The 59,068-nt window shown below is 58.6% G+C and overlaps 3 protein-coding genes across 6 annotated transcripts; 1 reads left to right on the forward strand and 2 right to left on the reverse strand.

The window, feature by feature from the left end:
- Positions 1-7,438: 7,438 nt before the first annotated feature.
- SLC4A1 (solute carrier family 4 member 1 (Diego blood group)) lies at positions 7,439-24,276 on the reverse strand. Its single transcript, XM_054396523.1, has 20 exons — positions 24,256-24,276; positions 21,064-21,136; positions 20,844-20,940; positions 17,638-17,711; positions 17,249-17,426; positions 17,007-17,142; positions 16,602-16,743; positions 15,776-15,842; positions 14,980-15,164; positions 14,116-14,326; positions 13,829-14,032; positions 13,485-13,633; positions 12,766-12,960; positions 11,605-11,772; positions 11,282-11,371; positions 10,997-11,163; positions 10,618-10,871; positions 10,361-10,530; positions 9,947-10,120; positions 7,439-9,365 (listed from the first exon to the last, which is right to left on the reverse strand). Exons 2-20 carry the CDS (start codon positions 21,079-21,081, stop codon positions 9,285-9,287), a joined length of 2,760 nt encoding a protein of 919 aa, XP_054252498.1. The 5' UTR covers positions 21,082-21,136; positions 24,256-24,276; the 3' UTR covers positions 7,439-9,284.
- A 2,763-nt stretch (positions 24,277-27,039) lies between these two features.
- RUNDC3A (RUN domain containing 3A) lies at positions 27,040-32,332 on the forward strand. 2 transcript variants are annotated; one of them, XM_054396524.1, is made up of 11 exons: positions 27,040-27,146; positions 28,904-29,019; positions 29,161-29,324; positions 29,904-29,989; positions 30,099-30,188; positions 30,307-30,387; positions 30,531-30,696; positions 30,905-31,062; positions 31,513-31,650; positions 31,822-31,928; positions 32,190-32,332. In XM_054396524.1, the coding sequence occupies exons 1-11, from the start codon at positions 27,040-27,042 to the stop codon at positions 32,330-32,332; spliced, it is 1,356 nt and encodes a 451-aa protein (XP_054252499.1). The 2 variants fall into 2 exon arrangements, with proteins under 2 accessions (XP_054252499.1, XP_054252500.1); XM_054396525.1 differs by having other exon boundaries at positions 29,191-29,324.
- Positions 32,333-33,315: 983 nt separating this feature from the next.
- SLC25A39 (solute carrier family 25 member 39) lies at positions 33,316-39,791 on the reverse strand. Of its 3 annotated transcripts, XM_054396404.1 has the most exons (12): positions 39,768-39,791; positions 37,182-37,290; positions 37,041-37,100; positions 36,377-36,421; positions 35,637-35,746; positions 35,435-35,502; positions 35,193-35,317; positions 34,849-35,055; positions 34,675-34,784; positions 34,363-34,444; positions 34,190-34,270; positions 33,316-34,112 (listed from the first exon to the last, which is right to left on the reverse strand). In XM_054396404.1, the coding sequence occupies exons 2-12, from the start codon at positions 37,276-37,278 to the stop codon at positions 33,997-33,999; spliced, it is 1,101 nt and encodes a 366-aa protein (XP_054252379.1). In that variant the 5' UTR covers positions 37,279-37,290; positions 39,768-39,791; the 3' UTR covers positions 33,316-33,996. The 3 variants fall into 3 exon arrangements, with proteins under 3 accessions (XP_054252379.1, XP_054252380.1, XP_054252381.1); XM_054396405.1 differs by lacking the exon at positions 39,768-39,791 and having other exon boundaries at positions 34,882-35,055; positions 37,182-37,313; XM_054396406.1 differs by lacking the exons at positions 36,377-36,421; positions 39,768-39,791 and having other exon boundaries at positions 34,882-35,055; positions 37,182-37,313.
- Positions 39,792-59,068: the final 19,277 nt, after the last annotated feature.

Consider the following 59,068-nt stretch of genomic DNA (forward strand, 5'->3'; position numbering starts at 1 on the left):
ATCATGGATCCCTCCAGAGCTGGATCAGCCCAACCCCCGGGGGTGGGCGACCGGGGATCGCCCCGGGGGCGCGGAGCCGGGGGGGAAGCAGCTGAGGAAGGCGGGATCGTGGCAGGGGGAGGGATCCATCGGATCATCGCGGGGCGTGGCGGGGGCGATCGCGCTGCGCGCGCAGAGGGATCCCCCGGGGGGGGGGAGGTGGTGGGGGGAGGTTGCGGGATCCCCCCCGGGGGAGGGGGGGGACCGGATCCTGCGCCTTAAGGGGTGGGGGGGGTGGGGTGGAAGGAGGAGGAGGCGGGGGAGGAAGGGGCCGGGCCGTGGGGCGGAGGCGGGGAGCCCGCACATGCCCTGCGCCGCCGGCCAGCTCCAGTCTCCTCCTCCGCCAGGCAGCAGGAACCGGGTGGGACCGAGCGCGGGCGGCCCCGGCGGCGCCTCCCCGGTCCCCTCCCGCCCCCGGTTCCCACCCGGGCGCCAGAGAGCCGCGTTCCGCCGCTTTCCTCCCCCACCCTCTCCACAACCCCTGGGCAGACAATGGAGAAGGCGAGGCCAGGGGCCTTGGGGAGCGGAGAGCCCCCGGCCCCTCTCCGCTCCCCCAGCCCCCCGGCGCGATGCGATGCACCGCGGCTTACACCACCACCCCCTCCCCTTCATCCTCCTCCTCCTCCCAGCATCCCCATCCGCCATCCCGCCATCGTTACCGGCCGCTCTCCGCCGCGGCACACAATGGCCGGGCTGCGCCCGCCTCCGCCCGCCGTTCCTTCCCCTCCACCCGTGCAGCCGGCGCGGTTATAAAGCCGAGACAAACCCACCTCTCCGGGCTGCTAAACGGGGGGGAGGAGGAGGAGAGGAGAGAAGGGAGGAGGAGGTGGTGGTGGTGGTGGTGGTGGAAGGAGGAGGGAGGGAGGGAAAGGAGAGAGAGAGAGGGGGGAGCTCCAGCCGAGCCGCCGCAGCCCCAGCCCCGGCGCCGGAGCCGCTGGGGGAAGGAGAAGAAGGAGAAGGAGGAGGAGGAGGAGGAGGGGGAAGGGGGGGCGGGGATGCCCGGCTGGGGGCGGCCGGGCAGCTGCAGCGAGCCGGGCGAGGGCAGCGCGACCTCCCCGCACCGACCCCCGGGGAGCGGCTCCTACCCAATCCTTTCCCCCTCCTCCTCCCTCCGCTTTTCCCCACCACCACCACCACCGCCGCCGCCCCCTCCTCCCTTCTTCTGCTTCTCCACACACACACACACACCCCCTCCGCGACCCCTCCTCGAGCCCAGAAACACCCACCCACCCAGCGGGGGGCTGGAGCCCCGGTCCGGAGGGAAGAAAGGAAGAAAGAAGGGGGGGGAGAAAGGGAGGAAAAAAAAAAAAGGAAGGAAAAAATATATAAAAGCAAAATAAGAGGGGGGAAAAATAAGACGAGGGGTAAAATATAAGGAGGAGGAGATGGGGGAGAAAAACGGAGGGTGGGGGGGGTGGGTAGCGGACGAGCCCGGGCACGCAGCCGGCGGAGCGCGGCGCGGAGCTTCCCCGCCGCGGCGCGGGACTCACCGGGGCTGGGGAAAAACAACCGCCCAGCGCTGGAAGCCTGCCCCCGAAATCCAGCTGCGGCACCGGGGAGGGAGGGAGGGCGAGCGGGAAGGAGGGAGGGAGCGAGGAGGAGGAGAGGGAAGGGAAGGGAAAAGGAGGGAGAAAAAGGGGAGGAGGGGGGGTGGGGTGGGGGGGCACACACCGAGGCCGCCGAGCTCTGCGCTCCCCCCCGCCCCGAGCCCCAGCGCGGTGCCCCCCGCCGCGGCGGAGCGGGGCCCGGGCAGGCGAGCGAGCGGCGGCGGCTTCCTGCCCGCGGGGCCTGCGCGTAAAACCAGCCCTTTATGTAAAAAAAAAATCGTCATCTTTCTCCTGAAAAACCCCTAAACCCCACGCTTTCGGGGGCATAATGGGGTACGAAGCCCCGTTTCCCGGCGGAGTGGCGGCGGCGCCTTACCGAGCCTGGTGCGCGGCGGCGGCGGGAGTAGCAGCAGCAGCAGCGGCGGCGGGAGCCCGGGGAGGAACAAAGCGCCTCCTCCAGCCCCACCGGCGGAGCGAGCGGGCGGGCGGCGAATGGCGAACCCGGGGCGGCGGGGACACGGGGACTCAAAGCACGGCGGCGGCGGCGGCGGTTCTCGGCCACGGGGACACGTACCTGCGGGGGGCCCGCGGGCTCGGAAGAGCTCGGCGGGGCCGGGGTTCGGTGGGGCCGGGGCGGGGAAGCAGAGCGGCGGTTGAACGGCGGCCAGCTCTGCAGCGCTGGCCCCGGGCGTGGACGCGCTCCAGTCCCCGCAGAGACGATCGCGCTTTCCCCCGCCTCCATCGCGCTGCGTTTTGCTCCTTCCAATCAGCCGGGCTCTGAGCACCGGGGTCCGCCGCCGGCCTCCGCCGCTCCCCGAGCGGTAAACCGAGCCGGGTCGGGCCGCCCCGCCGCCCGCTTGCTTTTCCCCCGCCGTGTTTTTTTATTGCTCTTTGCTTTTGCAACACTGTGGCGAGAAAGGAGGGAGAAAAAAAAAAAAAGAGAGAGGGAAAAAAAAAAAAAAAAGAGGAGGAGGAGGAGGAAGGAGAGAGGAGGGAAGGGGGGGGAAAGGGAGAGAGAAAAAAAATCTCCTTACATGTGCAACAATCCTCACCCGGCGTTTGCATAAAAAAAAAAGGGGGGGAAGGGGAAAAAATATTAAAAAATAGGGGAGAGGAAGGGGGGAAAAGAAAGGAAGGAAAAAACTAAGTGGGGGGGAAAGGGAAAAATAAGGGGGGAAAGAGTAAAAACCAGGAGGGTGAAGAGAAGGGGTTGGGGGGGGAAGCGAGAGGTTGGAAAACGGGGGGTGGGGGGAAGCAGAGAGTTGGGGGACGCAAAGCGGGGGGCGAAGAAAAGAGGGGGAGAGGAGGGTTGGGGGGAAGGAGGCGGGGGGGGGGGGGGAAGCGGAGGGGGAAGAAACGGAGGAGGAGGGATTGGGGGGGGGAGGGGGGGGGGGAAGCGGACGGAAGCCGAGCCGCCTCCCGCCCCGTTCGGTGGGTCCCCTCCGGGCTGGGGCTGCGCGCCCCACACGCCCCGGGACACGGCCCCCGGTGGGGGTTTTCCTGATTGGGGGCGGGGGGGGGCGGAATTTCCTCCTTTCCTTGGCTCCCCTCTCCCTTTTCTCTTCTCTCTCTCTCTTAATTTTTTTAATGCAATTTCTCCAACTCCACCTTTGTTGTGCTGGGCGTCATTCCCCGCAGCCAATCCCGGCCGGGCAGCTGCCTGCAAATTACCGGCCATCCCGAGCTGCCTGCAAATTACCGGCCATCCCCAGCCTGCCTGCACCCAACCGGCAACCCCCAAGGCTAACCGGGACTGCTTGCACCCTATGCTGCTAGGCCAACGCACGCCGCGGCTGCCCCAGGCCACCGGCACCTTCCCGGCTGCCCGTGCGCTACTGGCGAGCCCTGGCCGTCCGCCTGCTCCTGGGCTGCCTGTCTGAGCCCCAGCCGCCCGCCTGCTCCCGGCGGTTTGCGCACTACCGGCAAACCCTGGCTGGCTGCGTGCTACCGGCAGCTCACGCTTCGGCCGTCGGCGTGCCAGTGGCTGCCCGTTCGCTACCGGCGGGCTTCGGCCATCTGCACGGCTAGGCCGGGTCGGGCAGCTCCGGCAGGCACCTGCCGCAAGGATAATGGGGACCCCTCCTCAAATGAGGTGCAGGATGAGGCCTGGGAGGGCAGGATCAGGTCCTGGCGCTGATTGTGGGCAGGTTCCCAGCCGGCTGCCACAAAATGGCCCAAATCCAGGGAATTTTCCCTTGCGTTTATATGCAAGAGGTAAAAATAATCCCCAAATCTGTGTGCAGTTGAACCACCCCCAACCCAGGCTGATGTGTGGGAAGGGAGTGTGGTGCTGGGGCAAATCCCAGTTGTGCAAAGTGTTTTATTTGGGCATGATTCCCAAAGGAAGGATCAGCCAAGCCCGGACAGCCAGCTGGACAGACAGCCAGCCGGCCACGTCCCACGGTCCTGCCTCCAGCAGGCACAGCCTCCGAGGTGCTCCAAGCCGCGCCAGCCGGCGTCGGCGCCGAGCGCTTAATCCCTCCAGTGAAAGCTTAAAAACACAACAACAAATTTAAATAAATAACTTTTTTTTGTTGTTAAACTATTATTATTTTATTCTGGGTGGAAAAATCCCTGGGCTGAGCTGTTCCTGGGCTGAATTAGGTGAAATGTCACCGACGTTTTGCAAGAGGGGGGGGAAATTACAAAAGGGGGAAAAAACAAAACAAAACCCCAACATCCCCAAAACACAAAATATTTGGAGCCCGTCAGGCCAGACACGTGAAAAATCAACACTTTTAAGGTTTAGCTTTGTCTTTTTTTTTTTTTTAACCCCAAGCCCCACAAATATGCCTCGGTGGCACCCTCCGGGAGTGTGGCTTTTGCCACCCAGTGGGGACAGCAGAGCCCTGGAGTTGGAATTGGGTCACAACCTCTGTGGTGGGTGGGGCAGAAATGGGGGCTTCCCGAATATGCTTATTCCCCCCCACCCCTTTCCAAATATTCCCTTTCTCACCCTCTGGCCTCTCCATGGCTTGATTCTTACAGGGGAGTTTTTAAATCCCTGTTATTTGTGCAGTTGTGTGTTTTCTGGCAAACAAAGGTGCAGTAAGGAGGTGCAAATGCAGTTGGTGCTTTTTGGGTTTGTTTTTTTGGTGTTTTTTGTTGTGGGTTTGTTTGTTGGGTTTTTTTGGTTTTTTTTTTTTTTTTTTTTGGGGGGGTGGTGGTGTTTGCATTTTTCCTTTTTGAGGGCACAGACGGTGACAGAAAATGCTTCACTGTGCACCCCGAGGAGAGCAAGGGCTGTTACAGGCACACTGTGGCTCTGCCTGTGTGGGCAGAGGAGCAGGCAGCATGGGCAGGGGGGGCAGCCTGTGATGGCACAGAGCACCCCATGATGCTGTGGGCATCCTGTAACCCCACTGACCCCCTGTACCCCACCAGCACCTCAGTTCTTCCCTTGCAGTGGTGATGCCACAGTGTGACCCAAGTCCTTGAACCCCACCAGCACCCAGGCTCTCCCCTTCCAGGGGGTGATACTATGCCATGAGCCAGCTCCCTGCACCCCACCATCACCCTGCACCCCACCACCAGCACTGAGGCTTTCCCCTTACAAGGGTGATGCTATGATCTAACCCTACACCTTACAGGCACCCTGCACCCCACTGGCACCAGAGCTCTCCCTTTCCAGGGGTCATGGCATGGCATGACCCACCCTTTCCAGGGGTCATGGCATGGCATGACCCAGTTCCCTGCACCCTACCAGCTCCCTGTACCCTGAACCCTACAGGTTCCCTGCACCCCACTAGCAGCAGCAGGGCTCTTCTCTAACACAGGTGATACTATAACTCCCTGCACCCCACCAGCATCTGAGCTCTTCTCTTCCAAGGGTGATGCTATGACCCTGCACTCCACACCCCACCAGCACCCAGGTTTCCCCAGGGGTGATGCCACCACATGACTCATCTCTCCAGCTCTCTGTTCCCCCCTCCCCATTAGCAAAGTCTTTTTCACCACCATTAGCTATTGTATTTCTCTTCCCCTTGCCTTTCACACCCTGCCTCCACCCACCACTGCAGGGCCCCACCACAAACCACCTCCCAGCCACATTTCACTGGGCTAAGTCAAGCTCAAAGGAGAGCTTAACCCAATACCTCCCCCCCCCCCCCCCCCCCCAAACAGGGCTGGATCCCGTGGCAGTGACCTTGCTGACGTCTCCCAGGGAATCAAAAGCTCTTCCCTGGGTGGGAAGCGAGGAGGACAGGCTACAGGCAGATGCCTTCCTCCACTGCTGGTTTTCAGAGGCAGGATGGCAGCAGCAGGTCCGGCTGGTGGCAGCTGCGTGCGGAGCTCTCCTGATGGCACCCAGCGTGGCGTGCCCACGTGAGGCGGGCAGAAGGACGGGCAGCTGCCAGGTCTCCAGGCTTTGGGCTGGAAAACACCAACCACCTACCTCCATCTCCAGAAAACGAGGGCTAGCAGCTCTGCAGGGCTCAGAAGAAGGTGGAGGTGGTGTCAGGATTTATTCCAGCTCCATGGAGAGCTTGTGGAGCCACAGCCAGGAGATGCTGAGCCCTGCGTCTGCCCCATGGGAAGGCTGGGGGCAAATGGGCACAGCCCTTCCCACAAGTGTGGGAGCCATGGGTGGGTGGTTTCCACGGGGGGCAGCAGCCCTGTGGGTTGCTCTCGTTAATGAGGTTAGAGGTAATCAGGGTCAAATTAGTGCCAGCCTGGGCTTGGTGGGGAGCTGAGGCCTGATCTGCAGCCTGTTACAACAGCATCCCTGGGCAGGGATGTGGCCAGAAGCAACAGGGCAGCACCCTAGGGTGCAGGGAGGGTGAGTAGAGGCTGAGCATCCTGGGATGGCTGCAGGGAGTGTCCTGGGATACCCGGATGCAGGAAAAAAATCCAGAATGGCTGCAGGGAGCATCCTAGTATGGCTATGGGGAGCATCCCAGGAGGACCATTGGGAGCATCCCAGGACGGCCACAGGGAGCATCTGAGAATGACCATGGGGAGCACCTCAGGACAGGTGTGAGGAGCATCCACAGATGACTGTGGGAGGAATCCTGGGATGGCAGCAGTGAGCACTGTAGGATGCTGGGATTCAGCGAGTATCCCGGGATGACATGGCAAACATCTTCTCTGAGCATCCCAGGAGTGACTATGGGCAGCATCCCAGGATGACCACAGTGAGCATCCCAGGAATGACTATGCGGAGCATCCCAGGATGACCATGGGAATCATCCTGGAATGACCATGGGGAGCATCCCAGTATGACCACACTGAGCATCCCAGGATGACCCTGGGGAGCATCTCAGGATGCTGGGATGCACTGAGCATCTTGAGGCACCATGACAAACACCTTGGTACAGCTGCACTGAGCATCCCAGGAATGGCTGTGGGAAGCATCCCAGGAGGACAATTGGGATTATCCTACAATGGCCATAGTGGGGAGCCTAGGATGGCTGGAGCATCCCAGAGTGACCCTGGGGAGCATCCCAGGATGGTTGCAGCGAGCACCCAAGGATGCTGGAATGCAGGGAGCATCCCAGGGTGGTTGGGACAGACACCTCCAAAGGATGCTGCTGGTCTTGGTTGTTTTGTTTTTTTTCTTGAGGGGAAGGAAGGTGAGGTCTCAGAAAATGCCCAAAGAGAAAAAAAAAAAAACTCCCCCAGCTTCCTTCTGATTTTATTAATTTCTTTATTAAAGCCTGATACAGAGGTGGCTGGGGAAGGGAATAAAAACTCCCAAAGCTCACAGCATTGTTTCTTGTGGACACATAATTAATTAAACTAAACTAAACTAAGCTAAACTAAACTAAACTAAACTAAACTAAAACCAAACTAACTCCCACCCTCCCCACCCCACTCTGCTCATTTTGGGGTCCAATTTGGACAAAAAAAAAAAAAAAAAAAAAAAAAGGAGCAAATTTGCAACTTGATTGGGTGGCTGGAACTGACCCTGGGGTCTGAGCAGGGTAGGATCATCCCTGGCAGGAGCAGGAGAGATGCTCCCCCATGGAAATGGGGCAGGAAGTGGGCTGCAAAGTGAGGGGGAGGAAAAAAAAAATCAAGGATGAACTACAAGGATTTAACTGAAAGGGCTACCAAAAAAAAGAAAAAGAAAAAGAAAAAGAAAAGAATAATAAAAGAATTAAAGAATAATGAGACTAAAACTAATTCAGCAGTTAAATGATGCTGCCAGACTGGTCCATAGAGTTTAGGCCCTGACCCGGACCCTTTAAAATCAACTTCTCTAGAAAATAATCCTTTTTTTTTGTATAAGATAAGTTTCTCTCTCATATATACACACACACACACACACAACACCCCCCCCCCCCCCCCGAGCTGGGGGCACAGTCAGCCTCAAAAAATAAATTACAAACTACAAATATACAAATCACTCCTTGCAGATGCTATTTTTTTGGCTTTTTTTCCCTCATTTTGATCTTCTTCTTTTTTTTTTTTTCCTCATTCTGGTCTTTTGTTCCTCATAATTTTATTTTTTTCTCAAATATTCCTCTTTTTTTCCTCAATTTTCCTCTTTTTTCCTCCTTTTTTCCTATTTTTCCTCCATTTTTCCTCTTTTTTCTTCCATTTTTTCTCCTTTTTCCTCAGTTTTTTCTATTTTTCCTCATTTTTTTCTTTTTACCTCCATTTTTTCTTTTTTCCTCCATTTTTTTCTTTTTTCTCCATTTTTTCTTTTTTTCCCCTCAGTTTTTTCTTTTTTAAATAATTTTTCCTTATTTATTTCTTTTTTCCTCTTTTTTCTATTTTCCCTCAAATTTCTCTAATTTTTCACTTTTTTTCCTATTTTCCCTCAAATTTCCCTATTTTTCTGTTTTTCCTCAAATGTTTTCTATTTTCCTTCCATGTCTTTTATTTTCTCTCAAATGTTTTTTTCCCTCCATTTTTCTCTTTCCTCTCATTTTTTTTCTTTTTTTCCCTCCACCTTTTCTATTTCTCCTAATTATTTTTTTCCTTTTCCCCTCTTTTTCCTTTTATCCTCATTTTTTTTTTCTTTTCCAAGATGCTTTTTCAGCCTTTTGGTGGGGGGGGAGAATTTTTGTTTGGTTCTGAGCAAATCCTACCTGCAGAAGCATCAAGATAAATTTTTTTTTTGGGGGGGGTGGTTTAGCTTTTTCTTTGTAGCAAATCTATAAACCCCTCCCTCCTTGGACTATTTATACCCTGACCCCAGGAGGTGCTGGAGAAAATGATGGGGAAAAGGATTTGTCCCAGTGCTCATTGCCTGGTCTGGGGAAGAGTGGCTGGGCAGGGGGAGGGCTCCCTGGGGGAGGCAGCAGGGCTGGGGAGAACTGGGGGACCCTTTATCCTGTTGCATCTTTGTCCCTTCCATGTCACCCCCTCCCTGCCTTCCTCCTCTCTTGGGTCTTGGGGCAGCTCAGTGCCTGGTCACAGCCTGGCATGGCTTTAGGGACAGGATGGTGACAGAGGGCACAGGCATCCAGACCCCCCCCCACAGCCCAGGCAGCCCCAGCAGGTAGCAAAGGGCAGGTGAGCCCACAGCATACAAAATATTTAACAAAAAAAAGGGGGGGAAAGGAGAAAAACAAATAAAAAGCTCTGTTTGTGGGGTGTGCAGGTGGGGACAGGGCTCTTGGCTATGTATCCAAGTTGTCCCCTGTCACCCAGTGGCCCCAGGATGGTGGCAATGGTGTGATAAGCTGGTGGGGAAGTGGGGGGCCAGGGGGTGTGGGGGCATCCAGGGGTCAGGCAGGTGGCAGTGAGCCCTTAGCTGGGCATCTGCACCTCGTTGTACACATCTGTGCCCTCTGCCTCCTCAAAGGTCACCACAGCGTCGTCTGCATCCAGCTGGAGGGACAAGAGAGGGCATGAGGTGGGATGGGGACAGGGGTGGGGACAAGGATAGGGACGGGGATGGTGGAGACAAAGATGGGAATGGAGACAGAGACAGTGATGGGGCTGGAAATGGGGCCAGGGATGAGGCCAGGGATGGAGATGAGGATGAGGACAGGCAGTGAGTGGGGAGGGACCAGCAATGGAGACAGGATTGAGGACAGGGTCAGGGACAGAAACAGAGGTGGGGGCAGGGATGGGTATGGCAATAGGGGCAGGAATGAGGCAGGAACAAGGATGAGGATGGGGACAGGCAGAGACAGGGATGGGAATGGGGACAGGCACATAGATGGCGATGAGAACAAAGATGGGGACAGCAATGGGGACACAGATAGGGATGAGGGTGGGGATAGGGACAGAGATGAGGATGAGGACAGTGATGGGAATAGGGACAGGGGTGAGGACAATGACTGGGGATGGGAACAAGGACAGGGATACAGATGGGGCTGATGCTGGGGTTGTGGATAGGGCTGCAGATGTGCACAGGGCTGGGGACAGCACCGTGGTGGATCCCAGCCCGTGCCAGGGCTACTTACACATCTGAGCTCGATGTCCTGGAAGATCTTGGGCAGCAGGAAGCGCCGCAGGGGCACGGTGAGGATGAGGACGAAGGGCAGCGCTAGCGAGGCTGGGGTGGACTTCACCACCCACAGCAGCACGAGGACTATGATCTGGATCAAGGTGAAGAGGTGCATCCGCCAAGTCTTCACCTGCAGGACAAGGAGCCCAGTGGGGTCAGGGTGATGACTCCAGCACCTGGCACCCTTCTCAGGACACTGGGTGCTAGAAAGGGGCAGGACAAGAGGCCCAAGGAGCCCAGTGAAAGTCAGCACTGAAGGAGGAGGCTCTTTGGGAAGCTCCAAGCAAGTGCAGGAGGCACCATTGAGTGCTGCAGCCTAGGACACCACCAAGATTGTGGCCAGCAGGCCGGGGACACAGGGCTCACTCACCCTGGTGACGTAGGGCTCGCTGGGGTGGTACTTGGGTGGCATCAGCAAGAGCAGGATGCGGTCGAAGAGCTGGATGCCAAAGAGGGAGGTGACGCCCATGTAGAGGAAGATGCCAAAGAGCACGGCCAGGGGGATGTACTTCAGGATGGGCTCCATCAGGATGGAGACACCTGCCAGGGGGAAAGAGAGGTCAGGGAGGTGTGCTGGGGGCACAGAGCTCTCGCTGAGCAGGGCTGGGGTGCACCTCTCCAGCTCACCGATGAGCACTGCCACCAGCAAGCCACTGATGCGCTGCTCCTTGACCTCCAAGATCTGAGGCTTGTCGCCGGGAGCAGAGGTCTTGCTCATGACAGTGAGGGCATTGGCGTGGGTGATGGTGCGGACGGTGGTGGCGCTGAGCCAGGGCATGCCAAAGAGAGCAGCCAGCCCCCCCATGGCCACGATCAGCAGCAGGTCCAGGTGGAAGCCAGTGCCCTTCACCAGCTTCCTCTCTGGCTTGCTGACAATGAGGCTGTTGGGGATGGAGAAGGGAGAGTCAGCGGTGGGAGGTCTCTTTCCATCCCTGTCCCATCAGGCACCCTGCAGCCTTCTTGTCCCTCCCTGTATTCTCCTCCCCCCCCTGCCCCAAGTCCTCACGTGGTGATCTGTGTCTCAAGGAAGATGAGGATGAAGACCAGGAGGGCAGGCACCACAGAGGCAAACATCATCCAGATGGGGAAGACCTGGTTCAGCCCCATGGGGTTGATAAACCAGCCCCGGGCAGACGAGTTGGTGACCTCCAGCCCTTTGGGGACGCTCAGTTTCTGGATGGGAGGAGAGATGGAGGAGTGAGGGCACAGGGGCAAGCAGCCAACCCTGCACACCCTTGTTGGGTCCAGCCACGTCCCCCAGCCCTGCCCTGCCCTCCCACTGCTCCCAGACCTGCGTGTAGGTGTCTCGGATGAAGAAGTCCACCAGAGCCATGATGAGGATGGAGATGGGCACTCCAAAGTCCCCAATCAGTCGCCGGACCTGTGGGGACACCATGACCATGTTAAACCCTCCTGTGTCCCCACCCAGCCAAGGAGTCCTCCCCACTGTGTCCCCACCCATCAGTGAGCTGCTGAAAGACCTCTTGCGTGCACTGAGTTTGCATGTTCCCAGCCAGCCCCTCTCAGGAAACCACATCCACCAAGCTCCAGTTTTGTCCCCAGTGGGTCCAGTGGGGTTGAGGGGGACACCAGTGTGACCTCCCCCATCCTCACCTTGCCAGGCAGGAAGGCACTGTTCTTGAACTTGCGGAGGAAGAAGGCCAGGAAGAAGGTTCCAGCCATGAGGACAAGGGACAGCAGAGCTGTGTTGGGCTCTGGCACCTTGGGCTCGTACGTGGCTCTCACATCATAAATTCGCTGCAGTGGGTGGTCCTTGAAGATCTGGGGAGGGAAGGGGAGGAGGTCAGGAAGGATGGGATCCCCCTGCACCCTTCCTGCCACACTGGGAGCCCCATGGCACCATCGTGATGGGTGCAGGATGAGTGCCAGGGTGAGCAGTGAGGCCAGGAGCTTGGCACACAGTTAGCTTTAAGTTTGCTTTTCTCCATGCATCTTCAGAAATGGGGCTGGAGCAGGGGCTGGGTGGCATGATGGGGACAGCCAAGTGTGGCCCCACTGCTGACCCTGTGTCACCCAAGGTGTTTGGGGCTGTGCTGAGCTCCTAGAGGGGTGTGTGAGGGCACCTTGGTGTGAAGTGGGTCCAAGGTATGATGGGGCATGTGTCCTGCCTCTAATTTCTCCTGCCCCAGAGCTGTCCCTGTGGGCACCCAGGGCCTGGGCTGATGCCATCCCATTGCTGCTGGTCAGCTGGGAAGGAGCTGAGACAGGACATAGGGGAAGAAATCAGGGGCCTCCAGACAGGTGACAGGACAAGGGGTGACGGTTTAAACTAAAAGAGGAAGATTCAAGCTGGAGAGAAGGAAGAAATGTTTGACACTGAGGGTGGTGAGAGCCTACCCCAGGTTGTCCAGAGAGATGGGAGGGTCCCCATCCCTGGAACCATTCCAGGTCAGATTGTTTGGGGCTGTGAGCAACCTGTTCCAGTTGGGGATGTCCCTGCTGACTGCAGGGACCTTTAAAGAGTCCTTTCCAACTCAAGCTGGTCTGGGATTCTGTGATTCAGTTCCTGGGCAAGGACTGTGTTTGCTGTAGCCCAGGAGAGACATTTTGCCTGAACTTCACCTGCCTGCCCCCAAAACTCCTGCAGAGAGAAGCAGAAGCTGGGAAACACCTGGGAAGGGGAAGAAAACCCTGGGAGAGTCCATCCCTTCCCTGCATCCCTCACCCAGCTCCCACCACTCCTATGGAAACCTGGATGATGACCACAACCTGCAGCCTCCCCCTTGCCCACCGTGGGCCTCCTGCGGCCCTCACCGTGACGAGCTTGGAGAAGGTCTCGAAGATGAAGATGAGGGAGATGAGGAAGGAGAAGATCTCCTGGGTGTAGCGGGACAGGTAGCGCACCAGGAAGCTGCCCTCACAGGCCACCACCACCAGCACCAGCAGGATCAACCAGAAGCCAATCCAGACCCGGCCCACAATGTACTCCATGCCATTGGCACTGCAGAACTGGGGAGCCAGAGGACACAGCCCCATCAGCCTCCCCAGCATGGGCACCCAGGTGGGATGAACCCTGGGGTCCCATGGTGGCCCTGCACCTCCTGCCTGGGGGCTGAAGGGTGCCAGGATGAGGAAGGGGTATGCTGGGGTGGCAGGACCCTGTGGGATCACTCAACTGGCAGCACCCTAATGGCATCACCTGCCTGGCATTGCCAGTGTGGTGTCACCCATGTGGTGTCCTGAACCTCACATCACCCCTGTGCCATCATCCAGATGGCTCTACCTACATGATATTACCCACATGCCATCCCCCACATGGCATCACCCATGTGCCACCCCAACAGTGCCATCCCTCATGTGCTGTCTCACCTGTGCCGTCACTCTGACAGCTCCACCTGCACGATGTCACCCATGCAGCATCACCCACATGGCATCCCTCATGGGCTGTCACCCAAAACCCTGTTCCTCTGCCAGGGCTGATGGGGACACCAGGAACCCACCCTGGGGACCCAGGAGCACAGGGTGGCACCTACCGAGTAGAAGGCTTCCTCAAAGACAAGGAGGGGCCCTGAGAAGCCAACCACGAGCAGGGGCTGGGCGCTGAGGAGGCTGAAGAGGACGCACTGCACGCAGGTGGAGACGAGCAGCTCCGACACCCCCATCATGCCCTTGGTCTTCTCACCTGGAGGGGAGCGGAGCCGGTGGGTGCTGGGGTCAGGCACAGCGCCCTGTGTCCATCCCACACTCCTCAGCACCAGGATTAGGGGGGGTGCAATGACCTCCTAGGAGCACCCTCAGGGGGTGGTGCTGCAGGTGGTGGCACCTTGATCCCCCAGCCCTGCACTATAGAGCGCCCCCAGGTTGTCCCCTCCCTTACTCAGCAAGCCTCCAAAGGTGACAGCAGGGGACAGCGCCGCGAAGTAGATGAAGATGACGGCGGCCAGGCACTGGGGGCTGAGGGCATCCTTGATGTCGCTGAGGTATTTGGGGTACCGGCGGCGGATGTCCCTCACCAGCCCCCCGAAAGGCCTCCCCGTCCTGCGCAGGGGGTCGTCGTCCTCTACCGCCGGCTCCTCGAGCCCTGGGGATACAATCAGGGGACCACGGTGGGACCTTGCATGCAAGAGGAGAATCCCTCCAGCCACCAGGGGGTCCCCACCGTACCCAGGTCTTTCAGGAAGGCTTCGCCCACAGCTTTCTCCTGGGGCTGGTAGCGGCGGCGGAGCAGCTCCTGCTGCAGCGGCACCAGCCCGCGGAGGAGCTGCTCGTTGGGGGTCTCGGTGGGTGGCAGGACGATGCTGGCTTCCAGGAAGTCTTCGACCCCCCGCAGCAAGTCCCGGCGGCTGTCGGCCAGGTAGGCGTCCCGGCGGAAGACCTGCAGGGGGGGCCCGGGGGCAGGAGCTCAGCCGTTGCCCTTGAATGGGCACCAGCCTAGCCTCCGAGCATCACCGTGGGGATGGGGCATGGCGGGGGCAGGAGGGCTTGGGGCGTAAGGGTGGGCATGGGACCACAGGAGCTTTGGGACAGCGAGACTACAGGAGTGTGGGGACATGGAGCCACAGGTGCATGGGGACATGGGGATCAGGATGGGTATGAGGATATAGGACACAGGAGCATGGGGACATGGCTGCTTGGCTACATAGGGACAAGAGGACATTTGACCTCAGGGGCATGGGCATGTGGGGACATGGGAGCATGAGGCCACAAGGACACAGAAGTGTGGGGTCAAGGGGTGCATAGGGACATAGGGACAGGGGTGCATATGGACGTGGGGACAGTGGTTCACAGGGACTTGGAGACCCAGAGGGATGAGGACACTGGTGCATGGGGACAAGGGGACATGAGGATGAGGGCACAAAGAGGAATGTGGCACAGGTGGACGAGCCCTATCAGAGGGTGCAGCCCGAGGGCTGGAGTATTCGGAGTGCCCAGGGGGGCTGGCACCCCAGATAGCAGTGCTGGTGGCAGAACTGGTGACAGTGGCAGTGCCGGTGGTGGTGGCAGTGCCAGTGACAATGGCAGCCATACCCTCTCAGACATCATGGTGGCCACGGCACGGCCGATCTCGTGGTAGCTGATGTGGGGACTGTCAGGGCCCAGCACCACGAAGAGGAAGCGCACAGGCAGGGGCACGTCCAGGACCCCGTCCAGTGTCACAGCATCCTTCAGGCGCACAAAGGCCAACGTTGGCTGCTCCAGGAAGGCTGCACAGCCTGGGGGGGGAGGATGGGATGGGATGGGATGGGATGGGATGGGAGTCATGGGGGGGTCATGCACAGGGACATGGGGACACAGGAGCACATGGGGACATAGAAACATGGGGACATCAGGATATGGGGACAAGGTGACACAAAGGCATGAAGACATGGGGGGACAAAGGGAATAGGGCACAAAGGACACAGAGAAATGAGGGCACAGGCACGGGGACATGTGGACATGGAGGGTACAGGGACATGAGCACACAGGGACAGGCAGGTATGGGAGCACAACGACGTCAGGGCGTGGGGATATGGGGGGAGAGGGCACATAGAAACATGAGGGCATGGGGACACAAGGGAGTGGAAGAACAGGGCATGAGGACAAGGGACATGGGGACAGGGCAGCACTGAGCAGCACTGAGCAGCAGCAGGCGGCAGCGAGAGCTGGGGACAGGGGCAATCAAAAAAAGGTGCAAGAAATGCAGCAAGTGAGCGAACAGGCAGCAGCTGGTGGCACCAAAGCTCCCCCTGCACAGCCCAGCCCTGCACCCACCACTCTGACCCCCCACCCTGACCCCCCACCCACCGCCCTGACACTGCACCCACCCCCGCTGCTGACCACTCACCCACGAGGACCAGCGTGGCCTCAGCATCCTCGGGGATCTTCTCAGGCAGCTGGGGTTTGCTGGTCCCCTGTTGCAGGCAGACGAATGGCAGGAATCAGCCAGCTAGCCTTGGTGGCTGTCCCCTGCACGCCCCCCTCTGTCCCCTGTGTGTCCTCCTCCATCCCCAGCATCTCCCCGTCTGTCCCTTGCATGTCTCTGTCAACTCCTGCATGTCTCTGTCTGTCATGTGTCACTCACTCTGTCACCTGCATATCTCCTTCTATCCCCTGTATGTCCCCCTCTGTCCCCTGCATGTCCCTTGTGTCTCCTCCTTCATCCTCTGCATGTTCCACTCCATCCCCTCCACGTATTCCTCTGTACCCTGCGTGTTCCCATCATTCCCAGCATGCCCTACTCCATCCCCTACATGTCCCTGTCTGTCCCATGTCACCCACTCCGTCCCCTACACCCACTCCTGCCATCCCCTTCATGTACCACTCTCTCCCCTGCATATCCCCCTTCATTCCCTGTGTCTCCCTTTATCTCCTGTATGTCTCTCTTTATCTTCTGTATGTCTCCCTCTGTCCCCTGCCATCACCTGTATGTCCCCTTTTGTCCCTTGCGAGCCTGACTCCCTTTCTACCACCTCTGCACGCACAACGAGGGGGTCCCTGTGGGGGTCCCTTCACCCCGTTTGGTGTGCAGCCATCTGGTGTGCATGCCAAGGTGTGCATTCCCACAGCAGTGTGCATGCTCACACCAGCGTTCGTGTGCACCTCCTGTGCATCTCCCTCAGCTGCCCTCCAGCGCTCCCCGGTGCCCCCCGCTGGCCCCCATCGCCGCTCACCTGCTCGGTCCCCGCCAGCCTGCGCATCTCCAGGGGCTGCTGCTCCCGCAGCAGAGGCTGCTCCGTCTCTGCCCGGCCGGTACCGGAACGCTGCAGCTGTGCTGGTGGCAGGGTCCTCACTGACTCAGCCTCATTGGGGTGTCTAGAACAGTGCGGGAGGGCGGGAGGGGAAGGGGGAACGACGACGACACCATGTCAGACAGGTCAGCCCTTCTGACCCCCCCCAAAACTCCGTAAGACGGCCCATGAGGTGAGTGGAGACCCACAAACTGGGCTGGGAGGCAAAGCCAAACCAAGGAGGGGCTTTGCTGCCCTGTGCCAGGCTCCAGCGGGACCCATTGGGATCAGATCCAGCCCAGACGCTGGGATTCCCACCCCCAGGGGGATCACCAGCCCTGGTCATACTTGTGCTGCAGCAGCAGCGTCCTCAGGATGTCGTCCCGGTCCTGCGGTTTGATCTGCCCCTCATAGATCATCTGGTCAATGAGGACGTGAGCGACGGCCGCCAGCGAGGTGGCTGCCACATCGAGGAGCACAGCACCTGAGGGGACAGCTCTATCACCCTCTGGCCCCTGTGTGGCCTCCATCACCATCCTAGCTCCAGACGATGTCCCCACCACCATCCTAGCTCCAGACATTGTCCCCACCTTTGGCCAAAGCCCGATGGATCTCCAGGAGGCTGCGGTAGGTCAGGAAGGAGAGATGGGGCTGGCTCCAGTGTCCTGCTTCCTTGAAGTCCTCTTCCAGCTTGAGCCAGTGGCTAGCCTCCATCCAGCACAGCTCCTTCGTGGTGTCCATGACCAGCTCATGCAGCTCCACGTAGCCCTGCAGCCAGAGTGGGGGTTTGGGGGGGAGATCAGGGTGCCCCCAGCCATGCCAGGGACCCCCGGGAGCCCCAGAGCTGTGGCCACCCATGCCCAGCACCCTCTATACCCTAGTGTCCCTAGGGCTTGGTGTGAGGTTGGTCCATGGGTGGCCACAGTGCACCTGCCCCTGGCAATGGGGAGAGAATGGGGGTCCCTGGGGCAGCACCCACCTCATGGGTCTCCCGTCGGGACAGGGGCCTCCTGCTCCCTGCCGCCTCCAGGTCCACATCAGTCACCGACGAAGCTGTGAGCAGAGCCACCAACATGTGAGCTGGTCCCTGCCCCAACCCAGACCCCACTAAGCTTTGTTGGAGGAATCTACCCCCCCTCATCCTCACCCAAGACCCAACTTGTGTTGCCTGGATATGTTCCCTGCTCCATTACCCCCACCCCAGACCCAGATGGGATTTGTTGGATGTGTCCCCCACCCACTGCTCCATCCCAGATCCAGACGGAGTTGCCCGGATGTGTCCTTTGCTCCATCAGCTCCACCCCAGACAAGGCTGGGTTTTGTCTTGATGTCTCCCCTGTTTCACCACCCTCACCCCACACCCAGATGGAGTTGCCCGGATGTGCCCTTTGCTCCATCACCTCCATCCCAGTAGGGATGTGTTCCCCACCCACTGCCCCATCCCAGACCCAGCTGGGGTTTGCTGGATGTGTCCCCACCTCTATTCCCCCCATCCTTAATCCCACTTGGGGTTTGCTGGAAGTGTCCCCACCTCTATTCCTCCCATGCTTAATCCCATTTGGGATATGCTGGATTCACCCCTCCAGCAACCCCTGCCCTGCCGGTGCCCACCTCCAGCCCCTCACATCCCCACAGCCTGGCTCCTGGGTGACAGCCTGGAGACACCACCGGGACCAGGGTGAAGGCAGGGCTCATGGCCAAGCTCTGCCCCACCACCATGCCACCAGCACAGCCTTGACCCCTGTGCCCAGCCCTGCCCCTTGGACTGGAATGGGGACAGCACATCCCCAGCCAGCCAGCCCTCAGGAGCTCAAGGCGTCGCTGTCCTTGTCCCCTGCCTACCTGCGGCCCCCCCCTGCGCCCCCCACGGGCTCCGTGCCTATAAAGCAGCGCCGAGCCCCACGCCCCGCAGCCGCCCTGTGTGCACCGTAAATCCCGAGGCACTTTGCCTTTGCTGACAGTAAACACCAGCACGACTCTGCCCGCGGCCACCCCAGGGCTGGGGACACCCTCACCCTTTCCCCCTTGTCCCCTACTGGGGACTACCACAGTCCCCTTGCTGCCACCAGCCAGGCCACCCACTGGGGTGATGCCGCAAGAGGAACCGCACCCCGCTCTGTCAGCCGGAGGATGCTGTGCCCACACAAGCAGGGACAAGGCACGTCCCCAGCCCTGGTGTCCCCAAGAGGGTTGGCAGTGGCACACAGACACGTGCCTGTCCTCCTCCTGTCCCGCTGCTGCCACCACCGAGCCGCCCAGCGCCAGCCGGCGTTCGGCCCCAAGTGGTTCTTGTCTTCACCCCAAACAAAGCCTTTATTTATCCTCAATCAGTAGGCGATTACGGGCAAGCGGCAGCGGTCACCTCGGGGCGTGCCCTGACGCCTGGGTGATGGACACCTCATGGCGTGGCCTGGCACCTGGGTGACGGTCAGACCACAGTGTGCCCTGGCGCCTGGGTGATGGACACCTCACGGTGTGGCCTGGCACCTGGGTGACGGTCAGACCACAGTGTGCCCTGGCACCTGGGTGATGGGCACCTCATGGCATGCTGTGGCACCTGAGTGATGGGCACCTCGGGGTGTATCCTTGCACCTGGGTGATGGTCAGACCACAGCGTGACTTGACACTTGGGTGATGGGCACCTCGCAAAGGACAGGGACAGGGATGGCAAAGCCCCAGCAACGGAGGGCTGGGGTTAGGGGTGATGCTAGGGCTGGGGTCTGTCCCCCGGTGCCCCCATGGTCACTCACGTTGCCCTCCACCACGGTGGCTCACCCGTCCCGGGGGGGGCCCTGCCGTACGCTTCCTCCCATCCAGGTCATAGCATCCCCGGCGGCTGGGCAGATACTGCCTGCAAAACACACACCGCCGGGACGGGGTTCAGTGCTGGGCACCCCATGGGTGCCAACAGCCTCCCTTTGCTGATGCCAGCTGGGCAGGTGGGGCAGCATCCGGCCCCCTCCCCATTTTGGGGGACTCACCGCAGGGGCGTCAGCTGCTCGGCTCTGGCCCTCCATGCGTGTAAGGGGGACCCGGTGCCAGTGCCAGCCCCTGCGCAGAACAGGTGGCAGCGTTACCCCCGACCTGTGTCAACCCAAACAGGGACCCGAGGGGCTGGGTGCCAGGAGTTGGCATGGCCCAAGCACCCCCTTGAGGTGGCAGCAAGGAATCAACACAGCTTTGGGCAAAGGGATGCTCTGGGGCACACAGGCTCCCCCAAACTCCCCTCACCTCCCTCCCCAGGGGCTCTTGGTTGTGGTCTTAGGGACCTTGCACGTCGCCAAGCTAGGCCCCATCTCGGGCACCCACAGCCCTGGCACTTGACGTGGCACCTCACTGGCTCTGGGGCTTGGACAAAGGGTGTCACTGCCTGTGAGGAATGGGATCCCAGGGGTTCTGTGTCCCTGTCTGACCTGCTGGGCTCTGAGTAAGCCCCCCTGCCTGCACAGTGCTGGCACCCATGCAACATGCCTGTGCCATGCTGGCACCTATGTGATGCCAGCACCCATGCAATGCTGGTGCCCATGCAATTCTTGCACCCGTGAACACATCTGTGCAATGCTGGCACCCACGCAGTACTGGTGCCCATAAAACCCTGCCAGTCATGCAACATGTCTGTGCAGTGCTGGTGCCCATGCAACACATCTGTGCCGTGCTAACACCCATGCAACTTCATGCCAAAGCAACACGGACACCCATGCAATGCTGGTACCAATGCAACACTGATGCTTCTGCAATGCTTGCACCTATAGAACACTGGTACTCATGCCATGCTGGTGCCCATGCAATGCTGGTGCCCATGCGGCATGCCTGTGCCATGCTTGTACCCATACACAGCTGGGCACCCACAAAACGCTGGTGTCCATGCAACATGCAACCTTGAATCACTGGTTCCTCTGCAATGCTGTATTGTGCCATCACCTATGGAGTGCCACCACCCATGTGGTTCCATTGCCCATGCAGTACCATCACCCATGCCATGCTGTCACCCATGCAATGCTGTCACCTGTATGACACTAATGCCCATGCAATGCCATCATCTGTATGACACTGGTGCCCATGCAATGCCATCACCCAGGTGACTCTAATGACCATGCAGTGCCATTTCCTAGATGACACTGATGTCCATGCAGTGCCATTCCCCATGCAGCACCCATGCCCCCAGCAGCCACGGGTGTCACTCACTGCTCATCTCCCCCAAAGACAGGTGGGATCCTTTTATGCCGTGGTCTTCGTATCCCTCAGGGTCGAGGCTCCTTCTCATCCCCTCCTCGTAGGCCTCCTGCGGACAGAGAGCAGGTGCTGAGCAGGGCCCAGCACCCCCAGCGCCTGGCCGGGGCTGCACTGAGGCGGGAGCCGGCCGGGGCTCAGCGGAGAGCCGGGGCTGGGGGCCGGGGCTCCCTACCTGGCCGTGCCCCTCCATGGCCCTGGCCTTGCTGTGTCCCCGCACTCAGCCCGGCGACACCATCACCCGGGCTCTGCGGCGTCGGGGCGGGCGGGGGGGGCGGGGGGAAAGGGAGAGAAAATAGATTAGGAGAGGCGGGGGCAGTGCTCGGTGCCCCTCCGGGACTTGGGCTTGTCCCCCGGGATGGGCTGGGGCCGGACACACCGGGCAGTTCCCGCAGTCCCAACCCTTGTAACCCGCTTCCCGTGGGTCGGGGGGGTCCCCTGGGGAATGGTGCCCTGCCCTGCCCTGCTGCCAACCGGGTGGGGACCGACGTCAAGAGAAGGCAGAGCCCCGGCAGCTTCCCACCAGGGACGTGGCATCCCACCCCTGCCAGAGTTCAAGTGCACATGGACCCATGTCCAGGGGTCAGGTCTGTACGGACCCACACCCAGGGGTCAGGTCTGCATGGACACACCCGAGGGTCAGGTCTTACAGGCTAGGGGCTGGGATTCCACACGACCCCTCACATGTGGATGGGGTCCCATACACACCCATAGATGATGACCCACACATGAGGGCTGGGGTCCCACACTACATCACCCACACCTTCCCTTCCCAAGCCCCCTTGACCCCTGGCAGAGCACCGGGGTGAGGAAGGGGACATTGGGGAACTGCTAAGCTCATGGGAACACCCCAAAACAGGGCGACACAAGCATCCTGCAACACGGCAGCTGAGGGGGTCCCCTACTTCCCCCCACTTCAACACAACACCTGAATCCTCGCCACCTCCCCCAGGCGGCAGGTGGTTGTGTGGAGGTGGGAAGGTGCAGCTTGTACCTACAGCTGCCGCTCCTCCCTCCCCCCTCCCCTTGCACCCCTCTGTGCCCCCCCATCCCCGGGCTGTACTGCCCAGCAGCTGCCCCGGGGCTGTGCCGGGGGAAAACCGCCAGGGGGCGCCCTGCTCTCGCACTCCTCCCCCCCCGGGGGGGGGGGGCCGAGACATCGTGACCCCCCCCCCCACATCACCCCCATCACCCCCTGTGACACCCTATGGCCCCCCGTTGTCCCTCAGGCCGGAGCCTCAGGCAGAAGGTTGACCTTCCCTGGGACCTCCCAAACCCCAACTCGCTTCCGCGCCCCCCCCGCCATGGGAACCCCCCAGATTAGGGTGACGGGGACCCCAGGTGCCCCCCAACACCCCATGACAGGGACCCCACACGGGGGAGGGGGTCATGAAATGGGGGACTGAAATGTCGGGGCATGGGGGGGGTGGTTTTAGGGGGGACCAGCCCCCCCAGATCTCACCGGGGTGATGCAGGACCTCGCTCCCGGCCGGGGACAGAGGGAGCCAGGGCGAGGGGTTCCCGGCTGCGATCCCCGTCGGGGCGCGGGAGCCGCGGCGGGGCCAAGGGAATCGGGGCCACGGGAACCGGGGCCGGCTCCGGACCGGCCTCCTCCTTCCTGCCCCGCCTGCCCCCCCCTAAGACGGCCCGACCTGGGCCCCCCCTCCAGCCCCGCCAGCGGCTCTTGCATCAGCCCGGTGCGTCGGGCTGCGCCCCACTGATAACGGGCAGAGCTGCGGGCCCTCACACCGCTCCCCGCCGCTGCCCCCTGCCCTGCCCCGGGAAGCGGCAGAGCCCCTAGGCCACGGTAAGGGGCTGCGGAACCCGCGGAACACCGGGCACCCTGCGCCCCGGTCACCCGAGTTCATCCCTGTGCCACCCTGCACAGTAGAAACCCCACAGGTTCTGCAGGGTGTGTGCGGTGCGGAGCCCATAGCTCCTGTGCCATGCACCCCTTGGGCACAGTATAGAGCTCATAGCTCCTGTGCCATGCACCCCTTGGGCACAGTATAGAGCCCATAGCTCCTGTGCCATGCACCCCTTGGGCACAGCATAGAGCTCATAGCTCCTGTGCCATGCACCCCTTGGGCACAGTATAGAACTCATAGCTACTGTGCCATGCACCACTTGGTCACAGTATAGAGCCCATAGCTCCTGTGCCATGCACCCCTTGGGCACAGTATAGAGCCCATAGCTCCTGTGCCATGCACCACTTGGGCACAGTATAGAACTCATAGCTACTGTGCCATGCACCACTTGGTCACAGTATAGAGCCCATAGCTCCTGTGCCATGCACCCCTTGGGCACAGTATAGAGCCCATAGCTCCTGTGCCATGCACCACTTGGTCACAGTATAGAGCCCATAGCTCCTGTGCCATGCACCCCTTGGGCACAGCATAGAGTCCATAGCTCTCACATCATGGGTATGGTGTAGAGCCCATATCTCCTGCATTGTATACTCTATGAATGCAGTATCGAGTCCGTATCTTTTACAACATACAGCCAATGTGCTCAGCATGGAGCCCACACCTTCCACTCTGTGTGGCTAGCACGACTCAGGACTGGACCCACACCTCCTGTGTGATGCATCCAGCCTGGCTCAGTGCAGAGCCTGTAGGTCCCAAAGCACATATCACACACTTTCAGCATGGGGTCCATACATTCCATGCCATCCACACAGAGTGGCTTGGTGCAGGACTTCCCTGCCACAGCAGGAACTCAGTATGGAGCCCAGACATCCCTTGACATCCATGATGCATGGATGAGATCTCTCACCCAGCAGGTGCTCAACGTGGCTCAGTATGGAGCCCATACATCCAAAGCCATCCATGAAGTATGTCTGGGATCTCTCCCACAGCATGTGCCCAGCATGGCTCAGTATGGAACCCACACCTCCCACACCATCCGTGAAGCATGGCTGGAATCCTTCTTACAGCAGGTACCCAACAGGGCTCAGTATGGAGCCCACCGATCCCATGCCATCCACACGGCACAGCTGGGCTCTCTCTTACAGTGGCTACCAGCCTGGCACAGCATGGAGTCCATAGCTCCCATAACATCCACGCAGCACGGCCGGGATCACCATGCAGCAGGTGCCCATCATGCCACAGCAGGGAGCCCATACAGCCCACAAAAGCCATGCACCACGGCTCAGCTTCAAGCAGCAGGTGCCACCATGGCTCAGTACAGACCCCACACCCCCTGGTCCCAGGCACCCCCCCACTGCAGCACACGCCACAGCCCCCACCCCAGGGGCACCCCAGGGTGCTCCTCCAACTCCTTAACGCCCCGCCCGCCCCCTCTGCCCCCCTACTTCCAGCACCTAGGGACACCCTAAGGTGTCACCACCCCATGACCCCACACCTACCCCCGAGGTGGGCTCCAGGACGCCCCTGCCCTCGCCGCCGGCCCGGGATGCGCCTACTGCTGCCCACGGGGAAAGAGCCGCGCGGGGCGGGGGAACGCTCCCAAATGCCCTGAGTCACGCTCACTTCCCTAATCTGCCCCCCCCTTAGGCTCACCCGGTCCCGGTCCCCGTCGTGTCCCCCCCCCGCCCCGGGCCCCCCGTAAACAAGGTTATCGGGGAGCAACATCTTGCGGCGTCGAGGTTGCGCCCTGCGCGCTGCCCGCCCGCACCCTATGGACCTCCCCAGCCGCTCGCTTTGCCCCTGCTTGGCCGTGCCCTGCTCCCGGTGTCGTGTGTGTGTGTGTCCCCCCGCAAGATCTTGTTTACGAGGCTCCGGGTTTCCCTGTGGGGAATCCCCGGAATCCCTCCGGCTGTCTCCCCCCTTCCCCACGAGTTGGGGTTTTCCTTTTTTTTGAATTTTCTTAGAATTAAAAAAAAAAAAAATAAAAAAGGAGGGGGTTCCTGAGGAGGTTCCCATGGGGGAGGAGGTGTGAGGTGGGGGGGGAGGGAAATGGAGAGGGTTGTCCATGCCCCCCACCCTGGGATCAAGGGGGGTGTCCTGGGGAGAAGTGGTGGGGTGGGTATGACTGATTTGGTGCAGGGTGAGGGGCAGTGGAGTGTGTGAATACATGTGAGAGTGCACGTGTGTGTGAGAGTGTGTGTGTGCACACGTGTGTGTGTGCATGGGTGTGTGAGAACACGATTGCGTGAATGTGTGTGTGCTCGTGTGTGTGAGAACATGATTGTGTGAGAAAATGATTGTGTGAGGACATGTTTGTGTGAATGTGTGTGTGAATGTGTGTGTGCACGTGTGTGTGAGAAAATGATTGTGTGAGGACATGTTTGTGTGAATGTGAGAAAATGATTGTGTGAGGACATGTTTGTGTGAATGTGTCCACGTGTGTGTGAGAACATTTGTGTGCACGTGTGTGAGAACATGATTGTGTGAACCAGTGTGTGAGAACATGCGTGTGTGAAGTTTGTGAACACATGTGTGTGTGTGCATGTGTGAGAATGTGCATATGTGAACATGTGTGTGTGCCCCATGTGTAAGAACATGTTTGTGGGAACATGTGTGTGACTGTGTGCACACATGCTTGTGTATCTGTGTGTGTGTGTAAGAACATGTGTGTGAATGTGCTTGTGTGCACACATCTGTGTGCATGTGCACATTTGTGAACATCTGTATGCCTCTGTGTGCATGTGAACACATGTGTGTGCATGTGTACACATCTGTGTGTGCACATCTGTGTGCACCTGCCTGTGTTCACCTCTGTGTGTGTGTGTGTGTATGTGTGTGTGAGTACACAGCTGTGTGCCCACATGTGTGGACATCCAGGTGTGACCTGAACCCATGTGCACGCACCTGTGCCTCTGTGGTGCATGCAGGCTCAGGTGTGCACGGATTTGCACTCCCGTGCACACACACACGTGTACACATAGGCACACATGCACGCTGGTGTGTGCACAACCTCCCTAAGGGGCTCCTGGCCCCCAGCCCCAAGGACAGGGACAGGGGTGAGGTGGGCAACCCTTGCACATGCACTCAGGAGCACCCCCAGCCACCCCACAGCCACCCCACTGCTTGGGGACACCCACGGGGAGGTCCCCACATCCCTCGTGCCACAGCCATGGGGTCAGGATGGTGGTGCCCCCCACCCCCCTTCCATTCTAGGGGGACCCTCCGTGCTGAGGGAGCCAAAGGTTGCCAGCCTGGCCCCGGGGCTGGGGACCCGCGGGCACCCAGCACGGTGGCAGGAGGTGCGATAGCTGCGGGCTGGGTGCTCTGATAACAGCCCCCCCCTGCGTTATCTGGGCGCTGCCAAGGGCTCCCCTCCCTGAAACAGCCCTAGGGATTTTGGGGCGCATCCCCCCCCGAATGTCCTGTTGCCCCCCGACTGGGTGCTGCTGGCTGGGACCACTTTGCAGTGGCAGAGGAGGGCGTGGGGCACCCCGGGGAGGCACAGAGACGGGGGACATGCCCCCGTGGGTCATGTTTGCGGGGGGGTGCTGGCTCTCTGTTGAGGGTGACTCTGATTTATCTGGGGGGAGGGGGGCACACATGGGTGCCCATGGTATTCACCCCCCCCTTCAATCTTCCTGTCCCATTAATGGGGAAACACGGGCAGGATGCCAAAGTGGGGTGCTGGGAGCGTTGCTGCCTCCCACGAGGGGTTCACACCCATCCGCCCCCCTTGTTTCGGGGGGGTGGCACGCACTCCACAGACCCCAAAGGAAGGGTGATGCTCAGCATCCCCCACAAACCAAGCAGCCAGGATGGGGAGCCAGGACAGCCAAGCTCAACCCGGGAAGGGGTGAAGGGCCCCCCACGTATCCCGGGGGCTTCCCACGGTCACCCCCACCCCTTGCCCATGGGGGTCCCCCCCAGTGGCACGTCATGGCAAGGGGCTGGACCCTGCAGGGAGGAGTGGCCCCCCCCGGGATCGCTGCCCCTCCAGCTTCACCCCCTCTCTTTATATTCCCCCCCAAGGGAGAGATTTTTTTTTTTAAGGGGGGGGGGGTGTCTGGAGGCGGGGAGAGCATCAGGCCCCGCATCCCTTTTTTTTTTGGGGGGGGGGGGGGCGGCGCACGGCCCGGCGGCGTGGGCATCATCGTTGAGGGGGGGTGGGGGAGCAAAGCCTGCGCGGTGCTGGGGTTGGGGTGGCGGTGGGAGGGGGGACGACACCCACGGGAGAAGGGGCATCGCCCGTGGCCGTGGCCGTGGCAGGGCTGGGCCCGCGGTGGATGGCAGCGGGCTGCGTGCGGGCTGCCATGGCTCTGGGGCTCTCCAACAAGAAAGCTTCCTCCAGGAACATTGCCGTGGAGAGGAAAAACCTCATCACCGTCTGCAGGTGCCTGGGGGGGCTGGGGGGGGCACCATAAAACAGAGAGGGGTGGGGAGAGCAAAGGGAAAGGGGAGGGGGGAGAGAGAGAGAGAAAAGGGGACCACCGCTGTTGGGAATGGAGGAGATGGGGATGGAGATGGGGAGGGCTGGAAGAGGATGGGGGGGGGTCATACCACACACCCCCCCACCGCCCGCATCCTTTTCACCCTGGGGGGGATTTTTCTGGTGTTGCTGCAGTCGGTTTGGGGGGGGGGGGGGGGGAAGTAATTAGGTTTGGCGGCTGGAGGGGGGATTCAGATTTGGGAGGAGAAGGATGCGGGAATGGGAGCGGGGGGGGGGCGGTGGACAGGAGACAGGGGGTGGCGGGGCTGAGGGTGGTGGGATCGGGGCAGTGGGGCTGGGTGGGGGGCTGCAAGGAGAGGCGATGGAGGACACAATGACAACATGGAGGCTCCCGATGCTGGGGATGCCGGGGGCAGCCGGGTCGGGCTGGAGCGGGTGGTGGGGGGTGCAGAGGAGGGCACAGGGAAAGATGGGGAAGCTGGGGGGGGCAGCAAGGCCCGGAGGGGGCTCAAGCCGGGACCCCCCCCGCTGCGGGTGGGGGGCCCAGGAAGTGACGTCAGGGCCCCGCTCCGGGGCTGGAGGGATGGAGGATGCAGGGATGGAGGATGCCGGTTGCCATGGAGACCAGCTGGACCTGGCGGGGGCAGCGATGGGGTGGTGGGGAGAAAGAAGGTCCTGGGGGTCCTTGCCTGTCCCCAAACCCCAGGTGTGGGGATGGGGTGATGCCCCCTCACCGGCCCCATGTCAGGACCTGCTGGTGCTGGGCTGTGCTGAGAGCCTGGCCCCAGAGCTACCTGTGGCGGATGTGGGGGGCACTAGGGCTTGGAGGCATCGTGGGGTCTAGGAGATCTCAGGGCTTCTCACCATGGCATGGAGCGTCTCCAGACCTTACTGTCTTGACATGGGGACCTTCAGGGCTCATTGCTATGGCACAGGGCACTTCCAGACCCTGCTGCCATGACATGGGGAACCCCTGGATAAATTCACTACAGCACGGGGCACCTCCTGACCCTCCTGTCACGAGCTGTAGGTCTCCTGGATCTCCTCACCATGGCACAGGGCACTTCCAGACCCTGCTACCATGACATGGGGATCTCCTAGATCATCTTCCTATGGCACAGGGCACCTCCAGATGCTGTTGTCATGACACAGGGACCCCCTGAATCAACTCACCATGGCACAGGGCACTTCCAGACCTTGCTGTCATGACATGGGGACCCTCAGGGCTCCTCACCGTGGCATGGGACACCTCCAGACCATGCTGTCACAACACAGGGACCCAGACACAGGGTGATACCCCCATGCACCTGCCCTGTCCCCTGTTGTCCTGCTGGGCTCAGCGTGCCTCATATCCTCAGCATCCCTCCTCACCCAGCACGGGCAGCAGGGCGGAAGGGGAAGCCATCACCGCCCGCGCACGGCCGGGGAGGAAAGGAGCCTTTGTTCGCCTTTCCTGGCCACTTGCATGGCGGGGGAGCGGCAGCCGCCCCGCTGGGGTCCCTGGGGATGCGGGGACGCGGGGGTCAGCGAGCCGCAGCCTACGGCTCAGCCCGGAGCCCTCCTCCCACTGCTGGGCTCCAGAGCCGACGTCTGCAAAAGCGTTTTGCTCCCTGGATGAAACCTAAGGGGTGCTGGGTGCCCGTCCCCTCCCACCCGTGGTGCCCGTCCCCTCCCACCCACGGTGCCCTTCCCCCCGCCAGGTTCTCAGTGAAGACCCTGCTGGAGAAGTACACAGCAGACCCCATCGACGACTCCTCTGAGGAGTTCGTTAACTTCGCTGCCATCCTCGAGCAGATCCTCAGCCACCGCTTTAAAGGTAATGGTGGTCTGTGGGGACAGGTGCCCAGGCAGCCCCTGGCATGTCCCTGTCCCCATCCCTGTGCCATGTGGTGGGTGGGTGTCTGTGCACAGGCTGGCACCGTGGAGCTCTGGCCAAGGGGGTTTGCCATCACGGCAGCTCCTGACCGCAGCCCCTGGGTGCCCACAGGCCCTGTCAGCTGGTTCAGCTCGGATGGGCAGCGAGGGTTTTGGGACTACATCCGCCTGGCCTGCAGCAAAGTCCCCAACAACTGCGTCAGCAGCATCGAGAACATGGAGAACATCAGCACCTCCAGGGCCAAGGTCAGAGAGGTGCCAGCCCCAGCCCTGGCCCAGGCCCCTTTCCTGTTCCTGCCCCTGTTTCCATTCACATTCTGTCCCTGGCACATGGCCCCATCTCTATCCCTACCCCATCTCCAGTCTCATCCTGTCTCCATCCCAAAGCTATTCCATCCCCATCCTTAACCCATCCCTATCTTCATTCTTATTCCCATCCCATCCCCATCCTTATACCCATCTCCATCTCTATCTCTATCCCCATCCCCATCCAAACCATCCCTATCTTCATCCTTATTCTCATCCCCTCTTCGACTCCATTTCCTCTTCCCTGCCCTCCTGCAAACCCATCTCACCCCACAGGACCCCAGAGGGTCACTGGGATAAAACAGGATCTTTGGGTCCTCATGTAGGATAATGGGACCAGAAGCATCTCCTGAGTAGGGACCACCCAACCCTGGGTACCCAGAGCTCAGGGAGCAGGTGGGAGCATGGTGGAGGGACAGCTGAAGATGGCACAGACAGTGGGGGCACAGGCAGTGGTGGCACAGGCACTGGTGGCACAGGCAGTGGTGCCACCTGTGCTTAGGAGCCGGTGCCTTGCAGGGCCGGGCCTGGATCCGCGTGGCGCTGATGGAGAAGCGAATGTCTGAGTACATCACCGCAGCCCTGCAGGACAGCAGGACCACCAGGTGAGCAGCCCATGGCCTGGGTGGCCACGGACATGCCTGAGGCACCCTGGCAGCGCAAGGGGTACGGGGGTGCTGGTGGGTGCCCAGGCAGCCTCGGGTCTCCTTGCAGGCGGTTTTATGACGACGGAGCCATCATGCTGCGGGATGAGTCCTCGGTGCTCACCGGGATGCTCATTGGGCTCAGTGCCATTGACTTCAGGTAAGGACAGGTGGCACTGTGGGACGTGGGCACTCTGCCCCTGCTGGCCCTGCCCTGGCTGCACCCCCCCCTCCCCGAGCTGCCCTCACCCTCTGCTTCTTCTCCTGCCACCACTCAGCTTCTGCCTGAAGGGCGAGGTGATGGATGGCAAAACCCCCGTGGTCATCGACTACACGCCCTACCTGAAGTTCACGCAGAGGTAAGAGCTGGGGTGTCCTGTCTGGGGTGGGGGCCCCATTGTCTAGCCCCCAGCACCCTGGAGAAGCTCAGCTGGGCTTCTCCAATGCATGCCAACCATCCATCGTGGTGCCACCCCTGCTGAGACCCCTGTAATGCCCCCAGCTACGACTACCTGAATGAGGAGGAGGAGAGGGGCAGCGTGGAGAGCAGCACGAGTGAGGACAGCTCTCCCGAGCACCCCTACCTGCCCCTGGTCACTGATGAGGACAGTTGGTACAACAAGTGGCGCAAGATGGAGCAGAAATTTCGCATCGTTTATGCCCAAAAGGTACCAGGAGCTGGGATGGGGCCACCTGAGTGCCAACTCCTCTGGGATGCTCAATCCCAGAGCATCTCCCACTGCATCCCTGCCAGCCTGGCGGTACCCACAACCCTTCATCCTGCTGCTGTGGTGACACAGGCCTGTCTTTGGCACCCTGGGTGGCTCGGGGGTACAGCTGGCACAGCAGGGAGCTGCTGATGGTGATCTCATGCAGGGCTACCTGGAGGAGCTGGTGCGGCTGAGGGAGTCCCAGCTGAAGGACCTGGAGGCGGAGAACAAGCGGCTGAAGCTGCGTCTGGAGGAGGTGATGGTGCAGAACCAGCTGGAGAAGAGGGAGCTGGAAGGTGTCATCCTGGAGCTGCAGGAGCAGCTGTAAGTAGGGACCAGCCACTGATGCCAGGCCTGGCTGGGCACTGTGGGTAGGGGGGTCTCTGGAGCCTGGATGCTCTGTGAGCTCTGGGTGGGCCCCCAAGGCCCCCCTGACCATGAAGGGTGGTTCCTGACACCCCATATGCCCTGTGGGGTGTGATGGGTGGTGAGTTCTCAATGCCTGGGTGTCCCATATGTCCCCTGGGACACAGTGGGTCCCCAGTGACCCCTCTGCCCCATGGGATGTGATGGGTGGCAGGTCCCTGGTACTGAGGTGGGACACAAAGAGTGTCCCACATATCCTGTGGGATGTGGTCGGTCCCCAATTCCCCATATGCCTTGCAGGACATGAAGGGTCTCCAGTGTTCATTGTGTCCTGTGGTGTGTCCTGTATGTCCTGATGCCCAGCACTGATGGCTGTGCTGGGTCCTGAGCACTCCACCTCTGCTGCAGGACGGGGCTGATCCCCTGTGAGAACCCACAGCTGACCCAGCTCTCCAAGGAGATGGTGACCCCCCTGGTGAACCAGTGGCCCTCGCTGGGGACCCTCAATGGCAATGAGAGTGGCTCGGACAGCAAACTCTACAGGAGGTAACCCCTTTGGAGGGGCCAGAGTCACCCTCAACCTGCACCCAGCATCTTATCTCACCCCGGGCGGGAGGGAGTCTGCCCCGGGCAGGGGATGTGGAGGAGGGCTGGTGGTGGGCCCGTGCTGGCCCTGGGGCCCGTGGGGCAGGGGGGCTCAGCGCCGTCCCTCCGCAGGCACAGCTTCGTGAGCACCGACCAGCTCTCGGCCGAGAACAGCCTCAGCTCCGACTCCCAGCGCCTGGGCGAGGGCAAGCGCGAAGGGGAGCCCTGGGGGCCCTTGGGTAAGACCCCCCCCCTCATCGTAGGGTGCCCCGCAGGGCTCAGCACGACCCTCCACACACACACACTCAGGCACCTTGACACCCACCCCTCCCCTCCCAGAAGCCCCCATCCTCATGGCAGTGATGCAGTCCCATGAGTGCAAGGACACCCAGGTCCAGCCCTGTGAGGTGGTCCCCGTCGTCGTCGTCCCCGCAGCGAGGCCGGGGTGCAAAGTCACAGCCCCTGCACCCTGACCTTGTCCCCCCACTCTGTGCCCGCAGGGAAGGACCCCACGCCCTCCATGCTGGGGCTCTGCGGCTCCCTGGCCTCCCTGCCCAGCTGCAAGTCCCTGGCCAGCCTCAAGTCCAACGAGTGCCTGGTGAGCGACAGCACCGAAGCCAGCCCGACCCGCAGCCCCAGCTGAGACCCCCGGCCCCCTCGCTGCCCCCTGGCTCGGGCCCCCGGCCCAGCGTCGCGGCAAAGGACTGACCTCGTGTTCCCTCACCTCTCGCCATCCTGGGACCGACGAGAGACTTGCTGAACCCACCGGGGAGGCTGGGGACAGGCATCCCCCTCCCTATGTTGACATCCTGCCCTCGCTGCATCTTGGACCCCCAGCCCGGTTCTTGGCTGGAGACATGGACCTGTCGGGATGGGGGATGCTGGACTGGGACCTACGTGAGCTGGGGATGGGGTGGGAGGGGTGAACTGTGCTCGGGGGGCGGGGGGGAACACACACTGGGAGTGAATGCTGCTGGGGAGCAAGGTGTGGGGGTTCAGGGCCAAAACCCCTCCAGGGCTGAGGGTCTGGGCAGTCTTGGTATCCACCCTGTTCAGCCCTGGGCATTCCCCTTGGGCTTTGCTGTACCCAGCTCCCCCCAGGGGCTGCAGGGGGGCTGGTCTGTCCCTCTCTTTTGGGACGAGCTGTAGCAGCATCCCCAAGACAGGGACAGCCCCCCCCCCTCCCTCCCCTGGGTTTCGGGTGATTTTGGTTTTTACTTCAGTCCCATCTGCCTTGTTGGAGCAAAAGAAATCAATAAACACAGCAAGACAAGGTGGCCTCCATAAGCTCCCCCCAGCCAGGAGAGGGAAAAGGTGGGACAAGACCCCATGTCCCCCAGCCACGAGGTCTTGCCTGAGGCAAGGGTGGTAGGGGCAGTTCAGTGAACCTCCTCCAGCTCCCCAGGGCAGGGAGAACACCTTTGGGACAGAGCAGGTCAATAGTGGGGAAGTGCTGCAGGGGGAGCAGGGAGGTCCTGGGGTCTCCTTCCCCCCTGGTAAAAGCCCAGCAAGGACATGGTGGGTGGCACCACCATGCCCATGCCCACTGCGGTCACCTGTGGGAATGTCTTCCCCAGCCATGCAGGGAAGAGAATCTTTGTCCTAAGAGACAAATAATTGCTTTTATTTAAGAAAACAAGAGAAATTCCCCCCTGGAGTCCCATGGCAAGCTGGAGCTGTGCCCATACCAAGCAGGCTGCTGGGGCAGAGCCTCATGGTGAGGGGACAGGGAAGGGGCAGAAGTTGCCAGAATTCCTGCCAGCCTCTTCCCCCGAGAGCAGCAGTGAGGTTTGTCCCCGTGCAGGGTCCAAGCTCAGGGCCAGGCAGAGGACAGAGACACCACAAATGGGAGGAGGAGAGGTATGGAAGCCAGAAGGTCCTGACATGTCCCCATGCCATCCAGGGTGGGCAAGGGGATGCTGTGTGTGACTGATAGTGAGCAGGAGCAGACCTCTAGCTGGAGCAGGGATTGGGAGTCTCGGCCGTTGCACAGGGAAGCCCCCTCCGAGGGTTTGGTCCTCGATGGAGCCCCATCTCCCATCTCCTGCTGCCTTGAGGCTCCTGAGGCACCTCCTCGTCGCTGGAACATCCATGAACCCAGCAGCAACATCTGTCCAGCCTCCAGGGATGGGCACGGGGGCTCCACACCCCCCTAGCGTCACAGCAGCAGGCACAGATGTCCCCCAGTGCACAGGACAAAGGCACTTGGGCTTTGCAGAGCCGAGTGCGAGTCGCTGCTCCCGGGGCAGGGGGTGTGGGTTGGCACTTGGCACCCAGGGCACCGGAAACATCCAGCCCAGGCCCAGCTCACAACCCTGGCAGCCGCTCCTGGTTCAGCTTCTGGAAGAAGGTCTTGCCAAATTCGTAGGTGCTGATCATGATGGCACAGGCAGGTGCCACCTTAATGACACGGGGCAGGAAGCCTGCAAGGACAAGCTCGTTATGGTCCCTCAGTGACACCAGCAGAGTCCAGTCCAGGGCTGGGGGCACATTGCCTTACCTGCAAACAGCCCCCGGGCACCAGACTCGGCCCGGATCCGGCGCAGGAGCAGCCACGTTGAGGAAGGCTTGGAGGCTGTGACTGTGGGGAGAAGGGAGTGGGTGAGGATACAGGGGTGTCCCTATGCCACCAGGGAACACCCCAAGGCACCCACTCGGAGCCCACCCCCTCACCTGGGTGCACCTCGCTGGCTCCCAGCTCAATCTGCCGCTGGGTCTTCACCACATCAAAGGGCAAGGTCAGCACTGCAGCCACCTGCGGGGAGAGCAGCCTGGTGGTGAGGGGACCTCACTGTCCTTGTCCAGTGCTGGCTCTGCCATCACCTCCTGATGCTGTCCCAGCCCTGCCATGACCTCCCAGTGCTGTCCCTGCCTATTTCAGGCTCTGCCATCACCTCCTAGTACCACTCCAGCTCCATCCCTTGCTGCCCATGGGGACCATTCCACCTTCTTCCCGCTGAGCAAACCCCAGGGCCCCAAACTCACTGTCCCCGAGATGGCTCCGGACGTGAAGCTGATCATGAAGGTGGCCTCATCCAGCCCAGCCTTCCCACAGAGCCACTCCTTCACCAGCTCATAGTTAAACCAGTAGAGAGCTGGGAGGGAGACAAAACCACCAGTGCTGTGAGGGGGGCACCCTGAACACAACAGCCTCCCCACCTGCTGGTGCCACTGGTGGCCCTGCAGCCATACCTGAGAAGGGGACGTCCCGCAGCACGGTGGGTGCCCAGCCCCTCCAGAGGGACAGCCAACCATCCTGGGCCACTGCTGACTGGATGCAGACACCCAGTTCCCGGTAGCTGAGCTGCCTGGACTGCATCTTGGTGCGGATGAGCTCCAAGGGGCTGATCACCGTCACCGCCCCCACTGCGACAGGGGACAAAGCCCATCAGCTCCAGCAGCCAGAACAGAGCCAGCGCAGCTGGGTGCCCAACGTGGGCTCCCAATGCCTGTGAGGATGCAGGGTGGGCACAAGGGGACCCCTGGGGAGGAGGGGTACTCACTCCTGGCGAGGGCACCGGCCAGCAAGGGGATGTGGTGCCCGCGGCTCCCCGTCTGAGCTTGCAGATAGTCCCGGAGCTGGTCATAGGTGGTGAAATAGATGGCAGTGGCTGGCACAGCCATGACCCTGTGGAGGAGGAGGGCTGTGAGGGACAGGGGCTGGCAGGAGGCTTGGGGAGGATGCCCATGTGCCCAGGCAGGCGTTAGGCACCCAGATTCCCCCCCAAGCAGGGTCCAAACTCACAGGGTGGGGGGCAGGCCACTCCACAGAGACCTGATGCCCTCGTAGCGTGTGATCTTCACAAAGGCATCCTGGGGAGAGAGCACAGCCCCAGGGAGAAGGGTCAGAGGGGGAAGATGGGCAAATACCCTCTGCAGCAAGCACCCTGACCCCTGTCTAGGGCAGAGAGGCCCCTGCCCACCCTTCCTGTGCCCACAGCCCCTACCAGTGTGCCGTTGAAGCGTGTGGGAGCCTTGTACCAGGCGGCGCAGCCGTTGCCATTCTGGCAGACGTACAGGTGGTCCATGAGCCCATTGCAGTAGAGGAAGCACTTCCCTGGGGGGGGGGGGTGTGACAGCATCACCATTAGACAGGAGACCTTTCCCTTCTGCCCTGTGCCCAGCCTATTTGATCCCCAAACCCACTGCTGCTTCTAGGAAAGCCAAACCTTCAACACCCAAGGCTGGTGGGGAAAAGCCCCAGACGGAGGCCAGGAGAAGGAAAACCCTCCAGCAAGGGTCCAGCCATGGCCAGACCCATGGGTTGGGGGTCATCCAGCCTCATGCAGGGCCAGCAGCACAGCAGGAGCCAGCTTCTGACTCGCTTGACATCAGCTCTGCTGCCCTGGCACAGTGGGAATCCGCTACAGTATGGCTCCCACACCATACTCTCAGGCCAGGCAGTGCAGAGCAAGCAAGGCGGCAAAGATCCAAGGGGACTTTGACAGGACAGGAGGACCACAGACAGCCAGGCCTGCTGCACATCAAACCCTCAGGCCAGCCCCAAAGCAGGGCTGCAGGAGATGCTGTGGGGCTGGGGACAATCCCATTCCCCACAGCAGACAGCAACATTCTCTCAGCCCAAGAGCCCAAACCACCACCAGCAGGGAAGCGAACCGGGGCCAGGGCTTGGCAAAGCGAAGCCGCTGGTGGCAGGAGCTGCCCACAGCCCCTGGGTATTACTCACATCTGGCCTGCTGAGCACCCCAGGGCACAGATTGAGCTGGCAGTGCTGAAACACACAATGGGGATAGGCTGAGCGATGACATGGGGGACATGCTGCCACCACCCCAGGCTGGGACACGTCTGTGTTGCAGCTCCAAGCCAGGCAGTTGGAGAGCTCCGTGGATGAAGGGGCTGGAAGCCCCCACAGCCACTTCCCAAATGGTCTTTACTGTAACTAAACCAGACCACTGGGACCAGCCCCACCTCCATGACCCCAGAGGAAGAGGGGCAGATGGTGAGGGCTGGAACCCATGGGGTCTCTCCTGCTCAAATGAAGCTGTGGGGAGCATCATGGAGTCAGGTACAATGGCAGTGGGAATTAGAGCAAGCACCTGGAGCAGGCTGAGCCCTTAGACTCCACTCCCCAGCAGGCAGGGGGCTGCCAGGCATTGGCACAGGGCTGTGGAGCAGGAAGGATGGAGCCAAGCACCAGCCTGGCTCCCCTGGCAGGGCCCCCTGAGCCCGTCAGGATGAGGGGCCCATGGTATCCTGCCACCTCGTGATGGCCCCATGCTCAGGAGCTGAGAAACCCTGGCCACCAACTCTGGCAACTGGGTGACCCATCTGGGCTCCTCAGTGGCTGACAGGGCAGGGGGTTGCTGGCTGGAGCCCCCCACCTTGGTTACCTTTGGAGAAGGGAGTCCTCTGGGCCTGCAGCCGGATCTTCACCACGTCCAGTGGTGTCACTGAAACGACACCATCCTTTAGACACCTTGCCCGTGCCAACCCCCCCAGCACGGTGCCCACCCACTCCCTGGGGTGCTCACCGAAGAGGGAGGTGAGGATGGCTCCTGTGCCCGAGGCCAGCATCTGCTGCAGGGGCGTGATGGCCCCGCTGGGGCTCGGCGACGTCTTCTCAGCCATGGCACTGGCTGCCTGCAGCACACACCAGGGGAATGCTTGAGGTTGGGGGATGAGGGGGGGGGTCCCTGCCCGGGGATGAGCGATGCCCCCCCCCAACATGCCCACTCCATGGGCGCAGGGAGTTCTGCCCCACTTCTGGCAGTGCTATCGGCACGGCACAGGGCAGGCGCGGCCCCCCCTGTAATCGTGCTGCCCCTTGAGGGGGGACAGCGACAGCTTCTGGGGCCAGCACAGCCCCGATAACACCCCCCGCCCAGGCCCCACTGCTGGCAGGGGGCCCAGCCTCGCTGGAGGTGGGGACAGTCCGGGCCAGCCTTCAGCCTCCTTGGGGAAGGAGGATTGTTCACTCCCAGCACTTGGAAAATTAAGGGACAGGAAGTAGCAAAGTCCAAAGGGCAGCCGTGCTGAGACCCCCCCCGAGACGGCAGCAGAGCCACGCAGGGGGAGAACTGGGGGACATCCTCCTCACCCCAGCCATGCAAGCTTGCAAACATGCTTCTCAAAAAGGGTTTGCAGAGCAAAAACCTCCTGCGTGCCTCCCCCTTGCCCTTCTGCTTCCCTCGCTGAGGCTTGGCAAGGCTGCGGCCCCCAGGGCCAGCACTTCTGCCCTCGGGAAGCCGGGGCCATCGCACCCTTCCTGCGAGAGGGGGACGTGGAGCAGCGAAGAGGACACGGAGCAGCGAGCCAGAGCACGCCGTGCAGCCTCCGGACCAGCTGCTCCCCCTCGCCGCAGCCCAGGGATGGTCCTCACCACGCCGTGGCCATGGCAGGAGGGTTCCAGCCTTCCAGAACCCATCGATTTTTTTTTTTCCCCCCAAAGCCAGAGAATGCAGAAAAAAATCTCTTCAGCATCTGATTCAGCAATTCACAAGGTCAGAGCAGTCATAAATCTCCCATTTACAGCCTTCGGACTCGTTCAGTGCCCAAGGCTGCGAGCAGGGATAGGTCCATCCCGCAGCTGCACACACCAGCCCCCCTGGGAGAGCTGGGTGCTGGTGGTGGGGTGGGCATGGGTCCCATTGTACCTGTCATGGGATGGTGCTGAGACAGCACTGAGCCCTGGCATGCTGCCTGTGGGCCACATAGCTAGTGCCAAGCCATGCCATGGGCAGGGCACCCAGCCCAGGGCTGGATCTCTCCCTTCACACAAAGTCTTATGCAAGGGAGGGGGAAGGAAATCTCTCCTTCTCTGCCCTGCAACACTTGAAAGGCTTAAAACGTGCTCTTTATATGTGGTATTTGTACATGCCACAACACGGCCACCTCCCTGGGGAGCGGAGCACCTCCCGGCCACCGGTGAGGGCTTCCCAGCTGTATCACAGCTCCTTGCTCAACTAGGAGCTGTTCCTTTTTCCATCCAAGAAAAACAAACAAACAAATAAATCAAGCCCCTAAAACCATGATCCAGACACCCCTGTGCCAGGTCTGGAGCACTGGTGGGTCTGGGAACAGTGCTGGGATGCTGGGGGAATGCAAATGGCTGTTTAAGATGATAAAGTGAAGAAATTCCAAGGGGCAGGAGGAGCTCAGCTGCCTCTTCCCGTGCAGGAAGGGCCCAGCTGGATGTCCAAGGGGGAACATTGAAGGAAATCCTGCAGACAGACCCCTCCGGTGCCTCCCAGTGCCTGGTCTGCTCCAGCCTAGGGCTGCCAAGCTGCGTTTTCCACCCGCCCCTGCCCCCGGCGTTCCTGGAAGGGCCCCAACAGCCCCGGGGGCCTCATCTTGCCAGGGTACAGCCCCGCCCGCACTGCCCTGCTTGGGGCAGGACCTGGGCACTTGCCGGGACAGGCAGAGAAGGCGACCAGGGCTTCTGAGGAGGGGTCGGCCACGGTTCAGCCCCCCCACACCGAGGGTGGGCTGGAGGACAAACCACGCACCCTGTGTGCCCCTGGGCTGACCTAGTGACCCCCACCCCCAGACTGCAGCTTGCACCCCTGAGGTCTGCACCGCCCCTCCAAGGTTTGCAGCCAACCCCCTCCAGGCTCGCAGCCCCCGGCCCAGGGCTGTGCCCACTCCACTGCGGTTTGCAGACCCCCTCAAGCACTCACCCCCCTCCGCAGGCGCTGGACCACCCCTGTGCAACTCCCCTCAAGGTTTGCGCCCCCTCCCTCGGGGCTCATGCCCCCCAGCCCAGGGCTGCAACCCCTCCACTGGGGTTTGCTGATCCCCCCAAAGACCCGATCCCCTCTGTCGGAGTCTGTACCACCCCCAAACACACGCCCCCGCCTCCGCAGGCGCTGCACCTACCCTCTCAGGGTCTGCAGGGCCCCCCGCCCTAACACGCCTCCAGGCTTTGCACTCCGTGTCCTGAGGCTTCCCTCCCACCCCAACAAGGCCGGCGGCGCGGAGGGGACCCCCCGCAGCCGCATGTACCCCCCAAAACCAGCGTACGACCCCCTCCACCGGGGGAAACTGAGGCAGCGGCTGCCGGGTCAGTAGGAAGGTCACGGGGGCAGGGGGGGTCACCGGGAGGGGGGCCCTCTCCCCACCTGCTCATTCCAGCCAGACGCGGCGCTTCCCTCCGCCGGCACCGGGATAGGGGCGGGTGGCGGCGCCTTTAAGGAACCCCATGGGTGCCCCGAGCCCCACGGCCGCGCGCCGGCCCGCGCGCCACTTCCGCTCCGCCCCGCCCCGCGCCGGCAGCACGCGCGTGCGCCTCTCGGTCGCGCGCGTCACGGCGCCCCCTGCTGGCCCGGCGGCTGCAACCGGCGGCGAGAACCCGCGTGGTGCGGGAACGCGCCTGGCGCCGCCAGTGCTGGGCGGGGGTGAGCCTGCCACACACACTGCAGGGAGAGGGGTGAGCCTGGCACAGAGACTGCTGGGATGGGAATGAGCCTGGCACACACACTGCAGGGAGAGGGGTGAACCTGGCACACTCACCACACTGGTAGAGGGGCACCTTGAACATCCCCTGTGCTGGAAGCCTTGGGGCTGGCACATTCACCACCCCAGGGTCACCAGGGTTTGCATGCTGGTTGTGCCAGGGCAAGCTGGGACGTGGGACTGGTCTGGTGCCCAGCATGCCAGACCTGCCCTGTTCTGTGCTGCTTCCTGAGGCATGCAGCCAGGGCCTGCACTGCTCCACTGCTAATGAGGGGCAGAGCCTGATAGCCCCTGCCAGCCAAGCTGGCCCTGGCACAGCGAGCACATGATCAACAGCCATGGAATCACAGAATCATTTTGGTTGGTAGAGACCTTTCAGGGGTTGAGTCCAACTCTTAACCCACCACATCTCTGCAGCTTTGAAACCACTCCAGGGATGGGGATTCTACCACTGCTCTGGGCAGCCTGTTCCAGGGCTTGACAACCCTTTTGGGGATTAAATTCTTCCTCATGTCCAACTAAACCTCCCCCGGGGCAACCACAGCTAGGACACAGCAAGATGCTTCTACAGCCTGGTCCCACCAGCACCAGGACCAGTTCCTCTGAGGTGCTGCTGCAGGGAAAGGGAAGCACCAAGAGCCTACTCGTACCCCACTCTCCCTTTTAAGGCCCAAGGGGAGGAGGTGGGAGCCAGCTGGGGCCTTTTAACCCAACCCAAGCTGAGGAGGAAGAGGAGGGGGTATCACAGCCTATATAGTACTGTTGGTACAGTATAATATTGTTGGTGTGGGGGGAATTTCAGCTCACACTGACACACCATAATAGCCCCTGGAGGCTGGCCTGTGGGAGTTTTTTGGGGGGGTCAAGAGACCAAATAAAGGCAATACAGTCTGGTGAGAACTTTTTGAGATCTTTGCTGTGTGTTGGACAGCTGGAAAATCTCTTCTATTAGAAGGCTGCAGGTTGTCAGCCCTTCTGCTCAAGAGGGGCTTTATTCATGAAGAAGCATGAGAAGAAGGTTCTTAAGTCCTTTCTCTGGTCTCAGAAGAAAGATGCAAAAATGTGCTGCTGCATGTAGAGGTGCAGCCCTTGCTGTGGTGCTGGTGGTGGCTCATGTCTCTGTCAACAGCTACAGGCACTGGAAGCTTCTCTTGATAGTTCTACATGGCCCTTTAAGAGTTGTGGCTTCACTTAGGAACTTGCCTTGGCTGGGAGGCTAAAATTCTGTCACTTGCTCTATGTAGGTGCTCAGGTTTGCTCCTTGTCATGTGTTGGAAGTACCTGGGTGCCCTATGGAAAGTTCTGAGCCCTTTGTGCAAAGAAGTGAGCCCTCTGTGGTGGTCCTGCTTCTGGTGGTGGTCTTGCTTCTGGGGTGGTCTTACTTCTGGTGGTGTTTTAAAGCTAGAGAAGAGGCTTTAAGCTTGCTTGGCTATATGCTGGTGGGAGAACAGCAGAGCAGTGCTGAAGGGTGACCTTGCTGCTGGTGAAGGTGCTGCCTGATGCTGTAATGAGAGCTGATAACAGCAGATGGCTCTCAAAGCCCCTCTGAAAGCTGGGTGGAGGCTGCCAAGGAGCACAGGCACTGGCCTGGCACTGTACAGCTCCAGCAGGTAACAAGTGGTGGCTGGCTGGGTGTGGGGGGCAGAAAAAGTGGGACAAGACCACGGTGGTGCTGCAGCTGCTGTGCCCTCCTGGCGACCCGCAGGTTCCTGGAGACTGTTTTTTTGCGTGCGTGTGCAAAACCTGTCAGTGGCAGTGCATGATGCAATCCTCTCCCTCATGCCAGGGTTGAGCTCTCGCTCTGACTCAAGCTCAAGGAGCGGAGGCTGTGCTGCTGCCCGCACCCCGCTCTGCTCCTCTTTGAGCGCCATCCTGTGGCCAGAAGAGGAAAGACTCAAGGACAGGCAGTCCGCAGATGGCCACCAGCAGGCTCTGCCCGGAGCAAGCAAGCAGGAGCGATTTAGAGCTTCAGCGTCTGCAGACGCAGCGGTATTTGGCGAGCAGCCTGTTCCACCCCAGGGCGATGTTCCCAGAGCTGTGGTGGCTGCTCTCCGCAGGGGGAAATTGCCTCCTGGCTGCCGGTGTCTCTGAAGTCTGTCAGTGAAGGGCACAGCTAATGCCAGGAGCAGTGGTCAGGCTTCAGCCTTGCGAGGAACTGCTGGCATCTGGGTCGAGGTCGTAAACAGCCCCGGGGTTGTGCGTGAGGGAGAGGAGCTGCTGGGGCTTAGTCTGCGTGTGCAGACACAAAAGGATCCTGAAGTCTCTGCCAGCAGTCGCTGCCCTTCCAGGATACCAAGGCCAAGGGAGTCTTGACTTTGTGATGTGAGGCCAGGAACCTCTTAATTCCCACAGGCTCACATAAGTGAATGCATCCTGTAACTCCCCGATGAGTCAGCTCTGCCTCTTAGACGCAGGCTTGAAACGGTCTGGAAAGCCTCTTGAAGCAGGCAATTTAGAAATGGAATAATGATTCATTAAGGAAAACGCATCCTTAGGGCTGCTGGGTCTTGTATCTTCTGTTTGCAGTTGTTGGGCTCTGCATGCCTCAACTGATAGGGGAGGCGGGGAAAAAAGGAATTACCTTTTACTTGCTGGGGTGGTGGCAAGAGGGTCTGAGTACCTCAGTCTGAATTTGCCAGCTCTGAGGTGATCAGAGGAAAGCGGGGAGTTGGTTTTCCCCTGCACAGTGCTGCTTAGGAGGGGACCTCGCTGGCTCTTTGTGCTGAGTCACAGCCTGGTCGCTGCCTGCCCGCCCTGACCCCCGGGGGTGTTTCTGCCTCCGATTTACATCTCGGCAGGGGATAGAGGGGGTGGATCCTGCTCCCCTTGCCTGTGACGATGAAATTCAAGTTGACTTCAGCTGGAGGGAACCGTGTCGGGGCTGCAAATATGTGCAGTTTGGTTTCGACTTGGGAGGAACGGAGCCGGCTGGGCTCACATCTATCCCCTGGTGAGCTGCAAAGTTCCACGCAGTCAGAGCCGCCGGGGAAGGTTTGCAGGAGCCTTGTTCTGGTTTGAGCAATGCCTGCTGTGTCTGACAGAGCACAAGGACGGCTGGGAAACCGCTTGTGTAACACCCAGCTCGGGGCTTCGGAGCCCGGAGAGCTCCTGGAACGCAGCTGGCTCCTGGGCAGCTGCCAGGGCTGCATTAGCGGCGGCCGTGCCCTGGGCAGCGAGTCTGGGAGCGGCGTCTGCCTGAGGCTTCCTTACTGAGCAGGGGTCACCCTATGGGCTGTCAGCCTGCACCAGCACCTGCAGCTGATCAGAGAGATCAATCCTGTCTCCCTGCTGGAAATCATTCTGAAAGCCATTATCCCATTTTCTATTTTTTTTTTTCTTCAGGTGAACTTGAAGGGCCAGATGGCAAAAGGGATCTGAGCTGTAATGGAATTAAACTAGTGCAGAACTGGAGTGTTTATTCCAGCTAGGACCACTATGGTTTTGCCAAAGCCATCCTTAATCTGAGTTAAGTGACTGAAATGAAGCAGCTTGTGGTCAGATGAGGCCCTGGGGACATTAGGCTTAAACCCACTGCAGCCCAGAATTCCCAACACAGTCCTGCTGCTCAGTTCCCACAGCAGGTGAGGCCTGACCAGTCATCTCCTACCTTCTGTATCACCTGCCTGGGAACACCTGGATATGGTGTGGAACAGGTTACAAAACTCAGCTGTGGGGATCATGAGCCCTGTTTATGGATGAGGAAACAGGTATGGAAGCTAAAGGCTTAATGCTTCCCTTCCTTTATAACTCAATGTTACAAAACAGTGTCCTGTTTGTAGCTAGCAGCATAGTGAGCAGAAAGAACAGGCAAAAGAAGCCTGGATCAAGCTGGAAGGGTATGATAAGTTCACAGATCTTTTATCCTGTAACCAAACCCACTCTGTGCACACCAAGTGGGCAGAAGAGCTCTGTGCAGTAATTAAACCTTGCCTCAGCTGTCAGCCTGCTGTGTCTACAGGTGAGGAATGTGCCCACAGAGTGTTTCTCTGCAGTTCCTCTTGGCCAGCACAAGATCTGTTGATTACTGTGAGCTCATTCCACCTGGGGCTCAGAGTGCTTGGCTGCACTGCAGGACTTGGGCTGTTCCAGCAGTTCCTGTAGCATCTGAGTGTTGCTGCAGCAGCAGTAGCACCCTGCATCCATCCAGGGCAAAAGAGTGGGAGCAGGGAGCAGAGGTGGACCTGAGATGTGCTCCAGAATGAGTGTCCTGCTGCACAGCAGGAATTGGCATCCCAGGAGTGGATCTGCAGCAAGCTGGAGATCTGTGCTAAGATGTGGGGAAGGAAGGCACCTGAATAGGAAGGAATTCTTCTCCCAGCTGGGGAGGGAGGGTGGTGGCATCTTAGAATCATAGAATTGTCAGGGTTGGAAGGGACCTCAAGAATCAGCCAGTTCCAACCCCCCTGCCATGGGCAGGGACACCTCACACTAGATCAGGCTGCTCAGAGCCACCTCCAGCCTGGCTGCAAACACCTCCAGGGATGAGGCTTCCACCACCTCCCTGGACAACCTGTGCCAGTGTCTCACCACCCTCATGGGGAAGAATTTCTTCCTGATGTCCAATCTGAATCTCCCCACTTGTAGTTTTACTCCATTCCCCTCAGTCCTATCACTCCCTGACACCCTCAAAAGTCCCTCCCCAGCTTTCTTTTAGCCCCCTTCAGATACTGGAAAGCCACAAGAAGGTCTCCTCAGAGCTTTCTCCTCTCCAGACTGAACAGCCCCAACTCTCTGTCTGTTTCCACAGGAGAGGAGCTCCAGCCCTCTGATCATCTTTGGACACGTTCCAGCACATCCATACCTTTCTTGCAATAGATATAGATGTCCCACCTGGGGGGAGTCGTCTCCCTCATTTGGCATGGACACTCAGGCTGTGTTTCTGGCCCTGCAGGGTGCTGAAGAGGAAAAACTGGATGTAGATTTGATTATTTCTTAGCAGTAATCTTATTTCCCAAGCAGATCCATGTGCTGCTGTTTTCCTGAACACAGAATTACACAGCAAGAGGCTGGGCCTTTGCTCATTGTACCCTTAGGGCTGCTGATGAGCCCTGAGGAGCTTATTTTCAAGTGCTGTGCCCCAGGGCCAGGGCAGGAAGGTGACTGCCGTGCTGGAGGATGACTATGGAGGAGCACTGCTGTTCCACCTGGGGCTGGCAGCATTCTGGTCTGCTTAATTCTCCACCAGCCTTTGCCAACAGGCCAGAGAGTGTAAAAGGAGAAGAGAAGGCTCAGGGGAGACCTTATTGCTCTCTACAACTACCTGAAGGGAGGTTGTAGCCAGGTGGGGGTTGGTCTGTTCTCCCAGGCAACCAGTGGCAGAATGAGAGGACACAGTCTCAGGCTGCACCAGGGGAGGTGGAGGTGAGGAGAAAGTTCTTCACAGGAAGAGTAATTGGCCCTTGGAATGTGCTGCCCAGGGAGGTGGTGGAGTCACCATCCCTGGAGGTGTTCAAGATTGGATGTGGCACTTGGGAGCCATGGTTTAGTTGTTGTGAGGTGTTAGGTATTAGGTAATAGGTTGGACTTGATGATCTCTGAGGTCTTTTCCAACCTGGGTGATTCTGTGACTCTGTGGAGAGTGGCACTGCCTGAACATCACCTGACTGGCTAATGATGTGTTCCTGGTCCCTGGTTTCTTGGATCCAGAAGGGACTCTGTTCCTGGTGAGCTGGGAAGTCAGGCAGCCCAAGCTGAGCTTTGAGATGACTTCAGGAAGCCAGGTGTCATCATCCTGAGTACTTTGTGTTAAGAAATGAGGGTGGGGAGTCTCTTTTGGTTCTGCCATCTTTAGACATGTTAGAGGATGCTGAGCTGATCCACAGCCACTCTGGTGTTCCTGGCACACCTGGCCTGCCTGCAGGAAGAATTGCTGTTTCAGAGCTGGACTCCAGCTGCTTGCACCCTAAGTTCAAATGCAGCTTTGCTCCCTGTTACCTCACAAGGATGGATCTCCTTGTAGCAGTGTAGTAGTTGCTTTACAATTCCCAAAGCAGTGCTATTTTTTTTTTTTTTTGGAGGAGATATGTCTCCAATTATTCATAGTGGATATTTCCTAGCTAAAAAAAAAAAAAAAAAGGCAGAAAAGAGGCATTCCTCTGGTTCTAGCTGCCTTGCCTGTTTCTGCTGACCTGAGAAAGCCCTGCTTCATGGTGGTGCATATTCATGAATCCACTTTGCTTCCCCTCATATGTCTGTACTTTGGACTTCTGCAGTTATTGATACTGTAGTAAGAGCAGAGCTTTGGCTCTCCACATGGCTGGCTACAACACACCTTGAGACCTTAATTCCAAGCTAAGATGGACCATTCCCAACCCTATCTGCTTTTAAAACCCTCTGATGCTGTAGATTCACATCTGTTTCTCTTTATCCCTCTTGAGCTTTCTCTGTCACAACCTCTGCCAGAAGCCTGTTCTTGGCCTGGACATTTGCCCTTGAGTTACACCTCCCTGTTTCTCAGGTAAAACTGAAACCTGGAGCCTGTCTGACAGGAGATCCCTCCTGCAGTTTCTCCATTAAATCCAACTGCCAGGGATGCTAAGCCTCCAATGCAGGGCAGGAAGTCCATCGAGGGATCTTCACTGTGTCCATGATGTTCCCAAGCAGAGCCAAGGCACCTCAGTTCTCCTCCAAATGAAGCAGGCCAGGTGAAGAGGAATCTTTTGGGAATGCAATTTGATTCTTCAGCCTCATCTTCCACTTCCCAGTGTTTCAGGCTGGGTTGTGGGTCCTCTGTTGGGTAGTAAGGGAATCCCAGTGCTCCCCAATGCCTCAGTGATTAACATGTCACCTGGTGACTCCTTCCCACAGGTATCTGCTGAACCAGATGCTAATTAAAGCTGCCCACCACTGTTCCTCCATGCATGCTGTGGAATCCCATTGCCATTGTACAGTAGTGGGAGGTGTGTGGTTAATGGCTGCAGAGCTTCCTGCCCTGTGTAGGAGGAGGCTGCTTTCTCTTTGTCAGAGTGGAGCTTACCAGTGGATGAAATCAAACCTGGCTGGCTGCACAGTGTAGCTGCTGTCAGGGGGCTGGTGAGGAAGGTAAGGAGATGCTGCCAGCAGTTAGTGAGCTGTTGGTCTCTTCATCTCATTGGATACTGAGGGCAAGTATTCCAGTGGGCTTTTCCTTCCCATCTAGTGGGTGACTTCTGACAGGGCAAGCCTTCATTTCATTGTAAACCCCACAGGTGCTCAGGAGGTGGTCTGCTTCTTGCTTTCTCCCTCTGTCATACAAGCCAGTGTGTCCCAACTGCTCCTGCAAGCATCTCCTAACCACTCAAGGCAGAATGAAGTCCTCCCACACTTACCATGCTAAGCTGTTGGCCCCCTGAGTGGTACTTTCCCAGCAGGTTGCTTCACATCTTACAGGAATAAGACCAAAGTTAACAACATCACATATTTGCTCCCAATATTCCCCTCCTCCATTCCCTGTCTCCCTATTGCATTTTGCCCAACTTCATAGCTGTGGTCTGGCATCAACCCACACAGACTGGGGTGGGTGTGTGTGGTCTGTGTGCCCTCCAAGAGCATCTGCCACACACACTGTGTGTTCTTGAGCATGCTGAGGGCAGCTGAGCACAGCTGGACTTGAGACAGTGAATCCAGCTCTTCAAGCAGTGTCTGGTGAGGTCCTGGGAGCAGGTCAACAGAAGGGCAATGAAGCTGGTGAAGGGTCTGGAGAAAGGTCTGGTGAGGAGCAGCTGAAGAATTGGGGTTGTTCAGCCTGTAGAAAAGGAGGTTGAGGGTAGACCTGGCTCTCTACAACTCCCTGAAAGGAGGTTGGAGCCAGGTGAGGTTGGGCTCTGCTCCCAAGTAATGTGGCAGGACGAGAGGAAGCAGCCTCAAGTTGCACCAGGGGAGGTTCAGGTTGGGTTTTAGAAGGAACTTCTTCACTGAAAGGGTTCTCAAAGACTGGAACAGGCTGCTCAAGGCAGTGGTGGGACCCCCATCCCTGGAGGTGTTTGAGAGAGGCAGAGATGTGGTGCTGAGGGATGTGGTTTAGCACCAACCTTGGCAGAGTTAAGAGAGCAGTCGGATTTGATGATTTTTGAGGTCGTTTCCAAGCAAAACGACTCTATAAAAACAGGAGCCAGGGCTGGGAGAGGAGATGTCTCCCATCACCCTTGGGCTGGCTGGGCAGAGGCTGCTGTCAGACCGCATGATCCTCGGCAGCGCCGAGCACGAAACGGCGCTGGGGACTGGTGGGGAGGGATGGGGCAGTGCTTGAGCGCCCCCTGCCGGGCAGGATCGCCGCTCCCGCTTCCCTCAGACAAAAGACGGCGGCGGCCCCTCCCTCGCACTGCGCATGCGCCAAGCTGGCCCGGGGACCGCTTTCCTTTTGGGGGGTGGGAGGGGGGAGTACGAGCGGCCTGGCGCATGCGCGGTGCCACTGTGGGGGACACCCCCCCGCCGGCTCGGCGAAGGTTCCGGAGCTGGCGCGCCCGCCCCCGGCCCGCCCCGCCCGCGCCGCCGCTGTCACTCGCCGCCCGGCTCCGGTGCGGACTCCCCTGCAGCGGCAGGTAGGGCCACGGCCTCCGGGAGCGAGGTGCATAGGGAGGGGAGTGTGGCGGGAGATGGTTGCTGCACGCCTGGATCCCCTCTCCTTTCCCCGGTGTGCCGGCGCTGCGGTTCGCTGTCTCCAATTTGAAAAGCGTGAAACGGGGTGGAGAGGGAAAAAAAAAAAAAAAGGGGCAATGGAAAAAAAAAACCCAAACCCAACCATTTCAACCCAAAAAATCGCCGTGGAGGGGCGTGTCACCCCCGGTGCCGGTGCAGCGGGGCGAGGGGCGGCCCCTGCGGCAGCGCGGCCGCCCGGCTGCAGGTGCGCGGCGGTGCGGGGGGATGGTGCGGAGGAACCGAGGGAAGGAGAGAGGGGCTCAGAAGGATTATTTTTTCTTTATTCATCCCATTTTTTTCGCCGTTTTTTTTTCGCCCCGTTCCCAGCGGCAGGTGGGGCTGGGGGCTATGCCGGCGGGGCTGCGGCAGGAGGGGTGGGCAGCGCCTTCCCGCCCCGGCGCGGTGCCATCTTCTGGATCTCGGGGAGAGGGAGGGGAGGCGAGGGGCAACTGTAATTAAGAAAAAAAAAAAAAAGGAAAAAAATGAAAAAAAAAAAAAACCAATCAAGAATAGTAAACGACGAGCAAAAAGCATCTCAGAAAATGGAGCTGTCCACGCCCAGGCTGAAATTTCGGGGTGGCAAACGTTATTGAGGTCACGGTGCCCGGAGTTGCCTTGCTTTGTTGCATCCCTCAGATGCCCGCCAAAGGATCCTAATATTTAATGTTACCAGCACCCGAGGTGGGTTCCCGGGGTGCCAAACCCTGGGTGTACCCCAGCCCGGCTGGGGATGCTGTTGCCAAGCCCTGTGGGGTTGGGGTGGTGCTGCTTGGTGTAACTGGTGGTGTCGGCGGTCCCTGGACGTGCCGTGCACCTCGCTGGTGTCCCCGTGTTGTGCTGAAATTGACCCCGTGTCGATTTCATCGGTCTCTTTCCCCGCTGCTTGTTCTTTCTTGTCCTAAAATGACACCAGGCAGGGCGTGGGGCTGGCCCCCTTTTTGGGGTTTGCCTTATTTTCTTTTCCTTTTAGCAGCTGGGTTTGTCTTTGTTTTAAGTCAGTGACTTCACAAGCATGAAAAAGGAAGTTTTCTCGCCAGGTGTTTGCAGATGTGCCGTGTGTTACACCTGCCCTTCTTGCTCAGAGCAATTAATCCCACGAGGAGCAGAAACGGCTCATTTCGGGTGAGGGATGGAGATTTTTGCTGCATCCCTGCCTGCTGTGGTAGCACAAGGGGGAGGGCTGGCTTCGGGAAGATGCTTTTTAACACCTAGCAATGCATCCCCGTTGTTGGTTCGGAGAGGGCAGCTACCATCACTTTAAAGGGAGTTTCTCCTTCCATTTGCTGGTGGTACCACCAGGCGAGGTGCAGCAGCAGCTCCATTTGCAGCAAGAGGCTGGCTGGAAGGAGCAGCTGAGATGAGCTAAGCCATCACTTCAGCAATTTGTATGCAGCGTATTCCTGGGCTGCCCTGTGTTTATCTGCGTGGATCTGGGCAGATGTCTGACTCCTGTCTGAATGAGTGGAACAAAATTCACTACTGAGAGTCATTAATTCCTTCTGTCAAGCAATGGCTGCCCTCTTACCTCCAGTGAAGGGTTTTGCTGCCAGTGCCTCAGGTTTGGAGTCTTTCATGGTTTTCTTTGTGCAGTTCAATCTGTCTTGGTTTTTTTGGCATACCTTTTTTTTTTTTTTTCCTTCAAGGTGGTCGATCAAACCAGGTCTCAGCTGGGCATTTACAGCTTCCCTTGAGAGAAGGAGAATGAAAATCTCATTCTCTCTCTAGAAATGAGAACTAGTCTAACCGAGTTACACTTGAGTCCCTGATGTGCAGAATACTTGGGTCTTACCCCTACCCCCTCTTGCTCTGAGGGTAGGCTGAGAGAGCTGGGGTTGTTCAGCCTGGAGAAGAGAAGAGAAGATTCTGGGGGGACCTTAGAGCGGCCTTCCAATAACTGAAGGGAACCTACAGGAAGGCTGGAGAGGGACTTATCATCAGGGTGTCTAGGAGTAGGACAAGGGGGAATGGTTTGAAGCTGAGGGAGAGCAGGGTTAGAGTGGAGCCTAGGAAGAAGCTCTGCAATATGAGGGTGGTGAGACTGGAACAGGTTGCCCTGAGAGGATGCTCCCCTTCTGGAGGTGTTCAAGGCCAGGCTGGATGAAGCCTTGGGCAGCCTGGTGTGGTGGGAGGTGTGCCTGCCCATGGCAGGGAGGTTGGAGTAGATGGTCTCTAAGGTCCCTTCCAACCTAAATCATTCTCTGATTCTATGATGCTCAACCTAAGGAGAAAAGCATGATGCTGGCTGATTTGCCTGTATTGCACAGAGATTTATCAGACAGCCAATTCTCACTTGATGAGAGGATTAAATGTGATCTTCTCATTCTTGCCCTAGATAGAATAACAGTGTTTGGGAGGAGCCAGCACAATTCCCTGTGCCATTCCCCAGTGTTAGCAAAGGTACCTCAGGCTGCCAAAGGCTCTTGGGATTTAAGGCTTGAGGACTTGAGAATTAGGATGAGGTGGAGTCTGGGTTGTGAGCCCCAACTCTTGTGCCCTGGGAAAATGGGATGCCTGTCGCAAGAGTTGGTAGCTTGGGGCTCCATCATGCTTGATTGCAGCATGAGAGGACCTTAGGGTGGTTAAGTCTTGGAACACACAGCTTAAAATGAAAGACCTGATGATCTGTGTTTGTTTGAAAAGGGTTATTGGGGCATTAGTCTGTGTGTGGAGGTGTCCAGTGCTGTGGCTTTGTCTTCATCTTGCACAGCAAGATGGCCAGGAGCTGACCCTGGAGAAACTGGAACTAAACCAGCTCTGCCTGGTTTAATGAGTGAAAGTGCAAAGCATGGTTGTCATCATGGGGAGCCTTCAAACAAAGGCTGTTTCTCTCTGAAAGAGGACTTTTTGTTCAGCTTGGGGACAGCTCAGTGCTGCTCTGCAGCTTTCAGGTGAACTTGTTGCAGAGGTCCCATCTGACATGAGCGTGAGACACATGGGGATGTTGTGGGCTCTGCCAGGCTGTTAGCTGCTCTGGAGGCAGGTGGCATCACTGATAAGATGTGGACACTTATCCTTCATCAGCTGGGATTAGCTGAGATGAGGGCAGAGGGGGCAGGACCTCTGTGTGCCCTGTGGGGAGCTCCTAGGGAGAAGAAGGGTCTGGTCCCTTCAGGTGACAAGATGCAGGTGACACAAGTGCAGTGGTATGGGTTTGTGTTCCTCCTTCCCTCATTACTCACCCTCCTCAAGCACTGTGTAAGTATTTAGGGGTCAGGCTTCTAATCTACTCTTCCTCAGCCTGCATCAGCTCCTCTGTGTCACCGTGCTGCCCTCTGCTTCCAGTCTTCATTCAGCCTGCCCCATTCCCTCTGTGCTTGATGAACTGCAGCTTCAGCAGGACCAAGTGACCATATTTATCTGTCCTGCAGCTTTCTCCTTTCCTTCCCAAAAGCTATGGGGGAGGCTTCTCCCCTGGCCAGGAGACCAGGCTAAAAACGATGGAAATGTAACACTGCAGTTGCTCTTTTCCTGTTGGGCTGAACCCAACTCTTGTAGCATGCCAGTAAGGTGGGTGTCAGTCTTCTGCCTTGTTCCTCTGCTTCATTTTGAAGAGCCATGTTCTTCATTGCATGCTTTTTGATGGGTAGGTTCATACTGGATGTTAGGAAGAAATTCTTCCCCATGAGGGTGTTGAGACACTGGCACAGGTTGCCCAGGGAGGTGGTGGAAGCCTCATCCCTGGAGGTTTTTGCAGCCAGGCTGGATGTGGCTGTGAGCAACCTGCTGTGGTGTGAGGTGTCCCTGCCCATGGCAGGGGGGTTGGAATTGGATAATCCTTGAGGTCCCTTCCAACCCTGACAATTCTCTGATTCTATGATCTGTGTTGCATCATTGTCTTTTTTTTCCAGGGCTTTTCCAGCCATGGGGTTTGGAAGTGTTTGGGAACCGCCTTGCTCCTTGTGTATTTGCTGAGGCTTAGCTGAGTGATTCTCACCATGTAGTAGTGGAGGAGTGGAGCCAACTGCTCCATGGTGACGTTTGTATCCTCATTTGCAAGTTGGGCTTTGCAAGTGTGCTGGGGCTGGTAGAAGCAGCTGGGGGAAAGCCACGTTGAAAATGCTTTGGAGATGGTGTCTGGGCTGTTTCTCCTGAAAGCCTGTGATGGGAGTAGCTGATTGTCCTGGCAGGCACAGCCAGGTAAGGGTGTGCCTGTTGGAGTGCCACTGTGCCCTGCATGGGCATTGGCATCGCTGCTGAGATGCTGCTGCTGCTGGGGTGTGTCCATGTCCAGACTTTCAGACAAATCCCTTTTGGTTTGCAAAGCCTTGAAAACTGGATCATGAAGCAGTGTCTGAGGGAAAGTGCTGAGGGTGGCCCCTTCCCTTCCTCCCCCACCCCCTAGGAACGTGCCTGAAAAGCTGGAAGAAAGCTGGAGATTGGAGTTGGTCTGGAGCAGAATAAGGTCCTTTTGGCAGCCCAGCCTGCAGATAAGGCTTTGGTGTTGCTTTGGCATCTTTGGAGGCAGTGCTGCTAATTTAGCTGTAGCAATGCTCTGACACCTGATGAATTAGTCAAGAGAGCATCAGGGCCCTGGCTTTCACCCAGCCCCCAGTATTTCCCAGTCTGATCAGCCTGCTGGTTGATGAGGTCAGCTGGCTACTGGGTTGGCTTATTGCTTCCTAGACTGTGTGTAGGTGTGGGGCTGGGCTGTGGAAGTTGGAAGCTCATAGTGAGGTGTCCTGGACTCGTGGATCCTTCAGCTGGGTGATGCTGAGCATGTCAGGGCTGTCTCTGGAGCTCCTGCAATGTAGCACAGGTTTGAGAGGGTGATGGCTCTGCACACAGGCAGAGCAAACAGCCCCTGAAGGAGCAGGTCTGTGTGTTGTGTGTTCTGGGTGTAGGCTTTGAGAACTGCAGAGCTGGGTGGTCTGTTGAACAGCACTGTGAGCCCTTCCTGCAAAAGCAGGATGGAGCCTTCCAGCTGTGTGAGAGCAGCTGAGACTCTTAAACAGAACCTCAGAGCATTGCTTCCCTTGGATGCCTGCCCTGTAGCCCCATGGAGGGGGAACCCCAGGCTCAGCATCTTGGCTGTTCCCAGCCTCTCTTGAGGGAAGCACCAGCTGATGTCTTGGGAGAAGGACAGCAGCTCTCAGGGATCTCTCACCAGCACTGCAGTCAGAGCTGGAATGGTTTTCTGGAGTTTTCTGCCCAGCCAGGACAACCTCTGCTCTCTACCACCACAGCTTTTCTTGCTTACCCGTGGTGTTGAGAGGGGAGGAGGGCTGGCACGGTGTGTGGGGCTTGCTCTGAGGGCATGGCCTTGCAGCTGGGCTACTCAGTGCTGTAATGGGCCAGCAGGGCTCTGCCTGCCCCTGCAGACAGAAGAGAAGGGAGGTGACTGCAGAGGTAACTTGAGCTGGGTTGCTAATCCTTGCAGAGATGGCCCCACTCATCTCAAACCAGTCCTGGGAAGAGAATTATGGAATCATAGAATACCAGGTTGGAAGGGACCTCAAGGCTCCAAGCTTGCCAAGCATGGCAATGACAGAGCAGATCGCTGAGGAACCTGCTCCAGCAGAACTTGAAATGTGGTGGACAGCTCCCAGAGCTCAGGTGAATGGTGCTGGGCAGAGGTCAGGGAGCTGCTCAGTGCAGGCAGCCCTGCCAAAACCTTGCAGAGCACCTCTGGCTCCGAGGTGCAAGGATCACTGCTCCTTCTAGGAGATGCACCACTGATGGGGTCCCTGCTCTGTGCAGTGTAGCTCCTGCCTGGCTTTCTAGCATGCCCAGCACTCAGTCCTGAGCTGCCTGTGCTAGCCAGGATGTGGTGGCTATAGCAGAGAGCTGTGGCTCTTTGGGTAACCCCTTCTGTGGTTTTGAAGGTGGGCATGGCTCTGCTGTGAGGCACTGAACAGATCTCTGGATCTCTTCTGGCAGCAGGATTGGTCTCCTCCATCTGCATGCTGGAGCTTTGTTCTGCACTGAAATCTGCCAGTGGGAGGCTGGTTTTTCAAGTGCCTGTGGAGAGCATGTGGAGGTTACAGAGGAGTCTGGAGGAGATGTACCTGTGCCCTCAGACTGAAGTGGGTGTTCTCTGCACATGCTCCTCAGGAATCAAGCCACTGAGTTTTCTCTTCCCCTTCCACCCAGTCCAACCAGTAAAGGCAGTCATTACGTGTGGAGGGGCTCCTCCTGTCAGGGCTTTCTTTAAATATCCAAGGAAAGGGAGCACCAGGGGATACCTTCTGTTAAGCTAAAGGGATTATTGCTGCAGCCAGGCTAATTATTTCCATCTTTGTGGCCTCCTCGCTGTACCTGCCCTGACCTCTCTTCCTAGAGCTGATCTGGTGTCACTGCCTGCTCATCTTTGCCCTCCCTCAGTGGGATTCCACCAGCAGTGCCCTGGGAAGGCAGCAGATTATCCCTGAGCTGTCCTCTGGTCACAGCATCTGTGTGGCTCCAGGTGAGCTGTGACTTGGTTGGCTGTGATGATGGGAAGGAGGAAGGCTGATGGGGGGAATTATTGAGGGGTGAAGTGCAGTCCTAAGGGGCTGTGAGTGCTGTGAGGAGCAGCTGAGGGAACTGAGGTTGTTTAGTCTGGGGAGGAGGAGGCTGAGGGGAGACCTCATTGCTTCCTACAACTCCCTGAAAGGAGGCTGGAGTGAGGTGGGGGATGTTGTCTTCTCCCTGCCATCAGGTGATAAAGCAAGAGGAAATGGCCTGAAATTGTGCCAGGGGAGGTTTAGGTTGGATATCAGAAAAAAAAATCTTTGCTGCAAGAGTGGTCAGGGACTGGCACAGGCTGCCCAGGGAGGTGGTGGAGTCCCCATGCCTGGAGGCATTCAAGAAACCTGGGGCCATGGTTTAGTGGCCATGGTGGTGTTGGGTTGAAGGTTGGATTGGATGATCCTAGAAGACTTTTGCAACCCAAACAATTCTATGCTTCTGTGATTCTAAGGGACAGATCACACAAGTCCCCAGGAGGGGAAGGGCTCTGTTAAATTCTGCTCTTTGTGGAGAAACTTCAGCCCTTAGAGGTGATGAAACCACTCCTGGCCTTGGTTTTGAGTAGCATGTGTATGACTTAGCACACCCTGGGGTTCTGCCACCTGTCAGCATTTCACTTTATGGCTCCCCATCAGCTCCTGTCCCAGGCTGTCTGCCTGGAAGTGCCTGATGTAATTTCAGATGGATTTCAGCAGTGTGTCAGGTCACTTGCTGCAGAATGAAATTCTTGGAGGTGTTTGTAAACAGCTCAAAAAAATAAAAAAAAAAAAGAAAGAAAATCTAAAGAAGCCTCTCCTGTGGTCCTTGAACATATCCAGCTCAGCAGTGTCTGTGTTTGTGCTGGCCTGGAGATCATTTTTGAGATAAATCAACTGTTTCCCATACACTGGAAAGAAGTGTTTGCTAGGATGACCTTTTGAAGTTGAAAGTGGAGAAACAGGGAATGTTCAGAGTGGTGAAATTGCCTAAGAAACCTTCAATCTTTTATTTGACCCAAGCTTGATTGGGTGATGCTATCACAGAACTGTTGAGGTTGGAAGAGACCTTTGAGATCATGCAGTCCAACCACTCACCCAGAGCTTCCAACCCCACCACTGCTGCTGAACCACAGCCCTCAGCACCACATCCAAGTGTCTTCTAAACACCTCCAGGGATGGTGACTCCACCACCTCCCTGGGCAGCCTGATCCAGTGCCTGAGAACCCTTTTTGTGAAGAATTTTTTCCTAATATCCAAACTGAACCTTCCTTGGCACAACCTGGGGCTGTTTCCTCTTGCCCTGTCACTTGATGCATGTGAGAAGAGACCAACTCCCACCTTGCTCCAGCCTCCTTTGAAGTAGTTGTAGAGGGCAATGAGGTCTCCCCTCAGCCTTCTCTTCTGAGTGCTGACCAACCCCAGCTCCCTCAGCTCCTCCTCATAAGACTTGTGTTCAAGGCCCTGGATGCATTGGCTTGGCCATTCCACGAAGGTGTGGATGTGTCTTGCTCCCAAGCAGCTCTGCTCCTTCCTCTCAGCTGTCACTTCAGGTCAGCTTCTTGCTGCAGGGAACTCCTCTGGCCAGCTGTGCACAGTCTCAGTTGAGCTGAGGGCAGAGCAGGTCTGTCACTGGCAAGAAGAGAGGCAGAGTGATGGGCAAGCAGTGTGTGTCTTGGCTGGCTGCTCTGGCTTCTGGGTGGCAAGAGGGTGAAGGGCACCACCTGGGCTCTCTTTAGGCTGAGGTGCAGCAAGATGTGAGTGGAAGGAGGACAAGAAAGAGCTGGGATAAAGCAGTCTGAGGGTTGGAGGGGATGTGTGCGTGCTGGCTTCTCCATGGGTCCCTGTCCTGGGAAGGGGCTGTTGGATGTTGGTGACTGGAGGTGCCTGGTGGGAGGGGTGCAGGAGGCTTTGGAGTGGTGATCAGCAGCATGGCAGTGTCAGAAATATCTGTCCAGGCTGAACATTTGCTTACAGTGGGCTTCTAGGTGACAAAATGATCCTGCCCTGGTTTGCAGGACTCAAGGTGAATGTGCTCCTTGTGTGGTCAGTTGGAGGACACAGCGAGGGCAGAAGGGGTGTGCCAGAGGAGCCTTTCCCAACACAAGGAGTAGTCCAGTGGGATCAGCTTCCTGGGGGGTGGTTTGTAGCCTTAGGCTTTTGTGAACTCCATGTGTGGGTGAGGAGCAGCCTGTGAAACTTTCACCTGAAAGTGTCTTTCATTTGGGGTATGGTCAAAGGAAAGGTTCTCCTGCCCCTCTGCTCTGCCCTGGTGAGGCCACAGCTGGAATGTTGTGTCCAGTTCTGGACCCCTCAGTTCAATCTCAGGGAACTGCTTCAAAGAGTCCAGCACAGAGCCACAAAGCTGCTGCAGGCAGTGGAAGATCTCCCTGTGAGGCCAGGCTGAGGGAGCTGGGGCTTGGAGCAGAGGAGCCTGAGGGGTGACCTCATTCCTATTGATAAAGATGTGGAGGGCAATGTGGGGAGGATGGAGCCAGGCTCTGCTCAGGGATGCCCAAGGACAGGACAAGGGGCAATGGGGGCAAGCTGGAGCAGAGGAGGTGCCACAGGAACAGGAGGAGAAGCTTTTTCCCTGTGAGGGTGCTGGAGCCCTGGAGCAAGCTGCCCAGAGAGGTTGTGGAGTCTCTTTCTCTGGAGGAATTCCAAGCCCACCTGGATGTGTTCCTGTGTGACCTGCCCTGGGTGCTCCTGCTCTGGCAGGGAGGTTGGACTGGATGATCTCTAGAGGTGCCTTCCAACCCCTGACATTCTGTGCTCCTGTGAAGATGTCCCCATGGCTCATGTTCCCTCCCCACCCTGTACAAAGTGCTGACCACCTCTGTGCAGGTGCTGAGGATTTTATTACCCTCCCGTTGCAGATCCTGGGGGTGATGGGGTAAGAGCTGCTGGGACTGAATTACCTTGGTGGTTTCAGGTGAGACCTGGGATGGAGCTGAGTGGTGTGGTTGTGTTACAGAGTGAACCTTTGTCTGCTCTCTCTGCCAGGAGCTGCAGCTTGTGCTGTCACACATCAGGTGTCAGCAAGCCCAATGCTGGGATTGAATCCAAAGCCAGAACTGCTTTTTGTGGTTCACTTTCAGCTCCCACTTACTTACCACAACACTGAAGGTTCCACCTCAACATGAGGAGGAACTTCTTCACTGTGAGGGGTCACAGAGCACTGGAACAGGCTGCCCAGAGAGGTTGTGGAGTCTCCTTCTCTGGAGACTTTCAAGCCCCATCTGGATGTGTTCCTGTGTGACCTGTGCTGGATTCTATGGTCCTGCTCTGGCACTGGGGTTGGAGTTGATGGTCTCATGAGATCCCTTCCAACCCCTAACATCCTGTGATCCTGTGATCTTGTGAATTCAAGGGCAGACTTCATCCTAAATAAATTCTGCCCTCTGAAGTTACTCCTTTCTGGGTGGTTTTGCCTCATCATCATGACAAACGCTGCTGCCCTGGAGCTAGCTGGAGGGGTTTGTGGAAGCAGCTTTTAATGATGGGCACCTCCAAATGGCACAGAGGGTGACATGCTTGTCCCTTCTGCTGGAATGATGGAGAGCCTGGCTGGCATGCGTAAGGAGAAGTAGGAAATGTTGCTGTTGGGTGCAAAAAGGGAAAGCAGGTAGAAAGCTCAGCTAAAGGTCTGCTCAAATGGTGATGCTTGTGGGCACTGCCCATCAGTAAGCAAGAGGAGAGATTGAGGAAGGATGGGACCAGAATGAAGGTGCTGGACCTGTCCTGTGACAAAGGGAGTGACTCTGGGGCTTGCCAAGAGGAGACTTGCAGGGTTGTGGGTGGGTGATCTGAAAAGGGCAACTGTGAGCTGAAGGAAGGAGCCTACCACAGTGCTCCTGGGTTTGTTCTTGTCCAGGGCAGTGGGCACCAGCCAGACCATGTGCACATGTGGCCTTGCTTTCTTGTCT

This window comes from Indicator indicator, chromosome 37 (assembly GCF_027791375.1).
Source record: "Indicator indicator isolate 239-I01 chromosome 37, UM_Iind_1.1, whole genome shotgun sequence".
In the NCBI taxonomy this organism is placed as follows: domain Eukaryota; kingdom Metazoa; phylum Chordata; class Aves; order Piciformes; family Indicatoridae; genus Indicator; species Indicator indicator.

Coding starts and splice junctions, on each gene's coding strand:
- SLC25A39 (XM_054396404.1), bottom strand. CDS start 37,278: ATGGCTGAGAAGACGTCGCCGAGCCCCAGCGGGGCCATCACGCCCCTG. Junction 35,318..35,434: donor AGTGGCCTGCCCCCCACCCT/GTGAGTTTGGAC, acceptor CCTCCTCCACAG/GGTCATGGCTGTGCCAGCCA. Junction 34,785..34,848: donor GCCACCAGTGGCACCAGCAG/GTGGGGAGGCTG, acceptor TCTCCCTCCCAG/CTCTCTACTGGTTTAACTAT.
- RUNDC3A (XM_054396524.1), top strand. CDS start 27,040: ATGGCAGCGGGCTGCGTGCGGGCTGCCATGGCTCTGGGGCTCTCCAAC. Junction 30,189..30,306: donor CTCAGTGCCATTGACTTCAG/GTAAGGACAGGT, acceptor GCCACCACTCAG/CTTCTGCCTGAAGGGCGAGG. Junction 31,651..31,821: donor GACAGCAAACTCTACAGGAG/GTAACCCCTTTG, acceptor GTCCCTCCGCAG/GCACAGCTTCGTGAGCACCG.
- SLC4A1 (XM_054396523.1), bottom strand. Junction 16,744..17,006: donor ACGCTGCTGCTGCAGCACAA/GTATGACCAGGG, acceptor GCACTGTTCTAG/ACACCCCAATGAGGCTGAGT. Junction 14,033..14,115: donor AGCCTTCCTGAAAGACCTGG/GTACGGTGGGGA, acceptor TTGTATCCCCAG/GGCTCGAGGAGCCGGCGGTA.